The following is a 72,089-nucleotide window of genomic DNA, read 5'->3' as shown; positions in this document are numbered from 1 at the left end:
TTCCCGGTTTTAGCATAATTTATTTTGACGCTAATCGGGCCTTAGCCCCAGCTAGCATAATTCCTTAAATATGACACCCAGCTGGCGTCTAGGAATGGTGGTAGCCGGCAGTAAACTTTTTGACGCAAACCTTGCGCTAGCTCAGGTTTGCGTGAAAAAGTATAAATCAGGGCCCAAGTTTGTAGAGTTTGTCAAAGGATGTGATGAAAATTAGAACTTTGCAAGTGCTGGGCAAATGTTTTACACATGATAGCTCTAGTGAAAAATTTGGCACATGGTGATTGGGAGCTGCGCATAAAGACTGTGGAGTCACTTGATTATTGTGTTTTGCAAATTCAATTGCATAAATTACCTGAGCTATAGGTCCTGGTATTTGGAAAGAGTGAAGAAGCTAGAGGTGGAAAAACCACACCTCTCCAAAAAATCCATAGAAAGACATTTTGGGGGTCATTACAACATTGGCGGTAAAAGCCGCTTACCGCCGTGCAGAAGACCACCAACACACCGCCGCAGCCGCGGAATTCCACCACAGCTATTATAACCCACACCTCGAAATCTGACAAAATCCAGACACCCACACAAGTCCGCACACCAAAAGTCAGTGATAAACTGGTGAAAAAAAACCTCCACCGTCACGCCAACAGAAATACACCCACACTATCACGACCCACGAATCCACGCGGCGGTCTTTCAACCGCGGTATTCCATTGGCGGTACACACCGCCGCGCTCAAAATACACACACATTTACAAAACACAACCACATTGGACAATTCCAAATACACACACCTGATACACATACACACACCACTCCCACACACCCAATACAATATAAAACACACACCCACATCACCCACAAACCCCTACGACAAAAACACAGAAATAAGGCCAGAGAGAGACACTACAAACTACTACCAAGCATCCACAGGCACACCGGACCATCACCCACACTACTTCCACGCACAAAACACCACACACCACTACATATCACCACAAACACCACCCCACACATCACCTACACCACCCCATGGCACGGCAAAGACACCCCAGGTTCTCGGAGGAGGAGCTCAGGGTCATGGTGGAGGAAATCGTCCGGGTAGAGCCACAGCTATTTGGAGCACAGGTGCAGCACACCTCAATTGCAAGGAAGATGGAGCTATGGCGAAGAATAGTCGACAGGGTCAACGCAGTGGGACAGCACCCAAGAAATCGGGACGACATCAGGAAGAGGTGGAACGACCTACGGGGGAAGGTGCGTTCCGTGGTCTCAAGACACCACATCGCGGTACAGCGGACTGGTGGCAGACCCCTACCTCCTCACCCACAACTAACAACATGGGAGGAGCAGCTCTTGGCGATTCTGCATCCTGAGGGCCTCGCAGGAGTCGGTGGAGGAATGGACTCTGGTAAGTCAAATTTTAACTATAATATCCCCCACCCTACCTGCATGCTATCACAGACCCCCACCCTCGCCCCCTCCCCTATCACTCCAACTCCTCACAAATGTACTAATAACACAAACCACACATCCCAACACCAAGCCCTGCATGACACAAAAAGCATGGACACCCATCACTAAAGCATGCCCACTGCACATACCCATAACACCCCCCTCAACCATCATCACACAAGCCCCCACATAGGAATGCTAGCACTGGGGTACACGGTCACCCACCCATTGCACACCATGACACACACAGATGCAATAATCATGCTTTTACACCCCTGCAGGACCACTACCCAACGTCACCAGACAGGAGGGTCCAGACATCTCCACCCCACCCACAGAAGAGGCCCACAGTGATGACAGCAGCTCTGTCCAACTGGATCCAGATGACCAGCCCGGACCATCGTGGGCCTCGGGACAGTCGGTTCCCCACACCCAGTCACAGGCCACCACAGAGCTTCTACCCTCTGGTAACAACAGCACAGCACCCACCCAGCGGGCCCATACCTCCGTCCCCAGGACACGTCAATCAGCTGTGTGTCCACCACTACAGGGAACCCAGGATAACCCACCACCCCAACAACAACAGGGACCTGGGGGCAGTGGTAGTGGGCACACGGTCCAGGAGACGGAGGCCCAGGAACACAGGGGAACTGGGAGGGCTGCTGTGCGACAAGGGGCGGACGAGCCTAGGGAACCCACTCTCCACGAGGCCCTCTCCTCCATCATGGGAGCATACCACCACTCCCAGGAGACGATGGCAACGGTACTGGCCAAGTTTCAGGAGACCCAGCGCATGCAGGAGGAACAGTATTTGGGGTTCAGGGAGGAACTCAGAACCATCATCTCCACCCTGGGCACCACCGTAGGGGTGCTGAAGGAAATACTCAACACCAGGAGGGACACTGTGGCACTACAAGGGGCCCCTGACACTAGCCTGGACGATGAACTGCACACCACCTCCGGCGGCGCTAGTGGACAGGAGGCACCGCCACAGGACCACCACACCAGCACCCCACCCCCTGCAGAGGGAGAACCACCCCGCAAGCGGTCCCTGAGATCCAGGAACAAGACAGAGCACGATGCCAAGACCCCCGCCAAGAAATGAGACCACCCTGATTGTCATCCCACTGTCCCACTTTGTCACCCTGTCCATATTTAAACTGCCCCAGCTCCACTTCCTATGCCCATATGGGCAATGCACCTGTGAGACTAATAGACTGGACTCTGCCATGGACATTCCTCCACCATCACCCCTCACCATGTTACAACCCCCCTCCAATATTTAGCACTTCAATAAACACCCTTGAAGCACAAAACAATCTGGAGTCAGTCTGTGATTTCGAAAATGTGTATTAGCAATGACAGTGACAAAATGCGTTTTCAAATGTAATGTCAACATACCTATGTCACACATCTCAAGTCCATGAGGAATCTAAGCAGATGACACACGTTGGAAACCACACCTGTGAAACCGTAAGGGAAATGTACAACTCAGTTACCATATAGTGGTTGAAATCGACAGACAGGATAGAGGTAGAAGTGTGAAAGTATTTGTAGTAGGCAGGAATGTGTTCTCACCTGTGTGTCACTGGAAATATTTCTGGATAACTGAGTCCCTGTTGTCAATGTCTTCTTCCTCTGCTTCCACCTCATCACTGTCCACAGGCTCCACAGCTGCCACAACTCCGTCATCTGGACCATCCTCCTGCAGAAAAGGCACCTGTCGTCGCAAAGCCAAGTGGTGAAGCATACAGCAGGCCACGATGATATGGCACACCTTCTTTGGTGAGTAGAATAGGGATCCACCTGTCATATGCAGGCACCTGAACCTGGCCTTCAGGAGGCCGAAGGTGCGTTCGATCACCCTCCTTGTCCGCCCATGGGCCTCATTGTAGCGTTCCTCTGCCCTGGTCCTGGGATTCCTCACTGGGGTCAGTAGCCATGACAGGTTGGGGTAACCAGAGTCCCCTAATAGCCACACCCGGTGCCTCTGGAGTTGACCCAGCACATAAGGGATGCTGCGATTCCGCAGGATGTAGGCGTCATGCCAGGGAACATAGCATTTACCTGGGAGATGTACTGGTCTGCCAAACATACCATCTGTAGATTCATCGAATGATAACTCTTCCGGTTCCTGTACACCTGTTCACTCCTGTGGGGGGGGGGGACCAGAGCTACATGGGTTCCATCAATGGCACCTATGATGTTGGGGATGTGTCCAAGGGCATAGAAGTCACCTTTCACTGTAGGCAAATCCTCCACCTGAGGGAAAACGATGTATCTACGCATGTGTTTCAGCAGGGCAGACAACACTCTGGACAACACGTTGGAAAACATAGGCTGGGACATCCCTGATGCCATGGCCACTGTTGTTTAAAATGACCCACTTGCAAGGAAATGGAGCACTGATAACACCTGAACTTGAGGGGGGATCCCTGTGGGATGGCGGATTGCTGACATCAGGTCATGCTCCAACTGGGCACACAGTTCCTGGATTGTGGCACGGTCAAACCTGTAGGTGATGATCAAATGTCTTTCCTCCATTGTAGACAGGTCCACCAGCGGTCGGTACACTGGAGGATTCCGCCATCTCCTCACATGTCCCAGCAGATGGTGCCTAGGAATGACAACAGCGACCACAGAGTCAAACAACTGAGATGTATGTACCCATAGTCTACACAGAACACCATTCATACACAAAGGGCCTGATTCTGACCCTGGCGGCCGGTGACCGCCAGGGTCACCGGCCACGGGAGCACCGCCGACAGACCGGCGGTGCTCCGAAGGGCATTCTGACCGCGGCGGTTCAGCCGCGGTCAGAAAGGGTAAACCGGCGGTCACCCGCCGGTTTACCGCTGACCTTCTGAATCCTCCATGGCGGCGGAGCGCGCTCCGCCGCCATGGGGATTCAGACACCCCCTACCGCCATCCTGTTCATGGCGGGAAACCCGCCATGAACAGGATGGCGGTAGGGGGTGCCGCGGGGCCCCTGGGGGCCCCTGCAGTGCCCATGCCAATGCCTATGCAGACACTGAAATACGCGACGGGTGCCACTGCACCCGTCGCACCTTCCCACTACGCCGGCTCAATTCTGAGCCGGCGTCCTCGTGGGAAGGTTGATTTGCCCTGGGCTGGCGGGCGGCCTTTTGGCGGCCGCCCGCCAGCCCAGGGCAAATCTCAGAATCACTGCAGCGGTCTTTCGACCGCGGTGCGGTGTTCTGACGGGGTTACTTTGGCGGGCGGCCTCCGCCGCCCGCCAAAGTAAGAATGACCCCCAAAATGTGGCCTGTATTTGTGTTGTGCGACAAGGCCTAGGTCTGTGTGACGCAGTTGGTAATTAGGGTATGTGGGCCCCTGAAAGTGTGGCTGCCTGACCTCTAAAGTGGGACAATGGGATGTGAGGTAACTGCGCTGGCGTTGTACACCGTCGCGGTAGCAATGCTGCATTGGTTAACATTGGACCCTATGGTCCAATGACGATGTACGCTGGCAGTGATGGTACGCGCGCAGTGAAGGTGTTTGGGTACGGGAGGAGGGCTGTGGGTTTCCCTAGGCCAGGACGAGTTCTGTAGGCTAGGCCCCTCTATAATGCAGGCCATGTGGCACCCCACCCCACCTCTGTAGAGTGCCAAGTACAGGTATTCATGCCCCTGTGTCATCTATGTGTGCAGATGTTGACCATAGCCATGTAGGCCATATCCCAGGAATTGCATCTGTAGAGCCCAACAGCGCGACGTAGTGCAGGGGGCTGCTGTGTCTGTATTGTCCACCAACGGTAGCGGTAAGCCATGCACTCAACCTGTCTTTCCTCTGTCGCCCCTCCCCCTTTTGTGGTCTCTCTGTTCTTGTGTGCATCAGCATCATCAGGCGGAGGTACAATGGCACCGGAGCACGAGGGAGCTGCATCCCACATGGCCATGGAGGCCCACACCCGGACTCAGAATACACCAGTGGGACAGAGGGCGAGGGGAGCACCACGGCGGTCACAGGATCTGCAACCAGCGACACGGACTCGTCCTCCGATGGGAGCTCCCTTGTGGTGGCGGCAAAATCTGTGCCCCCCACTTCTACAGGTACAGCCGCCACCCCCCTACCAACAACGCCCTCCCAGCAGCCCCTCAGCCTTCGCCCCGTGCCCGCTCACCCAGGAGGGTGGGCATCACCTTCGCCCCAAGCACCTCAGCCCCTGTCACCTCTGCTGCCCTCAGTGAGGAGGCCCTTGACCTCCTCAGGTCTCTCACTGTTGGGCAGTCTACCATTTTGAATGCCATCCAGGGTGTAGAAAGGGAATTGCAACACACAAATGCATTCCTGGAGGGCATTCATTCTGGTCAGGCTGCCCTTCATCGAACCCTTCAAACTCTGGCCTCAGCACTGATGGCAGCCATTGTCCTTGTGTCTAGCCTCCCCCCTCCAACTTCCTCCACCCTGACCCAAGACCCTGTACCTCAGCCTATCCCAAGCACACCTACAGACCAGCATGCACACACGTCAACACACAAGGGAAGCTCAGGCAAACATAAGCACCACACATCCCACAGGCACTCACGCAAGCATCACACACATACAGACACACCAACATCCACTGCCTCCACTGTGTCCCCCTCCTCGTCGTCTCCCTCCTCCCTCCCAGTCTCGTCTACACTCATACCTGCATGCACTACCACTACAGCCACTACGTCCCCACCAGCACACCCACCACCACACCCCGCTCACGTGCACTCACCACCCCCACTCCCATTTAAACGTCCTGTGTCCTCTCCCAGTGAGTCTGTAACGCCCCCTCCGAAGATACACAATCGCAGGCACACACCCACCCAACAGCCATCCACCTCACGACAGCCTCCAGCCCATGCACCTGCACCCAAATCCACAAAACTTACACCTCCTACAACCACCACCTCTTCCTCCACTCCCAAACCCCTCCATCTACCCGTCCCAGTGTCTCCCAAAAACTTTTCCTGGCCCACCTTAACCTATTTACCACCCCCCCGTCCAACTCATAGGTCCCGTACTAGCACCTCAGCCAAAAAATCAGGTATGTAGAGTGCACCGGCCACCAGGACAGCCAGTGTGGCACGGAGCCACAGCACAGCTAGCCCCCCCCTGTGAAGCACCAGAAGTTGGACAGTGCCCGGCGGGAGAGGGGGAAGACTCCAGCCAGCAAAGCCGCTCACAAGGGTCCCGGGGGGAGTGTCGACTCAGCTGTGACTCCTCCCAAGGTGGGGAAGGGGCAGAAGAAATCTCCGAAGTCTGGGAGGAGCAGCACGGCGGAGAGGACCGCCATCATCCCCGCTGCCCAGGAGGCCACCGCCAGCCCCAGAGTCACTGCCCAGGAGGCCAGCCCCATCGTCACTGGCCAGGAGGCCACCGCCAGAGTCACTGCCCAGGAGGCCAGCCCCATCGTCACTGGCCAGGAGGCCACCGCCAGAGTCACGGCCCAGGAGGCCACCACCAGAGTCACTGCCCAGGAGGCCAGCCCCATCGTCACTGCCCAGGAGGCCACCGCCAGCCCCAGAGTCACTGCCCAGGAGGCCACCGCCAGCCCCAGAGTCACTGGCCAGGAGGCCACCGCCAGCCACAGCCCAGCTGGCCAGGAGGGCCCCGCAAGCCACAGCCCAGCTGACCCATGAAGGACTGCCAGCCACAGCCCTGCTGGGCAATGAAGGACCGCCTTGGCAAGCACCGCTGAACAGGCCAGGGACCGCTGAACAGGGCAAAGACCGCCATGGAATGCACCACTGAACAGGTCTGACTCTGGCAACGCAAGCACCGCTGAACAGGCCAGGGACCGCTGAACAGGGCAAAGACAGCCATGGAATGCACCGCTGAACAGGTCTGACACTGGCAACGCAAGCACTGCTGAACAGGCCAGGGACCGCTGAACAGGGCAAAGACCGCCATGGAATGCACCGCTAGCCCATTTGCGGCAGGGGCAGTGACGCAACTGGGACCGTCATGGGGTGTGTGCTGCACTCTGGGCACCAGTCCCTCTCCAGAACCAGTGGTGACTGTTATCCACTTGAGAGACTGTGGCTTTGCACTCCCCAGGATGGTACAGTGGGCAACCCACCCACTGCAGAGACTTGAGAGACTGTGGCTTTGCACTCCCCAGGATGGTACAATGGGCAACCCACCCACTGCAGAGACTTGAGAGACTGTGGCTTTGCACTCCCCAGGATGGTACAGTGGGCAACCCACCCACTGCAGAGACTTGAGAGACTGTGGCTTTGCACTCCCCAGGATTGAACAGTGGGCAAACCACCCACTGTAGAGACTTGAGAGACTGTGGCTTTGCACTCCACAGGATGGTACAGTGGGCAACCGACCCACTGCAGAGACTTGAGTGACTGTGGCTTTGCACTCCCCAGGATTGAACAGTGGGCAACCCACCCACTACAGAGACTTGAGAGACTGTGGCTTTGCACTCCCCAGGATTGAACAGTGGGCAAACCACCCACTGCAGAGACTTGAGAGACTGTGGCTTTGCACTCCTCAGGATATATCAATGGGCATGGAGCCCCCTCGTGGATCTGGTGTGGTGCACTCATCCGGCTGAGGTGCCCCCCCCTTCCCTTCCCCCTGAGGTGCCTGTTGTATTTCTATCTGATGCCCCTGCAGTGTTCTCTCCGTTTTGATCAGGTATCTTGTGTGGGCCTCGCCCATGCATTTTGGGCCCATGAATGGTGCATTACCTGCACTACTAATCGTGGTGTATATTTTGTTTAATGTGTATGTATGTATGTATATATTTGCTTACTGTATTTTGATATATTACAATGGTTCAACTCATTTCCTCTTGTCTTTGCATTCTTCCGGGGGGGTTGGGGGGTGTTACTGTAATGTATAGATATGCATTGGTGTGTGTTTTGTAGTGGGTGACGGTCGGGCTGGGGGTTGGGATGTTGGTTGTGTGTGTCCCTGTGTTTTTTCCTCCCACCTCCCCTATGTCGTAGGTGCAGTACTCACCGTGGTCTTCGCCGCCGGCGTTGATGATCCTCGTATAGGAGCAGGAAGACTATCGCTGGCAGAATATGGAGTTCCGGCTCCATGGTGTCGTCGTTCCTCGTGGAGTGTGTAGAGGTGAGCGTTTTCCCTTTGAAATGGCTGTTTCCGCCGTGTTTTTATCCGCGGTGAATCCGCCCCGGAAAAGGTGGCGGATTGGTAGGTTGTGATACTGTGGGCGGTACATTGTCCTCCGCCTGTCTGTTGGCGGTGACCGCCACGCTGTTTGTCTGTACCGCCGTGGCGGTCGGAGTGTTAAAGTGGCTGTCTTTGTTGGCGGTTTCTGCCACGGTCATAATTCCAATTTTTTTACCGTCGGCCTGTTGGCGGTTTTACTGCCGCTTTAACACCGTCCGCCAGGGTTGTAATGACCCCCTTTGTGGTGAAAGATAGAGGGATGGTTCAGTGCTGTGGCTCTAGATATGAAACTGTAACAGACGATCCAGAGATCACAGAAAAGCTCCAAGGGAATTGTTGGGCAGACACGTAAAAGTGAATATGTTGCTCAATGGCAGCTGGTTTACCATGAAGTCCTTTCTATTTGCAATGTTTTTAGAGAGATGATAAATTCAAAAGTAATGGACCATCGTGAAACTGTTCCTCACCACGAATTTGTGGACAGAGAGGAGAACGTTTTAATAAACATGTTGAGGGCCTTCTTCATTCCATGCAGCGGCAAAGAAACCCCTTTGAAATGACTGAGCCTGTGCAACTACATAACTTTGTGACCAAACAATATGTGGATCATGATATACAGACACATCTACTAGATGTCCTTGAAGATGTATCAAAACTATATGCAGAACTGAAGCAGGAGAGATACGTATTGAAAGAGAAAATGCTGTTTAACATAATCACAAAAGCTAAACTTTCAAGCTTTAACTGCCATAGTAAGAGTTTCTGCCAACCAGCCACTACAAAACAGGTTACAAAAAGAACTTTTATAAGCACATAGAAAGATGGATGTAGCAAAAGAAAGGGATGAATTTCTCAAGGACATTCGGTTGCATGATCTCCTTCCAAAAGTTGCATTATTTGATGGAGATGCTGCAACCAAAATAGTGAAGCACAAACGCGTACAAGAGCTCGAAAAAAAACTTTCACCTGAAGAATTTCAACTCAAAAAGTTGTCCTCATTGAAAACTGCTCTTGTTGTGTATTACATGTCACAATTGTGTGTGTTCAAGATTTAATCCATGCAAAACTTTGGAGAGGTTGTTCAGACTGTTCTACAGATATCAAAGTCAGTGTGCACCTCGCAATAATTGCACATTGCCTTTGATAGTTGTAGGAAGGTAGCCTCTTTCTAGCCTTGTTACCCCCACTTTTGGCCTGTTTGTGAGTATATGTCAGGGTATTTTTACTGTCTCACTGGCATCCTGCTAGCCAGGGCCCAGTGCTCATAGTGAAGACCCTATGTTGTCAGTGTGTTTGATATGTGTCACTGCGATCCTGCTAGGCGGGACCCCAGTGCTCATAAGTTTGTGGCCTCTATGTGTTCCCTGTGTGGTGTCTAACTGTATCACTGAGGCTCTGCTAACCAGAACCTCAGTGTTTATGCTCTCTCTGCTTTTCACAATTGTCACTGCAGGCTAGTGACTATCTTCACCAATTCTCATTGGCACACTGGAACACCCTTATAATTCCCTTGTATATGGTACCTAGGTACCCAGGGTATTGGGGTTCCAGGAGATCCCTATGGGCTGCAGCATTTCTTTTGACACTCATAGGGAGCTCAGACAATTCTTACACAGGACTGCCACTGCCGCCTGAGTGAAATAACGTTATTTCACAGCCATTTTTCACTGCACATAAGTAACTTATAAGTCACCTATATGTCTAACCCTCACTTGGTGAAGGTTAGGTGCCAAGTTACTTAGTGTGTGGGCACCCTGGCACTAGCCAAGGGGCCCCCACATTGTTCAGGGAAAATTCCCTGAACTTTGTGAGTGCGGGGACACCATTACACACGTGCACTACACATAGGTCACTACCTATGTGTGGTGTCACAATGGTAACGCCGAACATGGCCATGTAACATGTCTAAGATCATGGAATTGTCACCCCAATACCATTCTGGTATTCTGGTATTGGGGGTGACAATTCCATGATCCCCCGGGTCTCTAGCACAGAACCTGGGTTCTGCCAAACTGCCTTTCCGGGGTTTCCACTGCAGCTGCTACTGCTGCCAACCCCTCAGACAGGTTTCTGCCCCCCGGGTGTTCTGGGCAGCCCAGTCCCAGGAAGGCAGAACAAAGGATTTCCTCTGAGAGATGGTGTTACACCCTCTCCCTTTGTAAATAGGTGTGAAGGGCTGGGGAGGAGTAGCCTCCCCCAGCCTCTGGAAATGCTTTGATGGGCACAGATGGTGCCCATCTCTGCATAAGCCAGTCTACACCAGTTTAGGGATCCCCCAGCCCTGCTCTGGTGCAAAACTGGACAAAGGAAAGGGGAGTGACCACTCCCCTGACCTGCACCTCCCAGGGGAGGTGCCAGAGCTCATCCAGTGTGTCCCTGACGTCTGCCATCTTGGATTCAGAGGTGTTAGGGGCACAATGGACAGCTGAGTGTCCAGTGCCAGCAGGTGACGCCAGAGACCCCTCCTGATAGGTGCTTACCTCTTTCAGTAGCCAAGTCTCCTTTCTTAGTAGCCAAACCTCCTTTTTTGGCTATTTAGGGTCTCTCCTCTGGGCTATTCCACAGATAACGAATGCAAAAGCTCACCAGAGTTCCTCTGCACTTCCCTCTTCGACTTCTGCCAAGGATCGACCGCTGACTGCTCCAGGATGCCTGCAAAACTGCAACAAAGTAGCAAGATGACTACCAGCAACATTGTAGCGCCTCATCCTGACGGCTTTCTCGACTGTTTCCTGGTGGTGCATGCTCTGAGGGCTGTCTGCCTTCACCCTGCACTGGAAGCCAAGAAGAAATCTCCTGTGGGTCGACTGAATCTTCCCCCTGCCAACGCAGGCACCAAACTTCCACATCACCAGTCCTCTGGGTCCCCTCTCATCCTGACGAGCGTGGTCCCTGGAACACAGGAGCTGGGTTCAAGTGTCTCCCACAGTCCAGTGGCCCTTCTGTCCAAAGTTGGTGGAGGTAAGTCCTTGCCTCCCCATACCAGACAGCAAACCTGTGCACTGCGTGATTTGCAGCTTCTCCGGCTTCTGTGCACTTTTCCAAGGATTCCTTTGTGCACAGCCTAGCCTGGGTCCCCAGCACTCCGTCCTGCAGTGCTGAATCTGCTGAGTTGGGCTCTGACGTCGTGGGACCCTCCTTTGTGACTCTGAGTTGACTGCTGTCCTCAGATCTTCTAAGTGCCTGCTCTGGTACTTCTGTGGGTGCTGCCTGCTTCTGCGGGGGCTCTCTGAGTTGCTGAGCACCCCCTCTGTCTCCTCCTCCAAGGGGTGACATCCTGATTCTTCCTGGTCCCCAGCATCACCCAAAATCCTCAACCGCAACTCTTACAGCTAGCAAGGCTTGTTTGTGGTATTTCTGCCTGGAAACACTTCTGCAACCTCCAGCACGCCGTGGGACATCTTCCATCCAAAGAAGAAGTTCTTAGCTCTTTTCGTTGTTGCAGAATCTTCAGCTTCTTCCACCCGGAGGCAGCCCTTTTGCACCTTCATCTGGGGTTTTGTGGGCTCCTGCCCCCCCCAGACACTTTTGTGACTCTTGGACTTGGTCCCCTTCCTTTACAGGTCCTCAGGTCCAGGAATCCGTCTTCAGTGTTTTGCTGGCGCATGTGGTTCTTGCAGAATCCCCTATCACGACTATTCTGTCTTTCTCGGGCAGTAGGGTAACTTTACTCCTACTTTTCAGGGTCTTGGGGTAGGGTATTTTGGACACCCTTACTGTTTTCTTACAGTCCCAGTGACCCTCTACAACCTCCCATAGGTCTGGGTCCATTCGTGATTCGCATTTCACTTTTGGAGTATATGGTTTGTGTTGCCCCAGACCTATGTCTACCTATTGCATCCTATTGTGATTCTACATTGTTTGCACTACTTTTCGTACTGTTACTTACCTGTTTTGGGTCTGTGTACATATAATTTGTGTATATTACTTACCTCCTAAGTGAGAGTATCCTCTGAGATACTTTTGGAATATTGTCACTAAAATAAAGTACCTTTATTTTTAGTAACTCTGAGTTATTGTGTTTTCTTATAATATTGTGCTATATGATATAAGTGGTATAGTAGGAGCTTTGCATGTCTCCTAGTTCAGCCTAGTAATAGTAATCTTGAACTATCTGTCAAAGAATGTGGTAGAATCAGATGAAATTTGCAAGTGGAACAATTGACCTTTCCTGCATCAAACATTCGACACCTATATATGTGCAACTTGATAAATTCTGGTCATTAACATCGAACAAGATAAACTTCTAGATATTAACTCACCAAAACATTGCTGAGGCTTTAGTGAACATTAAATTTCCAATTATTATAAGTGGAATAATTGTCAATGAGAAATGGGTGTCTGCAGAGATATATTCAAAAGATACTGTTCATGTTGTTCAAGAACTTAACAGCAAATTGGAGGAAGCTGACCTTTGTGTTGTACCACATGTTGAGTGGGCTGTTCGAAATTGTTCCAATCGAGTCACTGTACTGTCAAATGACACAGATGTTAACATTGTGCTACTTAGATTTGTTGCAATGTTCATAAATCAAGGATTGTCAGAGTTATGGATACGTTATGGAACAGGTGACAAACAACACTTAATCCCGCTTCATAATCTGTACAAGAAACCTGACCCAGCGATGCCCAGATTTTTTATCAAGACACATATTCTTATGGGTGATGACATTATGAGCAAAATTAGAACAAAGCTTGGAGCTTCAACTGTTGAACCTGTGAAGTTTCTGAAAGGATTTGCTGAGACAGAAGAATGGAATTTTAAAAATGAGTTCTGACTGTCACAGATTTGACCTTTCAGCGACATCATATTATGTGAGTGGACACATTAAAAGAGCGTTCTACTTGATCAGAAGATATGTAAATGTTTTAGATCATGCACATATAGAGAAAGATCCTTGTGAATTTGGTTGGGAAGATATTGAAGGGGTGCTAACACCTACAAAATTTCCAAAGCCTCTACCCACATAATTTAGAAGTACATGTACTTGCAAAACCTGCACTACAAAAAGATGTCTCTATCGATATGCTCTTCTTAAATGTTCAACATTCTGCAAATGTACTGCGAGCGATTGCCAAAACAAATTAATAAAGTGAACTATGAAAATGTGTCTAAAATAGGAGTGATGAACATTATTTTTTCTCATATTCAGATCATAAAAAACGTTTGGTGTATACATAAAAGGATTAAAAATCATCATTTGTTTCATTTCTATATGTGTCTCTTCTTCCTCTATTACAGCCACCATTTTGGAAAATGGCAGAAGGATTGCTCTGAGGAGTTATTTGCTGTCTCTATGAGACTGCTTGCCCCCAAAACCTATGTTTGGACACCCAAATGAGGTATATAGGTCTCATGGTTCCTGAAATATTACATCATCACTGCAATACATCCATTTTTAAAAATATTGTGCAGGAAAATTTGGCCCGGATCAGCAATGTCTATCCAAGCTAAATTACTTCTCTAATGATCCAAAAATACAAATCAAAAATGGAAATCTCTGGACAACCATATTTTCCATGGAGACATTTCAGGGGCCCGGGTTTAATTCACCTGTTGCTGTACTCACTGTTTAGAACTGATAGATACATAAGTGGGCTATCTGTGAGGTCATCGGTTTTTTAAGTATTCTACACAGTGGTGCTGAACAATTTTCAGAGTGTGGGTGCCACCTTCAAAGTTAAATCACTGGAGTTACAGGAACATTGAAAATTCCAAGTGTTTCCCAAAGAACAAGTACAGCATATGACCCACACCCATTCAGCAGGTCGGTGGTAAAAATTTAGATTATAGCCAGTGGTGCATTTTGGAGTACACTGTTGCAAATATATTACTAATGCATAGCGTAGTAACACATTGTCATTTTCAGACAGCACATTTTCAATTGAAATAGCTGCGATATTCGCACAGACATGTAGTTTTACTGATAAAACTATATAGTAAACAAAAGGTAATGTGCGGAAATTACATTTGGTGTGTGCTAGAAAAACAGCTGACATCCTACAGCGTTTCTGGTCACATTCTCTGTAATTCAGCAAGATAGTCAGATAGAACACTTTACAACGTTCTGAAACTTTGCAATCAAGAGAAAGAGAAAGAAAAGTAAACACCAATCTCCATGTTAAAAGAATAAGAAGCAATTTGTCAGTCAAGACACATAGCCTGACTTTTGACCTCTGTCGTTAAATGCATCTCTATTGCTCTTTTACCTCCTGAACCCCAGCATGGCTATCTTGGGGTTGCGGCAGCATCGCCAACACCCCTAACTCCAGCGCATATGAATCTACAGTGAATTAGTAGTTAAGCCATGTAATGTTAGTTGTGTTTTTTGTGGCTTTTTCCGGTAGCAGATGAGGCGATGTCAGTAAATCACTTAAGTGTACTAACAATCATGCTGCAATATTCAAAACATTAGTAGCAGATAAGACTCTGGGTGGGTTGTATGATGGAACCACGCATTTCAGAACAACGCATGCCTTAACAACGCGGACAGAACCACAAATTTCATTGTAAAGGCTTGTCTAGTAAAGATATGTGTGGAAACAGCATGCAAAACGGCATGTGTGGTTCTTTCATGCAACCCCCCTACCTGCCCTGAGGCTCAAAACTACCCCCCAATACCCAAACTAAGCTTGAACCTCCCACCCACCCTGAACCCTAAAAAAAGAACTATCCCAACCCCCACCCCACCCCTAAAAACTAGAGTACCCCAACCTCCCCACTCTGAACCCTAAAAAAAATCTACCCTGACAACCCCACCTGTCCTGAGCCTAAACAAAAAATATCCCGACCCCACACCCCTGCCCCTAAAAACTAAACTACCCCGACCTCCCAACCCTGCACCATAAAACTAAACTACCCTAACACCCCCACCCGCTTTGAGTCTTAAAAGAAACTAACTAAACCCCCCCACCGACCCTAAAAATGAAAATACCCTGACACCCCTACCCGTCCTGTACCCTAAAACCTTCCCCCAATAAGTAAACTACCCGACCCTACACACCCTAAGCCCTAAAAAAAACTATCCTGGCCCCCTGCACCTAAAAAGTAAATAACCCAGACACCCCACCCGCCCTAAGCCCTAAAGAACACTACCACCAACCCCCCAACAATGCCCCTAAAAAATAAAGTACCTTGTCACCCCCACCCACCCTAAGCCCTAAATCCACCCCACTGCTAAAAACTAGCCACCAACCCTGCCTAACCCCACTTATCTCAACTTCTCTTCTCCCAAGATTTCCTCCTCTTCTCTCTTCCCTCCTCCCGCCCTTCCTTCAACCTTCCCTCACCCCTTTGAAAAAAACTACCCCACCCTAAGCCCTAACTAAAAATAGTACCCAGAACCCCCCCAATTCCACCCCTGAAAAATAAATAGCCCGACCCCCTCACCCTAAGCCATAAAAAAAAAAAAAAAACCTACCCGCCCCCTAAAAAAATAGCTCTCCCCTGACTCCCCACCCACCCCAATCCCAATCCCAGTTTCTTCATCTACCCTCCACCCCTGCCCCATTTACCTCACAACGTCCTTCGTGTTCTCTCCCGAACAACGCATGCATGCAAATGCGTAGTTTAGCACATGCGTTGGTAAGGCACAGAAAAATACATGCGTTGTTTCAGCAAGTGTGGTTACGCTTGCGTAGGAAACGTCTGTGTTGTTTACAATGCGTTGTTAAGGATATTTCCCCTCTGGATGGCATTGCTCTTGCTCTCATTCCAGCTCTACTTTAGCCTGCTCACTAAGGGTCCATTTGGGATAGGGTGTGGTGGACAAATTGTCTGGGCAAGTTAGTGCAAGTTGACATTGCCACTCATCCTCTAGTCAGGCACTCAAACCAAACACAGGGTCAATTTTTTCCCCAAACCTGCTATAAACACTAGACCACCCTGTCTATATAATGCCTTGCGCTTCACAAGTATTGCTTGATATAAATCAACTTCCCACATAATATAAGCCTTCAAATGAGGCTATAACAGCAGCATCTTGTGAAACAGGCGTTCCCTGTTTTCATCTTAACTCTTCTTTGTGCTGACAGAATTGTTTGTGGACCTCCCAGCCATTATAATGCAGGTCAAACCTGTTTAATAAGCCAACACAACTGAATATATATTGATGTATTTATTAATGTGTTTTATGAAATGCTGTGCTGCCACTTCATATCACTTAAGTCGTTGAATATAAACACAGGAGTTTGCTGCCTTGGTAACATATCAAGGTGAAGGCGGTAGCATTTCTTCAAAGGACTGATTAGGTGGCAATCAGGACAGGTGATGGAGAGCTAAGATTACATTTTACAGACGCCAGACAATGATTCCTCGGTACCGGATTCCAGGGCCGCCTTGAAGGTTGCAAAGCGGGGCAGCTTTCTCAGCTATAGGTTCAAGATGTTCCAGAGATAAAAGCATTATACTCTGTTGGCTCTTGTCCTGTTCTGCGTTGTGTTTGATCTGGCACGGAAGATCAGTTTTGCGTTTCCAAATCTGAGCTGATTACCCAGTGTGGAATGGGGCTACTCAGCTCTTTTCCTCGTAGGCTTTACCCATGATACCCAGCTTTTTATGTAATCCTGTTTTCATTGACAGAGCAATGAGAACAGGCTATGTAGGTGCTGACAGATTCTCACTGTCTGATTCTTCAACATTTGAAGTTCCAAAATGTATTTTTTCAAACCTGATATTAACTAGGTTGGGGTAATCCAGTCAAGGCATGTCCTTGTCAGTTTGATGCAGTGATTCTTCTGGAGGAGAGGAGGACCCTTCACAGTATCAACAGTTGAAAAATGGTGTCAATCATGACTGCAGCTTTAGGATACATGCAGATAAGGTCATTGTTGAGCCAAAGTCTAAAATGAGTGGTTTTCTTTCTTAGAATGGAGGACTCTCCCAGGTTGTGTACCTGTGAGAATGGGAAAGTGCTTAAGGTGGGTTGTCAAATTATCAAGAGCTCAGTTTTGTGTCGTTCAGGTGCAGGTTAACTTTGTTTTATCAAACGGTAACTATGTGTCAAGTAGTTTATGACCTTGTAACATGGAAATGAGTTTTTTCCAACTCTGGGTGTCAACTTCATAGCTTCATACTTTGAAATTTCAAATGGCGCTGTGTAAATATTTGTGTCAGGGTCTCCAGTGGCATGTCTAAACACTTCTTCTTTCTTGCCTAAAAAGCTTTCTTACTAATTATTTACATGAAACTATTAAAATGACGATCAAAGGCCAGGGGAGTATTTCAAACCACCAAAGCTTTATTTCCCCATTGTATTACCTGTCCTCCAGTCACAACCCCTTTTTTGTAATTTTATATAGCGCAAACTCGACCCCAAAAAATTGGGGCACTAGTTACAACACACAAGGACAAGTTCATAGTTTTAGGCATGGAGAAATTGAATTATTTGCCCAGAATCACAGGATGTGGATCGGATGCTGATTTTTGAATCTGGTTTCCCAGTTCTAAGTTTGGTGGCTCTGGCTGTAACACCACACCCTCTCCCACTATATCCTTTTGTTCTTCTTCCTTTGATCTATGATTCATATGTGTTTTTCACTTGAGGTAGCGCAATATGGGGAGGCCTTAGAATCTTCATATAATTCAGCGCTAGAAATCTTTCCATTTGACTGAAAACTACATGTCAACCATGATCAGAAACAACATGTCTTGTGGATTTGCTTACTCCAAAAGAACCATTCTAACTCTATTTCAAATTTTTGAGAATATTTAGAACTTTTTCTTTGTACATAAAATACAATGGGTGCCAATGGATATTGCGTGATTCCTTGCAAACAATGTACGTTTACTCAGCAAGTTCAACCTGTTACTTTCTCTGTTCAAGCCCCAAATGCTTTCAAAACCAAAACGAATCATCACACCCTTCAAGGTGCAGCACACATTTGGCTCAGCTTCTTGTAGAGTTGTTGTTATCCAAGGTGAAAGCAAAAGTCCAGCTTATCCCCACTCACGGCAGCCAGGCAGCACAAACATCTGGGCATCTCATTCTATCAATTCTGGCTAAAACCATTCTGAAGCTCTCTGAGCTTGTTGCTGAGACAATGAATTTTCAAATTCCTCTGGGATAATCCCCCAAAAATACAAGGATCCTGCGCTGACCCTACTGATCAGTGTTATTTCAGCTCTGCCTAAAACATCTAAGAGAAGGAGGTGCTTCCCTAGCCTCAGTCCTTAACTGCTGCCATTCATTGTTCTACTCTAGCCCCTGGATGGAGACATTTCTGGGGTCACAGCTGAATGACAGTTGGGTGAAAGCTGATAATGTTTCAGTATCTCTGCGAATTATGTTGTTTTTCGCATATGCATGGACACCCAGATTTAACTGCATGCGTGCTGTTCATGGAAAATGATTTTTGTGATGTTAGGTGGCCAGCAGCTGGTTGAAGAGTGGATGGAGAAGAGTAACCTGAATTCAAATTAAGGTTAAGAGTCTCGGAAATATATAGGATGACGCATATGAAAAAGCCACTCGCAAATTGCGACTAGTCGCAAAAAGCCCATTTTGCACACCCAAATTACCACTAAGTCAGAGCAGGTGGTAACCAGAACCAAAGTATAAAAGGAGACCCAGAAGGCATCTGGGTTACTCAAAATGGCTGAAATATATGTGATAGCAAGGAGGAGGAGAGTCCACGCCGCCCAGCAGAGGAGGGGGAGGAGCCAGAGACAGGAGAGGATATACAGAACCAGGCAGACCAAGCAGACACTTTTCCAACAAACTGAGGAGGAGATTTCTGACAAATACAGACTCAGCAGTGCAGCAATATTAGAATTAATTGAACTACTGAATCCGCAGCTTCAACGCCACACTATGCGCGGCAGCACCATACCCACACATGTGCAAGTGCTATGCTCACTGCACCTCTTGTCCTCGGGTAGCTATCAGGGGGTGATTGCAGTGGCAGGTGGGGTATCCCAAAGTGCCCTCTCACGATTCTTCAGATGTTTCCTAGATGCCATACTCACACACATGTCCAGATACATATACCTTCCCAGGAATGAGGCAGAAATGAACAGCACCAAGTTGGACTTCTACAGAATTGCCAACTTCCCCCATGTAATAGGGTGTGTGGACGGGACACATATACAAATCTGCCCACCTGCAAATCTGGAATATCTGTTCCGTAATAGGAAATGTACCCACTCACTGAACATCCAGGTGGAATGCGATGCCCATAATGTCATCACTGACATTGTAGCCAAATTTCCAGGGAGTACACATGACTCATACATATTCAGGCACAGTGGGATACACCAACGCCTAGAACGTGGGGAGTTTGGAGACGGATATCTATTAGGTATTGCTGACTACACCCTGTAGCCATACACACAGGTCACTGTAGAAATCATCCATGCCCTGCTAACATTGCTTATTTTTGCCAAACAGGTGACAGTGCATATGCGCTAAGACCATGGATACTTACCCCGTACCTAACACCTAGCAATGAGAACGAGAGGCGATATAACAGTGCACATCAGCAGACCAGAAATGTCACTGAGAGGACCTTTGGACTGTTAAAGGCAAGATTCCGATGCCTCCACAGAAGTGGAGGTGCGCTCCAGTATGCCCCAGTAACAGCATTCAAGATCGTTGGCCATGCGCAATCCTACACAACATTGTCACCAGACGTTGGCTACATCTCACCCCTGTAGACACAGATTCGGAGGATGAGGAGCAAGAGCTACCACATCGCCAGCCTGGGGATAGAAGCATTGCAAATCAAGGCAGACAGAGATGGGACCACATTGCAACCCAATGCTTTGGCAGGTACGTGGCAACTGTCACCACACTCATTGATGTCACACCAACAGAGCCCAGTTGTGTAGTGGAACAAACAAAACCTTTTTATTAGTGAACCAAATGTTGAAAGAATATATCTGTCCGTAAGGGGCTGCACATGTCCACTTTTTATGAGGACACATTGACTTCATGTGCCTCATGAGTCCTGGTGTGTTATGGCCTACAACTTCCTCCTTGGTCGCCCAGCATGGCTCATTCCAGGTGGGTCTGCTGACCCCTGCCGTGCACTTCCACTCCTCAGTACACGTGTGTCAGTTGCAGATACACTGCTGATAGCGGACCCCTCCTCACTGTCCTGAGGGGTCTCTCCTGTGCCCCTTGCCACCTGCCTGGCCTCCAACATGTCCACTGCGTGGCTGATGCGGCCTAGTCCCCTTGCCACATCCCCAGCAAAGTGGCCAAGTTCGACCTGCAGACTCACGGTCCGTCTTGAAAGGCCTGTAGTGTTCGTGGCAAGACGCTCAATGGACGCTGCCATGCGGTCAAATCCTGTGACTAGGTGGCCCTCGCAGCGCCTTGCACTGTGTCTATCAGCCACCAGTTCCGTCACTAGTTGCGGGATGGACTGGGTGAGTTCGCTCACATTGTCATTGAGTCTTGTTAACTGCGAGTTCACATCAGCCAGGCCATGTGTCATGTTATTTTCAAGTCTGTGCAAAGCACCTGATATCAACTGCAACTGTCTTGTCTGCAGGCGCTGACCGGTAAGGAGGGATGCCTCGACTACAGACATTGCTGCCTCCCCAACTCCTCCTGGGGCACCGCCTGACCTTGGCATCTGCGTCTGCAACGTGGTTGTGCTGCTGGCTCTGGACGTCTCACTGTGGGGCTGGGGCCAGGGGTCGTGTGTTCGTCCTCCATGTCCTGCACTTGTTCTGGAGAGGACTGTGGTGGTGTCGTGCTGGGCCCTGGAATAGCTGCTGCAGGCTCCTGCACTGCCTGTGGCCTGCTGTCTCCTCCCTGGATGGTGTGGCTCGTGAGAGTGTCGTGTGGGAGACCTGTGGGACATATGGGAATACACTGTCAGTCTCTCACATCTGTTGTATAATAAACATTTGCCTATATGCTGACCACTGTACTACATTGCCCATAATGCACCATTCTGGTGGTTGCTAGTCTGGAATGGAGCTAGTCTGGTTGTGCCTGCTGCTGTGTACTGGGAGAGTGTGGATACTGCATTTGTAGGTGTGAATGCATATTTCATGGTACTCACTTTTGGATGTCCCTTGCGCAGAAGTGTCCAATGCTCCAATTCCTGACACAGCCTCAGGCTCCAGTGTCTGCTCCACCAATTCCTCCATGGCTGTGGGTGGTGGGATGGTGGATGGGCCTCCTTCTGTGCCCCTCATTTCCCTGAGGTGCTCTGCCACCCTCTCCTTTGTTCTGGAGTGCAGGTCGTACCACCTTTTTTGATTTCATCCAGGGTTCGGTGGCTCACCCCAATGGCATTGATCCTCTCCTGGATTAGCAGCCAGATCTTCCTCTTCTCAGTGTCTGGGACACTCAGGGCTGCCTTGCCAAAAAGTTGGTCATGGTGCTGGCAGCATTCTTCTGTTAGCACCTCAAGTTCTTTCTCAGAAATCTTGAGTTTCCTTTTCCTTCCTGCACTGCCTGTGTCTTCCATGGTAGCAGCAGCTCCTCTCTCCACAGCAGTTTGAAAAGGGTGTGGTCCTCCCTCCTCCCAGGTGTATTTGATGACTTCCTGGTTCTGATGTCATCAGCAAGAGCCAGGAAGTGTTTTTCCAACTGTTATGCTGCACCTGCATGCAATTTGCGGGCCAATCGCAATTTGAGACACCCGACTCGCAAATTGCGACTTCGCTTTTAGCGAGGTGGCAAAAAGTGACCTCGCTAAAAGCGAACTCACAAACTGCGGTGCAACATCATTTGCGAGTCGCAATTTGGTGTCACTTTTTTTTCTTGGATCCCATTTTGCGAGTCGGAAATTGCGATTCGCATTGACTCACAATTTCTGACTCGCAAAATTTTTCCTACCTACATCTGGCCATACTGCTTTCTTTCTCATTAACTGCTGCAAAACATGTCATAAAAGGGCCCATCTGACTTTTGGTATATTCTATGGATATTTAGTGCACAATGTATTATTATTCTATTGTTAAATCACAGTTCAGTATGGTAGTCGTAGATATTTTTATTATATCTACTGGCAAGTCTTCAACATTCAGCAGCCTGGTCCTGCACATTTTGTTCACTAAGAGCAAAAGAGAAATTTGAGGCCTCATTTTTGAGTCAGGGGATATTAACCAATTACGCTGTACTGTGCTTTCTGGAAGCTTTAATTTTAGTTCTCTGTCAGTAAATCCAAAGGCTTTAATAAATGGTTTTTACTGCGTCCCAAGGTGGGTCAGATAGGAAAATATCTGAAAAAGACTTTTCGGATCAACACCATTCCTCATTTGAGAGGCTTGTTTATAGATCATCCTGTGGGTTTGATTTCTGAAAGGCCTCTTCAGTTATTTATTGGCTGCCATTGTTTCTAAGCAGAGTGTTTTGTCAATATCAGAAATATAAAGGCCTCTAATTCCTTATTTCGAATTTCTTCATATCATCATTGGTTGATGGAACTAGGAGAGGAGGCTCTCAAACCTAGTGTAGCCTAAATACCTTGGGTCAAACTGCATTTTGTAATTCTAATTTACTACAAAAACTCATCCACAAATCTATGTGCAGGGGTCTCCACCTCCGCCTCTCTCATCTTTTCTGTCCAGAGAACTCTGCCCAGTTGTGGGAATCTATACACACATATGCCAACATTTTAATAGTAAATGTGAGAAAGAGGGGAAAGTGCCTGGAAAATGGGCAATACATACAAAAAAAGGGAAGGGATTACGATATAAATAAGGACAGGTTAAGGGTTAGTTAGGTTACAGGTAGAGACATGACCCACCAAAGACTAAGCCCATTGGTTATCACCAGCTGCCGTTCTATAGTTACTGCTGCCAAAAATGGCACAAAACAAGGTTAAATGTACTTCAACTCAGAGCTGAAGTAACTCCAGCACCACACATGTTCAACCACTGGTATGGCAATACCCTTCAAAAGAAAATAATGGAGGTAGGGACATAAAACTCACCCTATAGGATATAGGGGGTCATTACAACCCTGGGGGATGGTGTTAAAGCTGCGGTAATACCGCAAACAGGCCGGCGGACAAAAAAAGGGAATTATGACCGTGGCGGAAACCGCCAACATAGAGAGACACTTTAACACTCCGACCGCCACGGCGGTACAGACAAGCAGCGCGGCGGTCACCACCAACAGACAGGCGGAAGACAATGTACCGCCCACAGTATCACAACCCGCCAATCCGCCACCTTTTCTGGGGCGGATTCACCGTGGATAAAAACACGGCGGAAACAGCTTTTGCAATGGGAAAACGCTCACCTCAACACACTCCTCGAGGAAGGAGGCCACCATGGAGCCCGAACTACAAATACTCCCTGCGCTTGTCTTCCTGCTCCTATACGAACACCAGCAACGTAGGCGCCGAAGACAACGGTGAGTACTGCACCTACGACATAGGGGAGAGGGGAGCCAAAAGTCAGGGACACACACACACAACACCCCCACCCCCAACCCGACCCTCACCCACTACAACACACACACCAATGCATTTCCAAACAGCACAGTAACAAACCACAACCCCCCCGGAAGAATGCAAAGACAAAAGGAAATCAGTTCAAACATTGTAATGTATCAAAATACAGTAACCAAATATATACAGATATATATAAACATTCGAAAATCATACATCACGATTAGTACTGCAGGTATGCACATATCAATGTCCGTGGACCACTGGGCCCACAATGCATGGGCGAGGCTCACACTAGATACCTGTCCACAAACAGAGAGAACACTGCAGGGGCATCAGATAGAAATACAACAGGCACCTCAGGGGGAAGGGAAGGGGGGGCACCTCAGCCGGATTACAGCACCACGCCAGATCCACGACGGGGCTCCATGCCCATTGATGTATACTGGGGAGTGGAAAGCCACAGTCTCTCAAGTCACTCCAGTGGGTGGTTTGCCCACTGCTTTATCCTGGGGAGTGCAAAGCCACAGTCTCTCAAGTCTCTCCAGTGGGTGGGTTGCCCACTGCTTTATCCTGGGGAGTGCAAAGCCACAGTCTCTCAAGTCTCTCCAGTGGGTGGGTTACCCACTGCTTTATCCTGGGGAGTGCAAAGCCACAGTCTCTCAAGTCTCTACAGTGAGTGGTTTGCCCACTGCTTTATCCTGGGGAGTGCAAAGCCACAGTCTCTCAAGTCTCTACAGTGGGTGGTTTGCCCACTGTAACATCCTGGGGGAGTGCAAAGCCACAGTCTCTCAAGTGGATAACAGTCTCCACTGGTTCTGGAGGGGGAATGGTGCCCAGAGTGCATCACGCTCCCGTGACGGTCCCAGTTCCGTCACTGTCCCAGCTGCACATGGGCTAACGATGCTTGATCTGGCGGTCTTTGCCCTGTTCAGCGGTGCTTGCCTTTGCTGTCTCTGACCTGTTCAGTGGTGCTTTGCCATGGCAGTCTTTGCCCTGTTCAGCGGTCATCACCATGGCGGTCTTTGCCCTGTTCAGCGGTGCTTGCCTTTGCTGTCTCTGACCTGTTCAGCGATGCTTTGCCATGGCGGTCTTTGCCCTGTTCAGTGGTCTTCACCATGGCGGTCTTTGCCCTGTTCAGCGGTGCTTGCCTTTGCTGTCTCTGACCTGTTCAGCGGTGCTTTGCCATGGTGGTCTTTGCCCTGTTCAGCGGTGCTTTGCCCTGTTCACCGGTCTTCACCATGGCGGTCTTTGCTCTGTTCAGCGGTGCTTGCCTTTGCTGTCTCTGACCTGTTCAGCGGTGCTTTGCCATGGCGGTCTTTGCCCTGTTCAGCGGTGCTTTGCCCTGTTCAGCGGTCTTCACCATGGCGGTCTTTGCCCTGTTCAGCGGTGCTTGCCTTTGCTGTCTCTGACCTGTGCAGAGGTGTGTGGCATGACACTGTCCTGTGCAGAGGTGTGTGGCACAGCAGGGCTGTGGCTGCCGGGGCACTCCAGGTCACTGACTCTGGCGGTGGTCTCCGGACCAGTGACGATACTGCTGCCCTCCTGGGCACTGACTCTGGCGGTGGTCTCCGGACCAGTGACGATAGTGGTGCCCTCCAGGGCACTGACTCTGGCGGTGGGCTCCGGACCAGTGACGACAGTGCTAACGGTGGCGTCCCGGCCGGCGGGGAGGATGGCGGCCTTCTCTGCCGTGCTGCTCTTACCAGACTTTGGAGACTTCTTCTGCCCCTTCACCACCTTGGGAGGAGTCACAGATGACTCGGCACTCCCCCCGGGACCCTTGTGAGCTGTTTTGCCGGCAGGAGTCTTCACCCTCTCCCGTTGGTCACTTTCCAACTTAAGGTGCTTTACAGGGGGTGGACTGGCAGTGCTTTGGCTCCGTGTCACACTGGCTGCCCTGGTGGCCGGTGCACTCCACACACCTTTAACACGCACCACTGGTACCTGACTTTTTTTGGCTGAGGTGCTACTACGGGACCTATGAATTGGAGGGGTGGGGGTGGTGGGAAAGAGGTCAACGTTGCTGAGGAGGAGTTTCTGACGAACACTGGGATGGGTAGCTGGAGGGGGTCTGGGAGTGGAGGAAGAGGAGGTGGTTGTAGGAGGTGTAACTTTAGGTGATTTGGGTGCAGGTACTGGAGGCTGTCGTGAGGTGGATGGATGTTGGGTGTGTGGGTGCCCGCATTTGTGTACTTTGGGAGGGGGCGTCACAGACACACTGGGAGTGGACACAGGGGACGTGTAAATGGTAGTGGGGGTGGTGAGTGCAGGTGAGCAGGGTGTGGTGCTGGGTGTTCTGGTGCGAGTCCGAGTGCCTGTAGATGTAGTGCATGCAGATGAGAGTGTAGACGACACGGGGAGGGAGGAGGGAGACGACTAGGAGGGGGACACAGTGGATGCAGTGGATGTTGCTGTGTCTGTATGTGGGTGATGCTTGTGTGAGTGCCTGTGGGATGTGTGGTGCCTATGTTTGCCTGAGCTACGTTTGTGTGTTGAGGTGTGTGCATGCTTGTCTGATTGTGTGGTTGGGATAGGCTGGGGTACAGGGGATTGGGTCTGGGTGGAGGAAGTTGGAGGGGGGAGGCTAGACACAGGGACAATGGCTGCCATTAGTGCTGAGGCCAAAGATTGCAGGGTTCGATGATGGGCAGCCTGACCAGAATGAATGCCCTCCAGGAATGCATTAGTGTGTTGCAACTCCCTTTCTACACCCTGGATGGCATTCACAATGGTAGACTGCCCAACAGTGAGTGACCTGAGGAGGTCAATGGCCTCCTCACTGAGGGCAGCAGGGGTGACAGGGGCAGGGGCTGAGGTGCCTGGGGCGAAGGTGATGCCCACCCTCCTGAGTAAGCGGGCACGGAGCGAAGGCTGAGGGGCTGCTGGGAGGGCGTTGCTGGTAGGGGGGTTGGCGGCTGCACCTGTAGAAGTGGGGGGCACAGATGGTGCCGCCACCACAAGGGAGCTCCCATCGGCGGACGAGTCCGTGTCGCTGTTTGCTGATCCGGTGACCGACGTGAAGCTCCCATCGCCCTCCGTCCCACTGGTGTATTCAGAGTCTGTGGTGTGGCCCTCCATGGCCATGTGGGATGCAGCTCCCTCGTGCTCTGGTGCCACTGTACCTCCGCCTGATGATGCTGATGCACAAACGAACAAGGAGAGCACAAAAAGGGTGGGGGACGACAGAAGAAAGGCAGGCTGAGTGCATGGCTTACCGCTACCGTTGGCGGACAATACAGACACAGCAGCCCCCTGCACTACGCCGTGCTCTTGGCCTCTACAGATGCAATTCCTGGGATATGGCCTACATGGCTATGAGTGTCATCTGTCCACATAGATGACACAGGGGTATGTATACCTGTACTTGGCACTCTACAGAGGTGGGTGGAGGGCCACAGGGTCATGCCTTACGAAGGGGCCTAGCCTACGTAACTCGCCCTGGCCTAGGGAAACCCACAGCCCTCCTCCCCCACCCAGACCCCTCCACTGCGCGCAAAGTCAGCAGAATGAGAGTGTACTCACCCCCTTGTGTCTGCTGTAAAGCCCTCAAGCGCCCATCCAACTCAGGGTAGGCCACCGCCAGGATCCGGAACATCAGGGGGGTCATGGTGCGACGGGCACCCCTCCCACGTTGGGAGGCCATCCCCAGCTGAGCCTCCGCCGTCTTCTTGCTCCAGCGGCGAATGTCCTCCCATCTTTTACGGCAGTGGGTGCCCCGTCTTTGGTGGACCCCCAGGGTCCGGACGTCCTTGGCGATGGCACGCCAAATGTCCTTCTTCTGGTGGGCGCTGACCTACATGACATGTACAGGGGAAGAAGAGAAGTCATTACCAACTGCACCGTCGAAGTGAGTGGCCCCCATCCCTACACTTGTCATGTGGCACATGCATTCACAGTCCTTCATGGTCGCAGAACTCTGCCCCCTTCCTACTGACATCCAGCCCTCTCCACCCAGCATAGCCCATACAACGTTCTCCCTGTGTACTTACCTGTTGGTCTGCAGGACCATAGAGTAGCGTGTACTGGGGGAGGACCCCGTCCACGAGCTTCTTCAACTCCTGAGCAGTGAAGGCAGGGGCCCTTTCCCCAGAAGCAGCAGCCATTGTCTCTTACAGACTGAGGTCACAGCAGCACTTGCAGTGTAGGTCCTCTCCTGTCGAAGATCAGGTATCGAGTGATTGAACAGATAGAAAATGGCAGTGACGTCCGCGGCGGTGACGTCCGCGGCAGTGCGCATCATCACCGCCGGCGCACTTCATCATTGGCTCCTGGGACCCATAGGGTCCAATGTTAACCAATGCAGCATTGCGCTGCGGTCTACGACCGCCTACCGCGACGGTGTACAACACCAGCGCAGATACCTCACATCCCATTGTCCCACTTTAGAGGTCAGGCAGCTGCCATTTCAGGGGCCCACATGGTTTCATTTACTACTGCGTCACACATACCTAGGCCTACACTCAACACACATACAGGAAGAGTTTTGTATTTGGTGTCGTGTTCTGTGTAGCTGTGGGTACATACCTGAGAATTTGTTGACTCTGTGGTCACTGTTGTCCTTCTTAGGCACCGTCAGCTGGGACATTTGAGGAGATGGCAGAATCCACCGGTGTACCTACCGCTGGTGGACCTGTTAACAATGGAGGAGCGACATTTGATCATCACCTACAGGTATGACCGTGCCACAATCCAGGAACTGTGTACCCAGTTGGAGCCAGACCTGATCTCACCAATCCGCCATCCCACAGGAATACCCCCTGAAGTGCAGGTGCTATCAGTGCTCCATTTCCTTGCAAGTGGATCATTTTAAACAACAGTGGCCATGGCATCAGGGATGTCCCAGCCTATGTTTTCAAACGTGATGTCCAGAGTGTTGTCTGCCCTGCTGAAACACGTGAGGAGCTACATGGTTTTCCCTCAGGTTGAGGATTTGGCTACAGTTAAAGGTGACTTCTATGCCCTGGGACATATCCCCAACATCATAGGTGCTATTGATGGCACCCATGTATCTCTGGTCCCCCCACGCAGGAGTGAACAGGTGTACAGGAACCGGAAGAGTTATCATTCCATGAATGTACAGATGGTATGTTTGGCAGACCAGTACATCTCCCAGGTAAATGCTATGTTCCCTGGCTCTGTGCATGACGCCTACATCCTGCGGAATAGCAGCATCCCTTATGTGATGGGTCAACTACAGAGGCACCGTGTGTGGCTATTAGGGGACTCTGGTTACCCCAACCTGTCATGGCTATTGACCCCAGTGAGGAATCCCAGGACCAGGGCAGAGGAACGCTACAATGAGGCCCATGGGCGGACTAGGAGGGTGATAGAAAGGACCTTCGGCCTCCTGAAGGCCAGGTTCAAGTGCCTCCATATGACAGGTGGTTCCATATTCTACTCACCAAGGAAAGTGTGCCAGATCATCATCGCCTGCTCGATGCTTCACAATCTTGCTTTGCGACGCCAGGTGCCTTTTCTGCAGGAGGATGGTCCAGATGACGGTGTTGTGGCAGCTGTGGAGCCTGTGGACAGTGATGAGGAGGAAGCTGAGGAAGAAGACATAGACATCAGGGAGTCAGTCATACAGCAATATTTCCAGTGACACACAGGTGAGAACAATTTGTTTACTATTACATTCACTTTCACACTTCTACTACTATCCTGTCTGTCAATTAGAAGCAGTATTTGGTAACTGAGTTGTACATTTCCATTACGGTTTCACAGGTGTGGTTGCCAACGTGTGTCATCTGCTTGCATCCTTCATGGACTTGTGATGTGTGACATAGGTATGTTGGCATTACATTTGAAAACGCATTTTGTCACTGTCATTGCTAATACACATTTTCAAAATCACAGAACGACTCCAGATTGTTTTGTGGTTCAAGGGTGTTTATTGAAGTGCTAATTATTGGAGGGGGTGGCAAAATGGTGATGGGTGATGGAGGAGGAATGTCCATGGCTGAGTCCAATCTATGAGTCTCACAGGTGCACTGCCCATATGGGCATAGGAAGTGGAGCTGGGGCAGTTCCAATCTGGACAGGGTAACAAAGTGGGACAGTGGGAGGACAATCAGGGTGGTCTCATTTCCTGGCTGGGTCTTGCCATCTTGCTCTGTCCTGTTCCTGGATCTCAGGGACCGTTTGCGTGGTGGTTCTCCATCTGCAGGGGGTGGGGTGCTGGTGTGGTGGTCCTGTGGCGGGGCGTACTTTCCACTATCGCCGGCAGAGGTGGTGGGCAGTTCATTGTCCAGGCTAGTGTCAGGGACCCCTTGGAGTGCCACGGTGTCCCTCATGGTCTTTTGTATGTCCTTCAGCACCCCTACGATGGTGCCCAGGGCGGAGCTGATGGTTCTGAGCTCCTCCCTGAACCCCAGTTCGTCCTGCAGGCGCTGGGTCTCTTGGCCAGGACCGTAGCCATCGTCTCCTGGGAGTGGTGGTATGCTCCCATGATGGAGGAGAGGGCCTTGTGGAGAGTGGGTTCCCTTGGCCTGTCCGCCCCCTGTCGCACAGCAGCCCTCCCAGTTCCCCTGTGTTCCTGTGCCTCCGTCCCCTGGACCGTGTGCCCACTACCACTGCCCCCAGGTCCCTGTTGTTGTTGGGGTGGTGGGTTATCCTGGGTTCCCTCTAGTGGTGGACACACAGCTGATTGACGTGTCCTGGGGACAGAGGTATGGGCCCGCTGGGTGGGTGCTGTGCTGGTGTTACCAGAGGGTGGAAGGTCAGTGTTGGGCTGTTCCTGTGCAAGGGGAACCGACTGTCCCGAGGCCCACGATGGTCCGGGCTGGTCATCTGGATCCAGTTGGCCAGAGCTTCTGTTGTCACTGTGGGCCTCTTCTGTGGGTGGAGTGGAGATGTCTGGACACTCCTGTGTGGTGACGTTACGTAGTGGACCTGCAGGGGTATAAGAGCATGATTATTGCATGTGTGTGTGTCATGGTGTGCAATGGGTGGGGGAGCGTGTACCCCAGTGCAAGCATTCCTGTGTGGGGGCTTGTGTGATGATGGTTGGGGGGTTGTTATGGGTATGTGCAGTGGCCATGCTTTAGTGACGGGTGTCCATGCTTAGTTGTGTCATGCAGGGCTTGGTGTTGGGATGTGTGGTATGTGTTATTAGTACATTAGTGAGGAGTTGTAGTGATAGGGGAGGGGGTGAGGGTGGGGGTGTGTGATAGCATGCAGGTAGGGTGGGGGATATGATAGTTAAGATTTGACTTACCAGAGTCCATTCCTCCACCGACTCCTCCGAGGCCCTCTGGATGCATGATGGTCAAGACCTGCTCCTCCCATGTTGTTAGTTGTGGGGGAGGAGGTGGGGGTCCGCCACCAGTCCACTGAACCGCGATCCTGTCGAAGATTCTTCGCCATAGCTCCATCTTCCTGGCTATGGAGGTGTGCTGCACCTGTGGTCCAAATAGCTGTGGCTCTACCCGTAAGATTTCCTCCAACATGACCCTGAGCTCCTCCTCGGAAAACCTGGGGTGTCTTTGGCGTGACATGGGGTGGTGTAGGTGATATGTGGGGTGGTGTATGTGTTGATGAGTGTGGTGATGTGTGGTGGTGTGGGGTGTTTTGAGCGTGGATGTTGTATGGGTGATGGTGTTGTCTGCCTCTGTGTGGTGGGGTTGTCTATTGCTGTAGTCTCTGTCTGTCACCTTCGTCTTCAGCTTTTAGTCATAGGGGTTTGTGGGTGATGTTGGTGTGTGTTTTATATTGTGTTGGGTGTGTGGGAGTGGTGTTTGTATGTGTATCAGGTGTGTGTATTTTAATTTGTCCAATGTGGCGGTGTTTTGGAGATGTGTGTGTATTTTGAGCGCGGCGGTGTGTACCGCCAATGGAATACCGCGGTTGAAAGACCGCTGCGTGGATTCGTGGATCGTGATAGCATGGGCGTGTTTCTGTTGGCGTGACGGTGGAGGTTTTGTTTTCGCCAGTTTATCACTGACCTTTGTTGTGGCGGACTTGTGTGGGTGTCTGAATTTCGGCGGATTCCGAGATGTGGGTCATAATAGCTGTGGCGGAATTCCGCTGCCGCGGCGGTGTATTAGCGGTCTTCTGCACGGCGGTAAGCGGCTTTTACCACCAATGTTGTAATGACCCCCATAATGTTAAATTGAGTGAAATAATTTAATATAGTTAAAAATATAAATCAATCTAATTTAATGTTTTAAAAAGTATGTAAAAATCTAAACATAAAACACATCGTGACTAGCCTAAGTGGTCTTATCAAACGTCAAGAGCCCAAGAGTTAATACTGTGCATTATGAAAATTAAACATAACATAAGGTTATTTTTGTAAATAGGCTTTTCCTAGCGGTCCTGAACAGAAAATATGTATGCCAGACTCTGTCTGGGGCTTTTGGTATAAGGTTTCTGCTAGCAGAGTGAGGGGGGGTATCATCAATGAAAACAGGATGACTAGCCCAACTCTAAACAGAGTGGATGGACTGGCAGTTTGACGACATAGTACTCTGCCACATTGGTGGCAGAGGATACTGTTCATCAGACACTAAGTGGCACATTTACTACTTTCACATAATGCAGGACAAGAAGCAAGGTTGCTACACTGCTCTGAGTGAAATGGAGTGGGCAGAATTGCTCCATATTTACAAAGATATTGAGCATTTCCGCTCTCTTCTTGCTCTGGTGCACAGTGTGCATTCTAGCACCAACGCAGGCACACTTGCACTGTTATACAAGGGTGCCTATGTTCCAGGCAGGATTGTTTTTGTGCAGGAAGCGGTACCTTCCTGCACAAGAACAGTCCTTGGAGGATGTTTTCTATTTCCATGCAGCACATGTGGACAGAGAAATTAACAAGACAAACCACAAATATTTCTCCTTGCTACACCTCACTTGGGAAGGTGAAACATATTGGCACATTCCCAGGTTTTACACAAGTCTTTGTAAATCTGGGAATGTGCCAAAATCCATGGGTGGATACCTGGGGACGCTCATGATCCACCCATGGAACTCCTTCCAAGTAGAAATAAAAAGTAACGCAGCGCAAGCAGCTGCCTCATGTTACATTTCTTTACAAAGCCATGTGAGGGCATTCAAATCATGCCATGCGTGGCTTAGTAATTATTACTGAAGCCTTTGTGTTGTCCTTGTGTCACATTGCATAACACAAGGACAAGCAAATACTTCATCAATTTGGCCCTGTATGAGGCCCTTATAGCTCATTCAGAGCCCAATTTATAATAGTATTGTGTTGCCCTTGCGCCACACAAGGTAACACATGGGCAATGCAACACTAAAGTTAGATTTACCAAGCAACGCAAGGCCACCTTGCATGGCCCTGCGGTACTTGGTAACTCTGGAGTAATGCATGGCAGCACGTCACTGTCTTGTATTACTCTGCACCATGGAGGCATTCCATAGGTGGAGTGTGGGTGTTCCCACGTATATACTCATGGATTTTGGTGCATTGCCAAATTTACCATGAGTCCTGGGAATGCGTCAAAGAGGAAGAGGTTTCAGAAGACTGTTTTTGTGCAGGATGGTGTGGCTTCTGTAAAAAACACAATTCTACCTACATTGCAGGCTCCCTTGTACCATGATGGAAGGTTTCTGTGTTGGACTTAGGCAGCAGATTGTGCACTGGCACGGGCTTCTCCTTGTCACGCTGCACAGCAGGTTGTCTTGCTGCGTAAGGAATTGATAACGCTGGCCCTTTGAGTTTGGCGGATGTGACACTCCATCAAAACATGGTGGTTATCCTGTCTGCCTTCTTACAAGTGCTATGCACTTATAATATGCCAGACGGGTTATCTGCCACGTTTTGAGGGAGTATCCTGTATTCCAAACTCGAAATAATCCCTTTAGCAGCACTCTATACAAGACTGTAGACTAAACGGTTATCTGGGTGTGTGATACGCAAAGAATAATAGTGCCCCGAAAAGACAAGAATGAGATGTTTTTAAAGGACAAAACAGACTAGGAAATGAAAAGCACATATGAAGAAACGCGCCCTTTAAAATCTTTTCTTTATTACATTTTAGACCAGTCCTTTGGGTGTCAAAAAAGCAAGAAAAATAATTCAGTGTTGATAAATGTAAAGTTGGCACATATCAATGTACAACTAATGCGGATTAATGTTTCTGCAATGAATTCATCGAGTTCAAGGAATCATGCCTGTAGCTGTTTGCTTGAACTGGAACTAGCTTTAACCTAATAATGAGTAAGCAGTGACTGTAACACAAGCCATACCATGTTTTTTTTTCTCGTTTAGAACTCTGGTAAGGCTATACTTATGGGTACAATGGGATGATAATGATTCAGAATTTAGCAAAGCCCTGAGACAAAACCCCTTCTCAATTAGGTAGCTGCTTTAAGAAACGGATTCACAGCTAATCATCGAAACAGGAATCCTTAAAAATTGTAATGAATGATTGAAAATGCAGAGGTGGATAATGGTGCAGAAGAGTGAACATGTTTTATGGGTTGATAAAAGAACACATTATGAATATCAGAATACATTTTTGAATTATAAAAAATAAGACATTAAAGAGATTAAGTAGTCAAATGTATTTCGTTGTGAAAATTTGAATATCAATACCTTAAGTATCACATTGCTTTAAGTTATTTGAATGTGAGGAGGTGTTACATCAGTGCCAAGTATATTGAGACTGGCACATAAATTACTAGAAGTTATATGCATCCAGGCAGAGCACTCCTTGCGTGACCGGGTGATGTGTGGAACAACACCACACTGTGGGCATACCTGGGTGCTCCCGCCACACATAATGCATTGGTCTTTTACACCTTTAAGGGATGTTCTGAAAGTTGCATGGAATGCCAGACAGAAAGGTCAGCAGTGGAGTTCAACGCAGAACAAAGGATGTTAAACTTCGGCTTCTTTTTCATATGCCTGTTCGAAGCCATGAGTTTAAGGAAGGAGGTATGACCAAGCCTTATAATCTGTTCAATAAAGTGTTGTATCCAGGGAAATTTATCTCAGATTGCCATTCCAAGACGGAAAAAGCCTTTTTCTTGTAATGTCAGTATCAAATCCTGTGTAAATCATGTAAAGTAGGCCTCTATAACTGTTGGATGCATTGTAGTTTCTCTTATTTTTCTTCTGATTCATCACCCATTTCCTGCTATTTTTGTTCCTGATATTTTATCCTTTCTAGCTGGGGATTCTGCTGGATGTCGTTTGGATTATTTATGCTTTGCTCTTCCTCCGTCCTGATGTCAGTGGGAGCTTGGTGCCTTGATTTTCATCTCTACATTAATCTTCACCTGCAATCAGGAGATACAAGAATGCCAATAGGGCTTTTTGCCATTTGTTGTTCTTTCCTCCTGTTTGAGACCCTGTTAATGAACACTTGATACCTTTCACATGCACTATTACGTTCAGGGTGGCACCATGACTAGTACGAGGAGACACTTCCCTCAGTCAATCAAGAAGGTAATGCAACAGACTTTCACAGTATCCACTCGTTCACAGATTGAGACACCCATGACCCTTAGGTTTGTGTATACTATAAATTCTTCCAAGGATCTATTTCAAGAGTTACAACAATTATACCTGGAGTATTCAATGTTAAATCAGACTTTACTATTGCAGTCTTTGTATATCACAGTAGTTTATTCAAAGTCCACTGTGCTTTTCTGGATATCCGGTGAAGTTAAGAGACTTTTTAGTTTCTAGTTAGGTGCATTTCCCTTTTCCCAGCACAGTTTAATTAACACAATATGGGGTACTTGATTGGGTGCCTTACTGAATCTGCATGTGTCGGGCTACTGCCTTTAGTAATGAATACTTCTCTGGAGATGTTTCTGTTAGTATTTAAGAAGATGATCGAAAGTCCAGACTTGAAGTATAGTTCTGAGGAGGGGTGTGGTTAGCCAGCCATAATGGAGGACGTGTAAAACACTAGCTCCGCATCAGCCGGCAATAACTCCTGAAATATCCCCCATGCTGAGCATCATCCAACAATGGCACTACAAGTATGGGTCATTGGCAAATGGCGAGGCCGGGAGGCAGCTGCAGCAACCAAGAAGTCCTAGAACCCCCTCCCTGGGCTCTGGAATTGCTTGCCGGCCGCAAGCGCATTGGCAGGTGCTCAATTGGGCCTACCTACTCCTGCAGTGCCCCCAAAACTAGTGGAAATGTATGCAGAAGCCTATGAGACGGGAATATACTCGGAGATAACAAGAGAGGCATTAGTGGTTCCCCTGCCCACGTCCACCTTTAAAAATGTAACGGTATCAGACCTTAGTCTCCTTTCCATGCTGTTATTTTAAGATACTCAGTAAAGTATTGGCGTGTGGCCTACTACCTCACATGCAGAGACCAATTCACAGTGATCAGAATGGATTTATACCAGCACGCAGTACTTCCCACAACCTCCATAGGCTTTACTCAATCCTTTATTTCTGTGATCAACCACCTGACCCACCTGCTGAGATTATCTCTGTCAACCTAGAGAAGGCTTTTTGACTTAGTGCGGTGGGACTTATTGGAAGCGGTTATGCTTCCAATGGACTAGGTGCCAACTGGGTGAGATTGATCAGATTGCTCTACAGTTGCCCAATGGCAAGGGTCAGAGCAGGGCGGACGATTTCTGCAGCCTATGAAATCTTTAGGGGCACCAGACAGGGCTGCCTCTGTCACCCCTCCTACTTGCCATGGCCATCAAGTAATTGGTGGAGAGATTCCACATAGAGGGACTGGAATGGGGCATTACATTTGAAAATACCACACAACATTTAATTATGAGCAGATGATCTGCTTGTTTACCTTCCAGATGGGGAGACCGCTATCCCCCGGGCACTACAGCTTCTTGAGGAATTTGGCCTGTAGTCTGGTTTCGGATGAACAGAGGCAAAACGTGTGTGTTCCCGGTGACTGTAGGAACTTGCTGCCCCACTTCATGTCCGTCCAATATACGGTGGGCCCCACATACATTTAGATACCTGGACATTCAAGTATTGCATAGTTTGGCTGACCTCCGAGAGGGGAACCTGGGGAAGGCTCTTTGGTCCTTGAAGTCCTGCGTCTCTTTCTGGTGTTCCCTCAAGCTGCCCACAATGGCCCCGATTTCACTCTCCAAAATGGTCATGCTCCCCCAACCTTATTTCTTTGTAAACCTCCCAGTGAGAATCCCAGTGAGTTGGTTTTGAGGACTTGATGCCCTCCTTCGGGAACTGATCTGGGACGGCAGATGCCAAAGAGTTTCTCTGCCTTGACTGGTTGGAAATGGGGACTGCAGCGTACCAGAATGGTGACCTCTGACACCCCTGAGCTACCACTGGTGGGTCTTCCCCACAGCAAACCCCTAGCCTTCTTTACTGCAAGGCAGATGGACTCCTGGACCGAGGTGGGACTTGTGACCCTGGGAAACTCTATCCAGTTGAATATACTCATCCCATTCAGAGACCTAATAGAACAAACTGGTCTACCATACGGGCAATTAGTTAACTATGAAGCACTGGTCAGTGCAAAACATGACCTGCGGAACACCTCGGGCGCCAAGCCCCCTACTCTTGCAGTCCTCCAGCTCCTCCTGATTATGAGTCCGAGCACTCACCTGGCCACAAGATTTAATAGATCACTCAATGGTCTAGCCTTGAAATCACTTGACACACTTAGAGCTCGCTGGGTGGCCAAACTGGGTAGAGATGTGATGGACACTGAATGGAAAAAGGTTCTTGCCTACCCACACAAGGTGCCTCACAATTTGTGTCTTAAATACATGCAATATAATTACACTCATAGAACTTACCTGACCCCACATAAGATCAGGGCTAGACACGGCAGGGAAACCAAGGGGTGTCCCAGCTGTGCACCATTAGACTTGGATTTTGACCACCTGACCTGGAAGTGCCCTGAACTCACAGAGTTCTGGAACGGGGTTGTGGCAAAACTTAGTAGAACCCTGAATAGTCCACTGACCAACACACTCACTCATTGTCTCCTGGGCCTTTTCCCAAGGTCTGCCCCTAAGAAGGTAGGAAACAAATTCCTGGACTTGGCTTTGGCACTGGGCAACCAGCTGATGGCCATGGCTTGGAAGTAACCCAAAGGTCCTTGTGTGAAAATCTGGGTGAATGATGTCACACGATGGGCCCGAGCAGAGAAACGAGCACTGCAGAGAGAGGAGGCACGGCGGGTCTATGTTAGACCTAGTGCACCCCTATGGACAGATGTGGTGGATGAGTGGGAGATTCCTGGATCAGCTGACGATCCAGTGGAGGATGATGAAGAGGGGTTGTCTGAAGAGTCAGGTCACGACTGGGACTAAGATGCTGACACAACAGGAGAGAGATGCCCAACATAATTGGTGTTGTACAGGAGATACATTGAGAAAGGGAGAGAGGCTTAGATTGAATACAGCGTGGCCCCACTCAACAGAGCTGCGCACCTGATAATTCACTACTGCCCTCTGTCTGATCCTCTCTTTCCCCCTCATTAGACAGTGAGAATATCCTCACTCAGTTTTCCTTCTACTGATCTCCATAGTAGTTGCTTGTACACTCCAGCATGAGACCTGAACACACAGGAACACAGTTTTATTTTGAATATTTTGTGTAATGTTTCACTGTTATGGTTACATTGGCTTGGGATTCTCCTACAAAGATAACCACTCCCTTACACCTTATCAGTGACAAATGCAAAACAAGACCCGCAAAGTCTTTGATTAACCCATGTAATTTTGAAGACACAAAAGGGGCACTTTATGACCATTAATTAATGGTAGTACTGTTCTGTACTGACTGAAGAGCTAAATGAAAATATTGTAATAGTGGAAATGGATAATTTGCTTTATGTGACTCATTTGTGTCAACTGAAAGCTAAAACTACCTTCATTGAAAGAACTCAGGGAATTCTTTTTTTTGACCTGGCTTTAGAGAATACATTATAGATTAGTTGATTTGTCTGCAATACTCCACATCCTTTTCTGCTAATTAAGTATAAATTACAAAAGAGACAAAAAGGAAGAAGTATTCTAGTATGACTGACAATTTTTCCTGTGCTCGCTCTAGTGTAACCATTTCCCCTTATTCATTTGCCACTAGAATGAAAACCTGGCTGGCTTCATGTTCATATCTATACTTTTACTGCCAGCTAAGCTTTCATATGTCTGAACTAAAGCCATCTTGCAATGATCATTATCATCGACTTCTGTCTGAACTTGTTCCTTTTTTGGTAAAAGTTTGAAAAGAGTATGACGTTTGTGATTCTAAGATGTTTCTAGGCCATCTTCATTTTCTGATTCACTGAAAAGGTTATCTTCTAGTGAATATTCTTGGAAAGATACTGTTTCTGTCCACATTCCCTTGGGTTTTTGTTGTCCTTTCAAGGGGGGGGGGATTCTGCTACATCTATATCAAGAATTTCAAGAGTGTTAGGAGCTTAGAAGACGTAACAAGCATGCTGGAGTTGTGCGACTTACTTGGCTGGGCAGTTTACAGCTCAACGCTATGCTCAGTTTATACTCAGGAGCTGCTGCCTCACAGACTGCATTGCCTTTTCTGCGCTTTGGGGTATATATTCGCTGAAAAAAAGATTAAAGGGACAATATAGTTAGGTGAAATGTCAGTTAAAACATACTGTTTTAAACAAACAAAACCACTGAAATTCACCACTTATAGTTCTCCAAAGAATCTGTAAGTCAAGCTCCCTAAACTATACTTCATGTCCCCGTCATCCACAGTGTTGTCATCATTCAGATGTTAGTCATGTTATCAATGATGTCATAGAACATGAAATGAGTGATGTAATATGGGAGGTAATTAGTAGTGCATGGAGCGGGTGTGAGTTATGGATACTTTAGTGCTCGGATCCAGCTCCTAGCAAGCAGCCAACCCCCTGTCCCACACAACCTTTAGCCATGTGTGGTGTGGGGTTGACTGCAGGCCAGTGACTGCTGCCAACCTTTCCCCCTCTACAACCGAGCCATGGGCAGCGGGATTGGGCACAAACCCTGCATGTCAATTTAAGTAAAGCAGACTTACTGATTTTGTCAGTGGATCAAAACCCCAAAATAGAAGAAGTGTGCCCAATCTCTTTTTGAAGGGGTTAGCATACTAACATATCTAAAGCACATGCATTGTCTTTGTTATAAAATGACCAATGATTACTATGAAATTTATATTTTAATAATTCACACAGTACATTGTTTAATAAAAGTGATTGTCATAAAAAATGCAATACATTTTAACTTTAAAAAGCACCATCATCTCTTTGAGTCTTTTTTGAACATTTTTCAAGTTGCAAAGTGCAGCCATAGAACTCAAGGATAGAGCTCAAGCTAGGAGTACTTCAAAAAATATTGTAAGCTCCTGGGGTCATGGATTTAATGAGAAGAAGACTTACTGCTTTATTTTTTCATATTGCTGGGGGGCTGCGGAACTCCCTGCACCCTCCCCACAACATAACAAAAATGCTTGATGGTGCACTTGTCCCTTCTATGGACATCACCAAACTCCAAAATACAACTTTAACATGCCCTTGTAGTGCATTATAGGGAGCACTTTGCAAGGAGTAGTGAATAATAAATGAGTGTCTCCTGTTGTTCATTTATTATGGTCCCCCCCCCCTTTTTCTCGCTCCCCACTTGACAGATCACCTTGAAACTTTCCATGAACAACAAGACCTATATTGATACTTTTTGTGGAAAATTTCATGAAGGTTTATCAAACGGAGCCATTTTAAAAAAACACCTATCCTATGGAAACTAGGACCTTACTGTAACTGCCTACTGGCGACTGCCAGATCTGAGAATAAAGTCCATCACAAAAGTATCTGTTCCAAGACTTCATTTCTTTATTATCTCATTGTAGACATTTGAAAAGCAGTAGAGACAGCCAATTTAAACTGTCTCCTGAAGACAGAAAACAACAGACAACACATGTTTTGAGGCACTGTCTCATCTTCAGGGCTGTATAACACACACAAAAAAGAAACATCAGAATAAATGATATGATATATCTTAAAACCTAAAACTAATAACATGCAAACTAAAACTATGCAAAAAAGGCAGCCTATTTGACAAAATGTATAACACAACATAAATGTTTCCTACAGTTCTAGACATGGTAAAAAATGGCAGTAATGAAAATAACATTTTGTATAGCCTAAGAGAGAACATCATAGTATGCAAACATCATTCCTGTATACTTTAACATCAAGTTTCCAAAGCCATTTCCCAGATTGTTTGATGTTTAGGGTGACCAAGAGGAAATCCCACATTAGCATAGAAACAATATACTAAAGAAAAAAAATGCATCATAACATAGAAATAATCAAACTTTGCCTCGACAGCCAATGTAAAGACATGCAGTAATTGGTAATACCATATTAATAACATGAAGCGTAAGCAGAAAAACCCCTCACATGGATGTTACATAAATCATGTCTATTTCCAGTGCAGTCCCCAATACTTAACATATTTGCAATAAACATATTGAAAAACACTAATGTATTATGGGATATGGCCAAATAAAATTGTACTAGCAAAACATCACAGAACCACTACTCAGTGATGATCCACTCAAGAAAAGCATCTTACAAAATATGTTAAAAAATGCCAAAGATGAAGACATGAATATCTAGCTATATATATATATATATGTATATATATATATATATATGTATCTATATCTATCTATCTATCTATATATATATATATATATATATATATAGAGAAAGAGATATAGGTGGTCATTACAACCCTGGCGGACGGTGTTAAAGCCAACCGCCAACAGGTGGCGGAAATTTTTTGGGAATTACGACCGTGGCGGAAACCACCAACAAAGACAGCCACTTTAACACTCAGACCGCCACGGCGGTACAAACAAACAGCTCAGCGGTCACCGCCAACAGACAGGCGGAGGACAATGTACCGCCCACACTATTATGACAGGCCAATCCGCCACCTTTTCCGGGGCGGATTCACCGCGGATAAAAACACAGCGGAAACAGGAAGTGTGAAGGGAAAACGCTCACCTCTACACACTCCACGAGGAACGAGGACACCATAGAGCCGGAACTCCATATTCTCCCTGCAATAGTCTTCCTGCTCCTGTACCAGGAGCACCAACGCCGGCGGCGAAGACCACGGTGAGTACTGCACCTACGACACAGGGGAGGGGGGAGGCAAAAAACAGGGACACACACACGCAACGAACCCCCACCCCCACCCCCACCCTCACCCACTACAACACACACACCAATGCATATCTATACATTACAGTTACACCCACCAACCCCCCCGGATGAATGCAATGACAAAAGGAAATGAGTGTAACCATTGTAATATATCAAAATTCAGTAAGCAAAAATATACATATATACACTATTAACAAAATATACACCAAGATTAGTAGTCCAGGTATTGCACCATTTATAGTCTGTGGACCACTGGGCCCAAAATGCATGGGCGAGGCTCACACACGATACCAGATCAAAACAGAGAGAACACTCCAGGGGCATCAGATAGAAATACAACAGGCACCTCAGGGGGAAGGGAAGGGGGGGGCACCTCAGCCGGATGAGTGCACGACACCAGATCCACGAGGGGCCTCCATGCCTATTGATGTATCCTGGGGAGTGCAAAGCCACAGTCTCTCAAGTCTCTACAGTGGGTGGTTTGCCCACTGTTCAATCCTGGGGAGTGCAAAGCCACAGTCTCTCAAGTCTCTACAGTGGGTGGTTTGCCCACTGTTCAATCCTGGGGAGTGCAAAGCCGCAGTCTCACAAATCTCTACAGTGGGTGGTTTGCCCACTGTTCAATCCTGGGGAGTGCAAAGCCACAGTCTCACAAGTCTCTACAGTGGGTGGGTTGCCCACTGCCATATCCTGGGGAGTGCAAAGCCACAGTCTCTCAAGTCTCTACAGTGGGTGGTTTGCCCACTGTTCAATCCTGGGGAGTGCAAAGCCACAGTCTCTCAAGTGGATGATAGTCTCCACTGGTTCTGGAGGGGGCTTGGTGCCCAGGGTGCTTCATCCTGCCAAGGACAGACGTAGTGGATGCATGTCTCCACTGGTTCTGGAGGGGGCTTGGTGCCCAGAGTTCTTCATCCTACCAAGGACAGACATAGTTGATGCATGTCTCCACTGGTTCTGGAGGGAGACTGGTGTCCAGAGTGCTTCATCCTGCCAAGGACAGACGTAGTAGATGCATGTCTCCACTGGTTCTGGAGGGGACTTGGTGCCCAGAGTGCTTCATCCTGCCAAGGACAGACTTAGTGGATGCATGTCTCCACTGGTTCTGGAGGGGGACTGGTGCCCAGAGTGCATCACTCACCCTGTGATGGTCCCTGTTGCGTCAGTGCCCCTGACGCTCATGGGCTAGCGGTGTTTGACTTGGCGGTGCTTGCACTGTTCAGCGGTGCTTGACTTGGCGGTCCTTGCCCTGTTCAGCGGTGCTTGCCCTGTTCAGCGGTGCTTGACTTGGCGGTCCTTGCCCTGTTCAGCGGTGCTCAACTTGGCGGTCCTTGCCCTGTTCAGCGGTGCTTGCCCTGATCAGGGGTGCTTGACTTGGGGGTCTTTGCCCTGTTCAGCGGTGCTTGCCCTGTTCAGCGGTGCTTGACTTGGCGGTCCTTGCCCTGTTCAGCGGTGCTTGCCCTGTTCAGCGGTGCTTGACTTGGCGGTCCTTGCCCTGTTCAGCGGTGCTTGACTTGGCGGTCCTTGCTCTGTTCAGCGGTGCTTGCCCTGTTCAGCGGTACTTGACTTGGCAGTCCTTGCCCTGTTCAGCGGTGCTTGACTTGGCGGTCCTTGCCCTGTTCAGCGGTGCTTGACTTGGCGGTCCTTGCCCTGTTCAGCGGTGCTTGCCCTGTTCAGCGGTGCTTGGCTTGGCGGTCCTTGCCCTGTTCAGCGGTGCTTGCCCTGTTCAGCGGTGCTTGACTTGGCGGTCCTTGCCCTGTTCAGCGGTGCTTGACTTGGTGGTCCTTGCCCTGCTCAGCGGTGCTTGCCCTGTTCAGCGGTGCTTGACTTGGCGGTCCTTCACTGCCCAGCTAGGCTGGGGCTGGCGGTCCTTCATTGGTCAGCTGGGCTGTGGCTGGCGGGGCCCTCCTAGGCAGCTGGGCTGTGGCTGGTGGGGCCCTCCTGGGCAGCTGGGCTGTGGCTGGTGGGGCCCACCTGGGCAGCGACGATGGGGCCCTCCTGGGCAGCGACGATGGGGCTGGTGGTGGCCTCCTGGGCAGCGACGATGTGGCTGGCGGTTGCCTCCTGGGCAGCGACGATGGGGCTGGCGGGGCCCTCCTGGCCAGCGGGGATGGGGCTGGCAGTGGCCTCCTGGGCAGCGACGATGGGGCTGGCGGTGCTCTCCTGGCCAGCGGGGATGATGGCGGTCTTCTCCTCCGTGCTGCTCCTCCCAGACTTGCCGGCTTTCTTCTGGGCCTTCCCCACCTTGGGAGGAGTCACAGCTGAGTCCACACTCCCACCAGGACCCCTGGGAGCGGCTTGGGTGGCTGGAGTCTTCCTCCTCTCCCGCCGGGAACTGGCCAACTTCTGGTGCTTCACAGGGAGGGGGGACTGGCTGTGCTGTTCTCCGTGACACACTGGCTGTCCTGGTGGCCGGTGCACTCCACATACCTGTGACAACAGGCACCACTGATCCCGGAGATTTTGTGGCTGAGGTGCTAGTTCGGGACCTATGAGTTGGACGGGGGTGGTGGGAAATAGGTTAAGGGTGGCAAGAAAAGTTGTTTGGAGACACTGGGATGGGTACCTGGAAGGGGTTTGGGAGTGGAGGAAGAGGTGGTGGTTGTAGGAGGTGTAAGTTTTGTGGCTTTGGGTGCAGGTGCATGCGCTGGAGGCTGTTGTGAGGTGGATGTATGTTGGGTGGGTGTGTGCCTGCGTTTGTGTATCTTCAGAGGGGGCGTCACAGACACACTGGGAGAGGACACAGGGGACGTGTGAATGGTAGTGGGGGTGGTGACTGCACGTGAGCGGGGTGTGCTGGTGCGAGACGTAGTGGCTGTAGAGGTAGTGCATGCAGGTGTGAGTGTAGACGAGACTGTGAGGGAGGAGGTAGACGACGAGGAGGGGGACACAGTGGAGGCAGTGGATGTTGGTGTGTCTGTATGTGTGTGATGCTTGCGTGAGTGCCTGTGGGATGTGTGGTGCTTATGTTTGCCTGAGCTTCCCTTGTGTGGTGAGGTGTGTGCAGGCTGGTCTGATGGTGTGCTTAGGATAGGCAGAGGTACAGGCGATTGGGTCTGGGTGGAGGAAGTTGGAGGGGGGAGGCTAGACACAGGGACAATGGCTACCATCAGTGCTGAGGCCAGAGTTTGAAAGGTTCGGTGAAGGGCAGCCTGACCAGAATGAATGCCCTCCAGGAATGCATTGGTTTGTTGCAACTCCCTTTCTACACCCTGGATGTCATTCAAAATGGTAGACTGCCCAACAGTGAGGGACCTGAGGAGGTCAATGGCCTCCTCACTGAGGGCAGCAGAGGTGACAGGGGCAGGGGCTGAGGTGCCTGGGGCGAAGGTGATGCCCACCCTCCTTGGGTGAGCGGGCACGGGCCGAAGGCTGAGGTGCTGCTGGGAGGGCAGTTCTGGTAGGGGGTGTGGCGGCTGTACCTGTAGAAGTGGGGGGCACAGATGTTGCCGCCACCACAAGGGAGCTCCCATCGGAGGACGAGTCCGTGTCGCTGTTTGCAGCTCCTGTCACCGCCGTGGTGCTCCCCTCGCCCTCCGTCCCACTGGTGTATTCAGAGTCTGTAGTGTGGCCCTCCATGGCCATGTGGGATGCAGCTCCCTCGTGCTCCGGTGCCACTGCTCCTCCGCCTGATGATGCTAATGCACACAAAAACAGGGAGACCGCAAAAAAGGGGGGGGGAACAGAAGAAAGACATGTTGAGTGCATGGCTTACCGCTACCGTTGGCGGACAAGACAGACACAGAAGCCCCCTGCACTAAGTTGCGCTGTTAGGCTCTACAGTGCAATTTCTGGGAAATGGCCTACAAGGCTATGGATGACATATGCACATATAGATGACACAGGGGCATGAATAGCTGTACTTGGCACTCTACAGAGGTGGTGTGGGGGGCCACAGGGCCATGCCTTACGAAGGGACCTAGCCTACGGAACTCGCCCTGGCCTAGGGAAACCCACAGCCCTCCTCCCCCACCCAGACCCCTCCACTGCGTGCTTAGTCAGCTGAATGAGAGTGTACTCACCCCTTGTGTCTGCTGTGATGCCCTCAAGCGCCCATCCAAATCCGGGTAGACCACCGCCAGGATCCTGAACATCAGGGGGGTCATGGTCGACGGGCACCCCTCCCACGTTGGGAGGCCATTCCCAGCTGAGCCTCCGCTGTCTTCTTGCTCCAGCGGCGAATGTCCTCCCATCTTTTACGGCAGTGGGTGCTCCGTCTGTGGTGGACCCCCAGGGTCCGGACGTCCTTGGCGATGGCACGCCAAATATCCTTCTTCTGGTGGGCGCTGACCTACATGAAATGTACAGGGGAAGAAGAGAAGTCATTACCAACTGCGCTGTCAAAGTGAGTGGCCCCCATCCCTACCCTTGCCATGTGGCACATGCACCCACCGTCTTTCATGCACGCAGAACTCTGCCCCCTTCCTTCTTACAACCAGCCCTCTCCACACAGGCATAGCCCATTCAACATGCTCCCTGTGTACTTACCTGTTGGTCTGGAGGACCGTAGAGTAGCGTGTGCTGGGTAGGACCCCATCGACGAGCTTCTCCAACTCCTCTGATGTGAAGGCAGGGGCCCTTTCCCCAGACGCACAAGCCATTGTCTCTTCCAGACCAAGGTCACAGCAGCACTTGCAGTGTAGGTCCTCTCCTGTCGAAGATAAGGTATCGAGTGATTCAACAGATAGAAAATGGTGGTCACGTCCACGGCGGTCACGTCCACGGCAGTGCGTACCATCACCGCCGGTGTACATCGTCATTGGCTCCTGGGATCCATAGGGTCCAATGTTAACCAATGCAGCATTGCGCCGCGGTCTTCGACCGCCTACCGCAACGGTGTACAACGCCAGCGCAGTTACCTCACATCCCATTGTCCCACTTTAGTGGTCAGGCAGCCGCCATTTCAGGGGTCCACATGGCCTAATTACCAACTGCGTCACACATACCTAGGCCTACTCTCAACACACATACAGGCCACATTTTGTGTATGAATGGTGTTCTGTGTAGGCTGTGGGTACATACCTCTGAGTTGTTTTACTCTGTGCTCGCTGTTGTCCTTCATAGGCACCGTCCGCTGGGACATGTGAGGAGATGGCGGAATCCTCCGGTGTACCGACCGCTGGTGGACCTGTCGACAATGGAGGAAAGAAATTTGATTATCACCTACAGGTTTGACCGTGCCACAATCCAGGAACTGTGTACACAGTTGGAGCCTGACCTGATGTCAGCAATCCGCCATCCCACAGGAATCCCCCCTCAAGTGCACGTGCTATCAATGCTCCATTTCCTTGCAAGTGGGTCTTTTCAAACAACTGTGGCCATGGCATCAGGGATGTCCCAGCCTATGTTTTCCAACGTATTGTCCAGAGTGTTGTCTGTCCTGCTGAAACCCATGCAGAGCTACATCGTTTTCCCTCAGGTGGAGGATTCGCCTACAGTGAAAGGTGACTTCTATGCCCTTGGGCATATCCCCAACATCACAGGTGCCATTGATGGGACCCATGTGGCTTTGGTCCCCCCCCACAGGAGTGAACAGGTGTACAGAAACCGGAAGAGTTATCATTCCATGAATGTACAGATGGTATGTTTGGCAGACCAGTACATCTCCCATGTGAATGCCATGTTCCCTGGCTCAGTGCATGACGCCTACATCCTGCGGAATAGCAGCATCCCTTATGTGATGGGTCAACTCCAGAGGCACCGTGTGTGGCTATTAGGTGACTCTGCTTACCCCAACCTGTCATGGCTACTGACCCCAGTGAGGAATCCCAGGACAAGGGCAGAGGAACGCTACAATGAGGCCCATGGGCGAACTAGGAGGGTGATCGAGCGGACCTTCGGCCTCCTGAAGGCCAGGTTCAGGTGCCTCCATATGACAGGTGGATCCCTATTCTACTCACCAAAGAAGGTGTGCCAGATCATCGTGGCCTGCTGTATGCTTCACAACTTGGCTTTGCGACGACAGGTGCCTTTTCTGCAGGAGGATGGTCCAGATGGCGGTGTTGTGGCAGCTGTGGAGCCTGTGGACAGTGATGAGGAGGAAGGAGAGGAAGAAGACATGCAGAACAGGGACTCAGTCATCCAGCAATATTTCCAGTGAAACACAGGTGAGAATACATTCCTGCCTACTACATGTACTTTTACACTTCTACCTCTCTCCTGTCAGTCGATTTCACCCAGTGTATGGTCACTGAGTTGTCACTTTCCCTTACGGTTTCACAGGTCTGGGTCCCAACGTGTGTCATCTGCTTAGATTCCTCAGGGACTCGAGCTGTGTGACATAGGTATGTTGACATTACTATTTCATGTAAATTTTGTCACTGTAATTGCAAATACACTATTTCGAAATCACAGACAGACTCCAGATTGTTTTGTGCTTTAAGTGTGTTTATTTAAGTGCTCAATATTGGAGGGGGTAGTAAAATGGTGAGGGGTGATGGCGGAGGAATGTCCATGGCAGAGTCCAGTCTATTAGTCTCACAGGTGCATTGCCCATATGGGCATAGGAAGTGGAGCTGGGACAGTTTCAATATGGACAGGGTGACAAAGTGGGACAGTGGGATGACAATCAGGGTGGTCTCATTTCTTGGCGGGGGTCTTGGCATCATGCTCTGTCTTGTTCCTGGATCTCAAGGACCGTTTGCGGGGTGGTTCTCCCTCTGCAGGGGGTGGGGTGCTGGTGTGGTGGTCCTGTGGCGGTGCCTCCTGCCCACTAGCGCCGGCGGAGGTGGTGGGCAGTTCATCGTCCATGCTAGTGTCAGGGGCCCCTTGTAGTGCCACAGTGTCCCTCCTGGTGTTGAGTACTTCCTTCAGCACCCCTACAATGGTGCCCAGGGCAGAGCTGATGGTTCTGAGTTCCTCCCTGAACCCCAAATACTGTTCCTCCTGCATGCGCTGGGTCTCCTGAAACTTGGCCAGTACCGTTGCCATCGTCTACTGGGAGTGGTGGTAGGCTCCCATGATGGATTGGAGGGCCTCGTGGAGAGTGGGTTCCCTTGGCCTGTTGCCCCCTGTCGCACAGCAGCCCTCCCAGTTCCCCTGTGTTCCTGGGCCTCCGTCCCCTGGATCGTGTGCCCACTGCCACTGCCCCCAGGTCCCTGTTGTTGTTGGGATGGCGGGTTATCTTGGGTTCCCTGTAGTGGTGGACACACAGCTGATTGACGTGTCCTGGGGACGGAGGTATGGGCCCGCTGGGTGGGTTCTGTGCTGGTGTTTCCAGAGGGGGGAAGGTCTGTGGTGGCCTGTGCCTGTGTGAGGGGAACCGACTGTCCAGAGGCCCCCGATGGTCCGGGCTGGTCATCGAGATCCAGGTGGACAGAGGTGCTGTCATCACTGTGGGCCTCTTCTGTGGGTGGAGTGGAGATGTCTGGACCCTCCTGTCTGGTGACGTTGGGTAGTGGTCCTGCAGGGGTGGAAAGGCATGATTATTGCATCTGTGTGTGTCATGGTGTGCAATGGGTGGGTGACCGTGTACCCTAGTGCTGGAATTCCTGTGTGGGGGCTTGTGTGATGATGGTTTAAGGGGTTGTATGGGTATGTGCAGTGGGCATGCGTTAGTGATGGGTGTCCATGCGTTGGTGTTGCAAGCAGGGCTTGGTGTTGGGATGGGTGGTTTGTGATATTGGTACATTTGTGAGGAGTTGGAGTGATAGGGGTGGGGGCGAGGGTGGGGGTATGTGATAGCATGCAGGTAGGGTGGGGGATATGGTAGTTAAAGGTTTGATTCACCAGAGTCCATTCCTCCACCGACTCCTGCGAGGCCCTCAGGATGCAGAATCGCCAAGACCTGCTCCTCCCATGTTGTTAGTTGTTGGGGAGGAGGTGGGGGTCCGCCGCCAGTCCGCTGAACCGCCTGGTGGTGTCTTGAGACCACGGAACGCATCTTCCCCCGTAGATCGTTCCACCTCTTCCTGATGTACTCCCGATTTCTTGGGTGTTGTCCCACTGCGTTGACCCTGTCGACTATTCTTCGCCATAGCTCCATCTTCCTTGCAATTGAGGTGTGCTGCACCTGTGCTCCAAATAGCTGTGGCTCTACCCGGACGATTTCCTCCACCATGACCCTGAGATCCTCCTCCGAGAACCTGGGGTGTCTTTGCCGTGCCATGGGGTGGTGTAGGTGATGTGTGGGGTGGTGTGTGTGGTGATAAGTGTGGTGATATGTAGTGGTGTGTGGTGTTTTGTGTGTGGAAGTTGTGTGGGTGATGGTGTTGTGTGCCTGTGGATGCTAGTTTGTGGATGGTGGTGTCTCTCTCTGGCCTTCTCTCTGTAATAGTGGTCGTAGGAGTTTGTGGGTGATGTGGGTGTGTGTTTTATAGTGTATTGGGTTTGTGGGAGTGGTGTGTGTATGTGTATCAGGTGTGTGTAATTCGAATTGTCCAATGTGGTAGTGTTTTGTAAGAGTGTGTGTATTTTGAGCGCGGCGGTGTGTACCGCCAATGGAATACCGCGGTTGAAAGACCGCTGCGTGGATTCGTGTGTCGTGATAGTGTGGGCGTATTTCTGTTGGCGTGACAGTGGAGGTTTTGCTTTAGCCAGTTTATCACAGACCTTTGGTGTGGTGGACTTGTGTGGGTGTCTGGATTTTGTCGGATTCCGAGATGTGGGTCATAATAGCTGTGGCGGAATTCCGCGGCAGTGTGTTGGCGGTCTTCTGCACGGCGGTAAGCGCCTTTTACCGCCAATGTTGTAATGACCCCCATAGTTTGGTAGGTTTCGATTGTTGGTGGCCAAGCTGAAGGTAAAAATGCATAGCTATCCACATTGCAAATTTGCTTTTGAATGGAAAAGTTTGATCTGTCCATGTTGCATTTTGGGGCTCATCCTGATATGGGCGCTGGCTTCACCAAAACAAGTGCAGTACTGTTTTTGTTAGGGCAAGTGTGGGAATGCTGGGTGATAGGACAATTTTAGAACCGTGCTGCTTCGGGAACTTTCACATTCAACAATGTGAGGAAGATGAATGTTTTTTTACCATGTGTAAAAAGCATTACGGGTAAGAAAAAGTAGAGGGATGCATGCAAGTCCAACTACCTTTGACTCCTCTGTGTGTCTAATATGCAGAAGTGTCTGGTTTTGGTAGGTTTCTCTATACGGTGGCTGAGTTGGGGCCTAGTTCTGCAGCTAACCACATTGTAAAAAAAAGTGTTAACTTTGTTGAGTGCAATGTGAAGAATCCAGACCAGGATTTGGGCTGTTGTGTGTGGGGGATGCTAGGTCTAGCCACTCAAGTGGGTTAACATTTGTATTGGAAGACGTGGAAACACATAATAGTGCAACATTTGTTATCACAATATGATTTCCCTGCATTTGTTATTTCCAAATGTAAGCCACTGTGCAAGATATAACATAAAATGCCCCCTGAATCACATACCCAAATTCGGAGGTGTAAAAACATTGCTCTTAAACTCAGTATTGTGTGCCTATTTCAGAAATACATATGCTTTCTTTATACTGACTTTTCTTTCATTAGGTTTTGCCATAGGAATTTCTGCATGGTCAGTACAATTAAAAATCATTATAAGCTGCAGTTCAAAGTTGTTGGCACTGAGTCTGGCATGTTTTTGAAAAACCACAAACCCTAAAAACCTTGCAAACTGCAGGGTCTGACAGAGGTAATGGTTGATTGCTTTTGTAAATGGCCAACTGTGACAAAAAAGTACATATGAAAAATTTGTCACCAATTCCTATATTTTTCTGCTTAATTTAATATTTTTTCTTTCAATGATTAGTTTCTTTAGGAAAACTTTCAGGGATTTACACAAATGACTCTATGCAGAATGTTGTCTCGTCCATGGGTTTCATGCCTATTTGTACCACAAACCGCAAGTAGGTTGAAGCCACAGAAATCAGAAAAAACAAACTACCTCCTCGGAAAATTATAAAAATGCCTCAGTAAAAATAAATTAGAAAAAACATGTACTTTTTTGCACAGCACTTTTTTCCCATTTGATCCAAAAAAACAAAAGTTGCTAAATTGTAGATATTTTCTCATCAGTGCCTGCAAAAAATAATCCCAATCCCTGAGCAACGTTAGAATCCCTAGGATGTTGGGAAGAAAGTACACGATTTTGTTGTGGATACCTTGGGGCATATTTATACTCCATTTGCGCCGAATTTGCGTCGTTTTTTTCGACGCAAATTAGACGCAAAACTAACTTCATATTTATACTTTGGCGTTAGACGCGTCTAGCGCCAAAGTTCCAGGAATTAGCGTCATTTTTTTGCGTGAACACCTTCCTTGCGTTAATGATATGCAAGGTAGGCGTTCCCGTCTTAAAAAATGACTGCGATGCTATTGCGTCGTATTTATACTCCCGGGCAAAAATGACGCCCGGGAGTGGGGGGGTCCAAAAAACCCGCATTTGCGCCGGATTTTAGCGCCTGGGTCAGGGCAGGCGTTAAGGGACCTGTGGGCTCAGAATGAGCCCAGAGGTGCCCTCCCCTGCCCCCAGGGATACCCCCTGCCACCCTTGCCCACCCCAGGAGGACACCCAAGGATGGAGGGACCCACCCCAGGGACATTAAGGTAAGTCCAGGTAAGTATTTTTTTTACATTATTTTGTGGCATAGGGGGGCCTGATTTGTGCCCCCCTACATGCCACTATGCCCAATGACCATGCCCAGGGGACATAAGTCCCCTGGGCATGGAATAACCATGCCCAGGGGACATAAGTCCCCTGGGCATGGCCATTGGGCAAGGAGGCATGACTCCTGTCTTTGCTAAGACAGGAGTCATTTAAATGGGGGATGGGCGTCGTTAAAAAATGGCGCAAATCGGGTTAAGACTTTTTTTTGCCTCAGCCTGACTTGCCCCATTCTTAGATGCCCAAACGCCATTTTTCCCTACGCCGGCGCTGCCTGGTGTACGTGGTTTTTTTTCACGCACACCAGGCTGCGCCGGTCGGCTAACGCCGGCTAACGCCATTCAATAAATATGGCGCCCGCATGGCGCTTCAGAATGGCGTTAGCCGGCGCTAAATTTTTTGGCGCAAAACTGCGTTAGCGCAGTTTTGCGTCAAAAAGTATAAATATGGCCCCTTATGTGGGAAAAGTTATGAAGGTGTAAGTGCAGAGTATCCTAAATACCATAAAAGGCCTTATCAGTAGTAAAACCCTCTGAAATTCACTGTAAAACACAAGAAAAGTGACCTTATGTTTACTATACAAAACTTAAAAAACACTGAAAATTGCCAGTGAAGAATAGCTCCGTAATTATTAACTTGCACAATAGCTATTCAAACCATGACTCACACACCAAGTGCAACGCTTATGACTGCACAATATTTATACCAATAAGCAACAGCACCTAAAAGCATGTCGTTAAATAAAAATTCATACTAAAACCAATAAGTAATATAGTTGTCACAATAAGTGTCAATGGTACGGTGATGAGTAATCTTATCTGTACTATTTTTGAGATTTATAAATTAATTCCCTCATCGAATCAGATGTGATTATTTTTTAAAGTTTGTCTGTGTATGATATATGCCAGCTAGGGAGCCAGCTAGGGCAGTGGGGGCCTGTGGCTTCCCCCATGCTCCCCAACTAAAATTAAACATGTGGGTGCCCCAGGTGGGACACCCACAAAAATATTATAAAAACAAAAAAGTGAATAATAAATGAGTGTCAGGAGCCTTTAATTTATTATTCACTGTTCCTTAATGGAGTGCCAAATAATGCCATGCGAGGGATATTTTATTTTTTACACGCTTGGAGATGTCCCTAAAAGAGGCTGGGGCACCACCAAGCATTTTTCAAATATTGAGAGGCTCCAGGGAGTGCAGCAGCCCCCTCAGCAACATTTAAAAAACAGTAAGTCTCCTGCGTCATTAACTCCATGATCTCAGGAAAACTTTTTCCCTATGTATGTTTTATTGGCATTTCAATAGTGTACAGTCTTCACTGAACAATATCAACAGTGACAGGTATTGACCCACAGCCAAAAAATCTGATTAATATTGCATATTGTTGCATATATGAGTCCTGTTATACCTCTAGTTGTCTTGTGCAAGCCAACATATATTCACCAATATATAAAGTAATTGATCATCCCAGTTCCTGTATAAACTCTTGAAATCCAGAATCATGCACCCCAAATAACTCCCACTCCCACAAAGCACCCTCCCCTGCTTCCATATTTTCAGTGAACTTTGAACTCTTCGGAACCTTAGGTATAAACCAGGTGTGTCGATTGTGTGACTTCTTATGTGGACGTTTCGTGCAATGTGAGTGGTCATTGCGAATGTCATTTCACTGATATTATGCTCACCTGAGCCATCTCACTTCATTTATATAAATCCCACAGGTAACCGTTGGTGGAATCCTCCAAAAGTGTTGTCAACGTCTGTGTCCTCCCCCCAGGAAAGCAAGTCTGCTGCTATATCATCTATTCGGGTCCTTCGCATGTAGGCCTCCTCCACTCCCACCCATTCTATCATGTTGGACTTCCAGACCATGGTGGAGGGGGGTCTAGGACTCAACCATTGAATCACTATCCGTCTTTTTACTACTATCAACCCCAGCATCGTATATCGCCTGCTCAACCTTTTCTTGGGATTTTCTGGAAGTAATCCAAGCAGGCAAAATTTTATTGTGTGGGGGACCAACCATCCATACTGGTCTAATTTCATTCAGACCAATATTACCACCCAATAATCAGCGATAACCAGGCAGTGCCATAGAATGTGTACAGAATCTGCAAGGGGCGCAACGTCCAGATGTCCATGTCAGGACATACGGTGGCCGCTGGATTGCACGTGTTACAGCTCTGTCCTACAAGCGCCATGTCAAACGTATCACGTGTGGTAGTGGGTCTGGGACCTTCCGTCCTCTCATCAGGAGTTAATCCAACTGGTAGCCATCATGAGAACCAGCCAGAAGGGACTGTTCCCAGTTTTCCTCACTGTCCAGCCAGTGAATTGCATGCTGGAGATGGGCAGCCAAACAATAGAGTTCCAAGCCTGGTACCTCCATACCGCCCTTATCCCAATTCCTCTTAAGTGTAGTTAACCCAATCGTGCACCTTTTCCAGCCCACAACAGCTGCACTAGGAACCTTTCCAGTTCCTTAAAGGTCTGATGCAGGACCTCATACATAGCGCCTTGTAGTATGTATGAGCAGTGGGGTAAAACAACCATTTAAATAAGTAATATCTTACCCATTAAGGACATTTGAAGCAGGTTCCAGATGCCTATAGATAGGCGAAGAGTATGGCTCACATTGCCTAGATTTAACTCATAGGTCTGCTGCACCCATATGTGATATTAACGCCCAGGGACCTAACATTATCCGTCACCCAGGGGAGCCTAGCCACTGCCAATAGGTCTATCGGCACCACACCCAGTGATTGACTTAGTACTATTAACCTGAAGGCCCTAGAGTTCTCTGAATTCCTGCATGACATATAGGGGCCAACAATCAGATTGCTGGAGATAAATCATTACATCGTCCCCAGAGAGTGAGACTATATGCTCTGTATTATCCACCATCACACTCCAGCCCCATAGCACATCATGGAGCTGGCATGCCAAAGGCTCCATAGTGAAGGCGAATAGCATGGGTGACAGTGGGCACCCCTGCTGTTGCAGAACGATTACAGATGAAACTCAATGACCAGTGCAGACTGTCACAACCAGGAGTTCATACAATAGTTTACTCACTGTATGTAATTGGAGCTCAGCCCCATTGTGTCCAGAACCTGCTAGATATAATCCCAACTAACCAAATCTAATGTCTGCTCTATATCTAGGAATGCTAGTGCGTACAAGTCATCTGCCAAATTCGGGGCATGGAGCACATGCGCCAGTCGTTGTATACTGCAGAGTGTGTTTCGATGGGGGATGAAACCTGACTTGTCTATGTGGATCAACCACAGGAGGTAAGGATCAATCTTGCTGCCAATACATGACTAAGGATTTTCGGGTCCCTATTTAACATCGATAACAGGTGGTACAAACCTGCCTCCTCTGGCAGCCTGTCTCCGCCGGGAGCTTTAGCAGTTTTCAGGGAATCAATCGCACTCTGTAGTTCCTGTTTGGTCAGTTGCTCCCCTAGAATCTGACATCTGTCAGAGGCAATCATGCCAGGTAGCCAGGGAGTGTGTGTACGTCAGTACTAAATGGTGTATTCATGTTGCATAGATGTTTTCCAAATACCGCTTTAATTGCCTGCTGATTTGTCACAATGCAACCTCTACAGTCTATGAGCATCTGTACGGGCTGGGTTAAAGTCTCTGACTGGATTAGACGCGCCATTAGTCGTTTGGTCTTGCCCCCTTCCATATATAATCGCCAGCCGCTCGCTGCTTGGACCAATTGGTCCCATAGTTCACATACCTGAGGCCTCTGCCTATCTTATTCCATCAGGACACAAGAAGTGTCAGATAACGTCTGCAATAGAGCTGCCAGAGCTGGTTCGCCTTGCTTAAATTCCCTTTCCAGCACATGTTGCACACCCACCGACATCACCATACATACAACCCACAGGACCACCTTCAGTGCATTCCACTCAATGGCCCTGCTGTTGGTGCTATTCCAGTTGGTGTCAATGTATTGGTTAATAGCTTCAGTCAGTGTGTGTTGAGTAATACCGAATCCATCAGTGTCTCTTCCCGGAGTCGCCAAAGCGGTATCTTAGCCAGTGTTTGGGAAAGCAGGTATGTTAGGAGAAGGAGGGAGTGGTCAGAAATACAGCATCCCAAAGAAGATGTGGCCACCACCCTATGTTGTGTAGCTATGGATTGTATCAAGAAGTAGTCCAGTCTACTGTGTGTACCCAACGCAGGGGTTTAGCAGGAATACGCTTGGACATGTGGGCAATGCAACTGCCAGATGTCAACTAATCCAAACCCAATTTGCACCTGTGCTAGAGCCGTCATCATATTTGGTTAAGCATTGGGGCAAGGCAGGGCTCTATCCTTAACACCATGAATCACATAATTGAATTACCCGCACCTCAGTTGCAGCTGCCGGCACCTGTCCAAAAAAGGTACCATCATCTACGTTAGGTGCATAAACATTTTTGATGCAGATATCTTGTCTATCGAGCATTCCCACAAGGATGACATACCTACCTTCACCATCCACTTGTACCTGTGTTTTGTGGAACGGCATCCCCATTGCAACCAATATAAGTGCCCCGCAAGCGTACCCAGAATAGAATGTGGCATAGATCTGCCCCTGTTTCTTCATTGCAGTGACTTAATACAGTCCCCCTCATACATGTGTTTCTTGAAGTACTGCTTTTCCAACAACATATTTTTTGAGGTAGGCTGATACTCTATTCCTTTCCTCAGGTTTATGCAAACCTCTCACATTGCAAATCAGGAATGTATATTTGACAGCTGTGTCTGTCATGGTGGATCCATACGCTCAAACCAAGAGGCAGTTTACAAGGAGCTTGTGCCGCTGCTGATTCATTTTTTTTTTACACTCTGGCATTGCAATGTTAGCTCCATAATAACAAGGTGATGCATCTGGCTCGATGTGTCAGTTTTTCAAGGCCAGCATCAGAAAAAAACAGCACAGGATTCGATTGCATCAAGCAGTGTATAATGTATGCAGGGTGAGAGTTCCATCAGAAAAACTCATGTACGAACTGGTGCAATGATATGTACAAGTTTTTAATTGTGTGACGCTTCTTTCAGGTGCGTCTTGCAAAGCCTGAAAGGCGTCAGAATTCCTATGCCTTCATATCCCAAGTGTACAAACTGACACAGTGGCATTGTAACAGGAATCTGACCATTTGAAGTCACTTGTCCATATTCCACATCCGTTCTACTAGTAGGTCTCCACATGTGACAATCATGTTGTAGGGCCCCTGGACCAACCTGGGACCATGGCACTTATGATATCATCATCCACTCCATCAAGTCTATGTGACATTGTGTACTCCCTGTATAGGGCAGGGCAGGTCAAGATTGTGACTTCTCTGTGGAGGAATGGGTCCCAAAATCCAGGCCAGCATACTCCAAAGAACTACAGGTAAGTAAACACATAGGTAGGCAATACATGTCTTGCCACTTAACAGAACATATACTAACATTTACTCACATTACACTGTCACTCACAATGTCACACATACTCAGGTCTCTAAATACACATAAGTAGTCTATGCCCACTGTAATTTGACGCATTGCCATACTACAATACATTGCAACCAGGACCAATGTAAGAGTGTACTTGGTGCTATTCCACCATTTTACAGTCTTTTATATTAGTGCCCACACAATAAGCTTCTTGCATCAGTCAGAACAAACATATCGCCTCTGATTTTTGCCGGATTGCTGAAATTGTGTCAGTCGTAAGGCCAACTTCAGCAATGCGCCACTTTTGAGGCTGATGCTTTGTGCTAGAGTTCCCACTGATGCATCCGAATTTCTGCTGCATCCTTGGGCCCTTACGCCATGGTGCCTTGTATTGAAAATACAATGTTTCCATGGTGTTGTAACTTGTACTGATGCAGCGCAAGAAGGTTTGACGCACAGCTGCCGCAATGCATTAATCCCAGTAAATGAGGCCCCAAGTCATAATGTAGATTAACAACAGCAGACGGTTTGCCTCTTTATGCCAATATTCCATGGAAGCTTCCCATCCCATCAATACAACAGCCAATAACAACACAACCCCCAATCTACCCACTCTGTACCCCCCTCACAGACAGGACAAATGGAATCCCAGACACAATCCCTGTCCTATAGGGTCTAGAATCCTGCCCCAAGTGTCCACCCTTATGAACCCCAACTAAACTGTAAGAGTAATAAAAGTGGTAAGTACGGTACGATTCCAAAACCTCCACGGATCCCAAGACCAAAGGTGCTCAACAACCCAGAGGAGGCATGGCCCTCAGCTTCTCCCTGCCATTATGGCAAGTGCAAATGACATACGAAACACACCTACATTGATCACATAACAACATTAATGTCCAGAAAGGAACACCAAATTAGAGGGGAAAAGGATGCCTGCCTCCATCTGCACTATCATAACAATCAAAACATTAGGCAATAGATCAGCTTAGTCCTAGGCCCACAGTCGCCAAATGATATACTATAAAAACCAGCAGATACCAGGAGTTGGGAGAATGAGGTTGGACTTGGGAGATCAGTGGTTTCATTCTGGAGCATCACAACCGGGCATACCAGGATCCGTCCATTCACTGCCCATTTAGGAGTTTTGGGGGAGTCTGTGACTTTGCTTTATTCTGGTCAGACTGGAACAGTCCTTGCATTCTTGAGTCTCTCCAGTCTGGGGAACTCCACTCCCGTCCAGTGCCCAGTGTGTCCAGTCAATACGCCAACTTCTGAGGTGTTTCGAAAAACTGAATTCTACCTTCATGTTGCACTCTGAGCTTCGCTGGTTATATAAGACTATACTTAATGTGACAGTCTCAAAGCTATTTCTTTATGGACATAAAGTTTTTCTGGAGTCCCTGAACTTTACCAGATCTGTTTATCTTCCTACCTCGGAGGGCTATACACATGCACATGTTGGAGGATCCCGTTCTGATCCCTATAACTGAACAGTTGAGCAATAACGGTCCGGGGGGGTGCACCCAGCCTCGGCACCGCCACCAAGATTGGGTGTGTGCGTTCAACTGTGAAAAAAATTGACAGGGCTTTGGGCCTAAGAGTATTTACAATCCAGTCTTTCAGTCAAAGGGCCTTCTACCCGTTGTGAAAAACCGATGAGGGGTCCCTTTGTGTCCTCCAGGTGGCCCTCCATTTGCATTTCACTACCCCTTTGGTCTACCACTGTGGCCTGCAGTGTTTTGATTTCTTGTTGTAGAGTAGTAATATCATACTCCACTCCTATAACCCGTTCAGCCACCTTATGAAGGTCCAGGTGGAGATGATTGACGTTGATCGCTATAGTGACCATCTTAGATTCCAGAGCTAATCTAATCTCCTGAATTGCTGCCTGTTTTTCAGCTGTGGCTAATGCCTGTGTTGCAGGTCCCTGGTGAGTCTGCTCCTTCTGCGTGGGTTCCTGTAGGCTCGGGTTTGGCACAGTGTACTGGTCTATTTTGTTAGTCTGCGCTGCCTTAGCGCCCTTATACTTTCCCATTTCTGCAAGGTATAGGGCCTCCCACCTCAGGAGACAGAGTTCTTGAGAGACACTACACAGCCCTGCACAAATGGTGCCAACTACACTCCCTCGCAGCCAATTGGTCCCCCAGTCAGATGGGGCAAACCAGTAAGTACAGACCTGGGACCCACGCAGCGGAGGCCGCTATCCTCAATAGTTTTCAATCGTAACCTGGATGGGCCCCTCTACCATATTCCAGGTTCACTGCCTTGAATACATTGAACAGGCCAGTAGTGCAGTCATTCCCTTCCAACAGTTTGTAGAAGGGGCAATGTTTTTTACGCCTTATAATGGCACTGGAGCACTTTAGGTGGAGCATAAGTTGGAATAAAAGACAGACAATTGCAAGAACAATAAGAGATGGATATTAGTTGGAATAATAGGATGTCTTTTGTAAAGAAGACAAAGCAGATCGAGATGAAACAATAGATCAATATCAATGTAATGTGAATATATAGGATTTGAGGAATTCATCAGCCCACGTGGGCGTGATGTAGTGTTAAATTTTTTAGTTGTTGCTGTTGTTTTTGTTTAGCCAAGGGGGGGCAGATGTTAGGGCACACATGAGACACCCCAACTGGATTACAATAACAGCATGGTAACATAGATGTCATTTCGAGGATAAAGGCAATCGCAGCCATACAAGCAGCATGTGGCATTAGTTAATTAGGATGGGGAGTCAGTAAAATACTATAATGCATGCAACACTTTAATAATTACTAAGAGAAATAAAAATATGACGTAAGATTAGTAATAATGTACGGAAGCTGTATTTTTGTAATAATTCCTGGTTTATAACAAATTGACAACTTCCCTGTCAGGTTATGGCCAGCCAATTGGATTATTTCACTAGCACGTGGTCCATCAACTACTGAATGGATTTACACCATGTTTCAAGAAGCACAATCTGAGCACCATCATCTAGCTTCCTACCAAATTTGGTGTAATTCCGTTCAGTGGTTCGGCCTGCAGTCATGTCTAAAGATCCTATGGGAATTAACATGGGAAACGCACATTTCATATACAGTCACCATTTTGTTTTTGGGGGGAAACGGTCCACGGAGCTCAAATGTGGGCTGTAATGTCTATGAAGGGGTTAGGGTAGAAGTTCCCTGACCCCATGGGGATGATTTAGATGTATAAGATAGTGATTAATGGCCAGTAAATACGTAAAACCTTTTTTGTTTACAGTTTCCAAGATCTGGGGATCCACCGTGGGGCTCAGCATAGCCCCCCAGTGTAACTCCGCGGCTGATCCACAGATCTAGTCGCAAATGAAAAACATATATATACTCAGACCACCACTCTGTCACTCATACAGAAACTGTCACACCCCTTAACACACCCAGACAGACACTGTCAGAACCACTCATACACCCAGACACACCCTCTTACAACCATTCTCACACCCAGACACACCCTCTCACACCCACTCTCACACCCAGACAGACACTCTCACATCCTTTCTCACAGCCAGAGACAGAATCTCACACCAACTCTCACACCAAGACAGACTCAATCACACCCACTCTCATACCCTGACAGACACTCTCATACCCACTCTTGCACCCAGAAAAGCCCCCTCACACCCACTCCTACAGGCAGACAGAAACTCTCACAGCCTCTCACACACCCAGAGAAAAACTCTCACATCAACTCTCACACACAGACACACACTCACACACCCACTTTTACTCCCAGGGACCCCATCTCATGTTCACTCTCACACTCAGACACTCTCACACCCTCTCTCACACCCAGAGACACACTCTCACACTCACTCTCACACACAGAAACACCCTGTTACAACCACTCTCACAGACAGGAACTCTCACACCCAGAGACACACTCGCACACCCACCCTCACACCCAGAGGCATACTCTCACACCCACTCTCACACCCAGAGACACAGTCTCACATCCAGTCTCAAACTAAAAGACCCCTTTTCACACCCACTGTCACACCCAGACACTCTCACAATCACTGTCACTGTCACACCCAGAGCCAGCCTCTCACACCCACTTTGACACTCACACACACATACTCACACCCACTCACACACCCAGACACTTCCACACCCACTCCCATACCAAGACAGACACTCTCACACCCACTCACAAATCCAGACATTTTGTTGTATTGGGAAAGGGTCCTGGGGCTAAAATGTGGGCAGCAATGCATATGAATGGGTCAGGGTAGAAGTTTCCTGACCCTAGGGGTGTGATATAAATATGGAATAATAGTTAATAATAATACCAAAGGTTACAGGGATATTATAGTTAGGAAATAAAATGTTAAAAAACATAAAAATTCACTTAAAAAACAAAGGTTATAGGGGCATTATAGTTAGGCTCTCATTTCAAACGTAAAAAACCGTAGAAATTCAGCAGTTATAGTTAGCTGAAGTAACTATAACTCGTGCCATAAGGTAACCTTTAACTCGCACCCTTGTAAAAAAAAAAACAAAGGTTACAGAAATGTTATAGTTAGGTTCTGAATTAACTCGCACAAAATAACTGTTGCACTAAAGTAACTATAACTTGTGCCCTGGCCATGCATTGGTAATTATCCCCGGGGTTACATCGCTCATGACATCTTCTGTGACATCAGTGATAATATCACTGTAACATAATACAATTATTGATGAGAAAACTGTGCATAGCAAGGGTGTGAGTTACACGTACCTCAGGGCACAAGTTATAGTTATTTGAAATAACTCTAACTATATCAGCTGAAAATTCTATGGTTTTGTGCTTGTGAAACCTGAACCTAACTATACCATCCTTGTAACCTTTTGTTTTTTAGTGAATAAATAAATTAATATATATATATATATATATATATATATATATATATTTATATATTCACCAAATGACAAGAAGTCACACACAGCACTCACAGGAATCCTTTAGTTTGTTCTTTATTCGTAAGCAAAGATTGAGTTAACCCAACACCACCAACGCGTTTCAACCAACAAAGGTCTTGATCATATATAGATATATACACACACACATATAGAACGAGAGAAACAAACAGGGGAAGATATCTGTTTTTCTATATAAATAATATATATATATATATATATATATATATATATATATATATATATATATATATATATATATTTAGATGTAGATATCTACCTACGTTGAGTATGTAATGCACGTGTGTGCATATATTATGCTGACAATATGGTGATCTTTATGTGATGAAGGCTGTTTCATCATCCAAAATGTGTTATGGTGGGAATTTTTAATAAATTAATTGCATACATTACAAACCCTTCCAGCTATATCTGACAGTGAGACTATCTATCTATCTATCTATCTATCTATCTATCTATCTATCTATCTATCTATCTATCTATCTATCTATCCGATACACTGAGCCATTAGTATCCACTGTAGTTTCCTGTTCTTTCTTTGTCATAGCCTCTGAAAAGACTGTGGTTTCCTTGATATTACCTTTGTTGGTGTTATAAATATGGTCAAATTTCCTATTAAATGTGAGAATGAACCCAGCTTAATAGCCTGCTATGTCACATGCCAATTTGCTTTGCTTGCATGCTTTTATTTCATTTTCCAGTTTACCATATCTGAGTTACATCTCCTCCTTAAATTTGCCAATCGGATCTTGTTCTTTCTGTTGTGCAAGCCAGTTTTCTATCCCTCTGATCTCTTGCAGGGCTTGGTCCCAGTCAATCCATGCATATTTCAACAGTATAGTGTGAATTATTTTCAAGCTATTTGCCAAGTTCTCAACCCACTCATCAATCATACACGGATCGGGGTCTTCAGAAGTGGGCACAGTAAAAATTCTAAAGCCTCTTAGAATCAAATTCATGTCCAAATAGTTTTGCAATGAAGTGTCCTCCCATCATTTATTCAGCTCCACTTTAGAAAGACCTAGAATAACATACAAGAAAACTAGATCCCTTAGAGGTATACTTATGAAAACAGATATAGGCTTGGAAACCACCAGATAGGCTATATCTGTCAGTATGGTACATCCAGTATGCAAAAGAATATTGGAACATGTTAGAGTGATAGCTAAGAAAGATGAGCATTATCCAGTGGCTAGGCATTTTGAAACACACCATTACAGTAATAGGAATAGGAATTTACTCAATACAAGGGTATAGATCATGTTCCACTAAACCCCTGGGGAGGGGATCAAATTGGCACATAACGCAGCCTGGAATCCAAATGGATCATTGAACATTAACACTAAAGTACCGCACAGATTGAATTCCGATGAGGAATTATGTGTACGTCTAGATTGAGTGTGACTAAGAGGGAAGTAGAATTTGAAACTTTACTGCCTTAGAAAACATGCAATAACTGGAAGATTATATTTTGTATGCTGAAAATGCCACTCTATCAGTAATGTGTTTTAAACATGTAATTTTTAAATTTTTATGGAGGAGAGGAAGGGACTTTCACCTGTGTGGTCTGAGAGGAGGCTCCGGCCGGGGCACCCTACCCTTTTCTTCCAAAGCACAAGCAACGCTTGGGTGATATTTACACTATTTTACATCTTTTGCACAATAGGACTGTAAAAATGACAATATGGATAACTTAGAGAAGTGTTTTGCCCATCTGGAAGTATATAGACTATTATTTAGCTGCCACCACATTGATTTGTGTGTAATTCTTACTGTACACTGTGATTAAATATACAAATCTGGTACATATGGAGATATTGGTGCCCACTTGGACGTAATTAAAGGATTATGTGGGCTGCCGTGAATCTACACAACAAGACTATTTACATGAACTATTGGGTATAAGTGAATACACCTATATTGATGTACTACTTTTGTATGGGATCCATGGGGTGAGCATACAAGAGGGATAGATACAGAGATACATGACAGGTATGTGGAAGGACACCTAATTTGAACAATGATGGATTGCATTTTATGCAGGAGTATGATGCAAGGGGGTACAAGAATTATAAGAACTTTGAAGGTTTTGACTTATGAATCACACAAATTGTTCAGGAAATGATGGATTTGATTCATTTGATTGCCTATCATTGGCCAGTGAAAACAGTTTAAATTTTGAACCAAGAGATGTTATAAACCATTATGGTTATTCAAAGTGATGAAATATGTGGCAATGGTATTGTTTTATTAACAAAATTGCTGCTTCCAAATGGCGGATCCTTTATGATAGAAAGATGTCCTTGTGTATCAGTCCTTTTGCTCTTTTATTGTTCACAATTGGTAATTGTTTGGATGTGGAACACAGCCATCCCATGCATGAGCAAGGCAGTTAAGCTGAAATGCGTCACGGGGCTGGACGTTTCTGTATGACTAAATAAAGAATTCGGTATACTGAGAGTGCGTGCTCTCTTCCTTTTGGATATCCATATATATATATAATAATACTGGCAGTCACCATTATGTAGTTATAGTTAGGACTTTGTGTCCATAGGAAAAGCATTTTTGCTTTGCTAATAATAAATGTGGTGCTTTTTTTTACGACTCTTCATGAAATTTTCAAAACTAGTGTGCCAGTCAGTTAAGCTGCTGTCTGGAAAGTTTCGGGATGATTCGGCATGCAGGGGACTATGAAAAAGGTCGGTCTAAAATGCGTTTTCCCCATGCAATTTACCATAGTGATTTTAGACACAACTACAGCCTAAAACAGCTGAGTAGAATTACACCAAATTTGGCAGAAAGCTAGATCTTGGTCCAGAGAGATCCCTTTTTGTAATTTGGTGTTAATGTGTTCAGTAGTTTTGGAGTTATTAAAGAAAAAAGATGTATGTGTATCTAGAGATGCGGATCCACAGCAGATCCACCACAATGGATCTGCTAATCTGCTTGCCAACAGCAATGCCATGATTGGCTGGCCACAACCTGAGAGAAAAGTTGCAGCCGCCATTTTGTCTATTGGGACGCGGTTGCCAGAGGTGGGGGGGGGGTAAATAAAGATTAAGTAGGAAATAAGGGGTCAGGATAGAGATATTGTGACCCCATGGGACTGACGGAGGGGTCTGTGAGGGTCACCTCATGGGCAAGAAATTGCCCCACAATGTTTTTTGGGCGTGCAGGAGGATCTACCGATCCTCTGCAGCACCCAGTGCAGCCCCCCATGTGAATCCGCAACAGGTCTGTGGATCCAGAGCCCAATTGAAAAAATACACCCACTCACACACTCCCTTACACACCCATTCACACACTCATACACCCACTCACTGACCCACAAAACCACTACCACACCCAGTCACAGACCCACACAGCCTCTCACACACCCACTAACACACCAATGTAGCCACTCAAACTCCCACTTAGGCCCACAAAGTCACTCACACACCGACACACCGACCCATGCAGGCACTCATACACCTACACATCCACTCACAGACCTACAAAACTATTACTACACCCAGTCACAGACCCACACAGCCACTCACACACACTGCCATTCACATACTCACACACCCACTTACACATCCACACAACCACTTACACACCCACTCACATATCCATACAGTCTCTCACCCACTCACAGACCCACAAAACCACTTACACACCCACTCACAGTACAACACAGCCACTCATACACTCACTCACACACCCACTTATACTCCCACTCAACCACTCATACACCCTCTCACACACCTAGACAGCCACTCACACACACTCACAGACCCACAAACCCACTCATATACCCACTCACAGACGGACCTCACACACCGATTCATACACTCACACACCCACTCACACACCCACACAACCACACATACCCAGTCACACACCCATAAAGCCACTCACAAACCCACTCACCGACCACAGCATAGGGCTGGCTGAAAGCAGGGGAATGACCATATGGTCTGACTGCAGGCTGAGCACAGCCTTGAGTTGGCTGTATGTGGGGGGGTGGGCTGCCAACCCCTCATCACACACAGCCTTGGGGTTGGTCGAATGCGGGGAGTTGGCTGCAGCAGTTGGATTACCGTTTGATAATTAAAGATTACTTTACGTTTAAAAAATCCTAGAAATTCACTGAAAAAAACAAAGATTACAGGGATGTTTTTAGATAGGAAATAGATTGAAAAAAAACTTAGAAATTCACTAAAACCAAAGAGTAGAGGGACATTATAGCTAGGTACAAATTGTACATACACAAATCCATAGAACTTTAGCAGTTATATTTATACTTAACACAAGAACCTGTAACTCGTGCCATCACCATGCACTCCTAGTTACCTCATATATTACATCAGTCATGACATCTTCCATGACATCATTGATAATATCACTGCAACATTTGCAACAAAATTATTGAGTTATAACATCCCTGTAACTTTTGTTTTTTTTAGTGACTATAAATATATGTATGGATACATTATTATATACTGTATATATATATTTACACACATGCACATATATGTATATTTAAATCAGTAAAAAAACAAAGGTTATAGGGACATTATAGTTAGGTTGACGTTTTACCCATACAAAACCATAGAAATTCATCAGTTATAGTTATATTTACAGTTATACTTAAGTTAAGAAACTTAGGGCCAGATGTAGAAAGCATTTTCCATGGTGCAAACTGCGAAATTCGCAGTTTGTGCCATGCAAAATGCCGAATGCGATGCTCATTCACAATGTGCGAGTCGGTACCGCCTCGCAAATTGTGAATGCGACTCGCAAATAGGAAGGGGTGTCCCCTTCCTATTTGCGACTTGCATCGCTATGCTAAATTGCTTTGTGACCGCAAATGTGGTCGCAAAGCAATTCGCAGTAACCACCAAGGAAGGGGTCCCCATGGGACCCCTTCCCCTTTGTGAATGTTGCCAAAAAGAGTTTTTCAGAGCAGGCAGTGGTCCAATGGACCACTGCCTGCTCTGAAAAACCGAAACCAAATGGTTACGTTATTTTTTTTATTTTGCAACTCATTTTCCTTTAAGGAAACTGGCTGCAAAATAAATACAAAATTCTGCTTTATTTAAAAAGCAGTCACAGAGATGGAGGTCTGCTGACTTCAGCAGGCCACCATCCCTGTGGGTGCAGGGCCTTGCTATGGGGTCGCAAATGCGACCCACCTCATTAATATCAATGAGGTGGGTCTTTGCGACCCCATAGCGACTCGCAGTCGGTGTCTGAGACACCGTACTGCATCCGATTTTGCGAATCGGAAATTGCGAGTTGCACCGACTCGCAATTTCCGATTAGCAAAATCGGAAATTACTACATCTGGCCCTTAAACTCATTGCCTAAAGTTACTTTCTGGCATGAGATATAGTTTCTTCAGATAAGTATAACTATAACTATAACTGCTGATTTTCTATGGTTTTGTATGGGTAAAACGTCATACTAATCATAACGCCCCTGTAACCTTTGAGTTTCTTCAGTGAATGAATGGTGAGGGTTGGCCTCAGGCAGACGCAACTTTTCTGTCAGGTTGAGGCCAGCCAATTAGGGCTTTGCTTTTCCCCCTGGAGCCACAAATCCTCTGCAAATGGATCAGTGGAGGATCCATGTTCCTAGATATATATGTTTCTTCTTCCTTCCTTTAATTGCTTTGAAACTACCATACAGATTAACACTAAATCACAAACAGCACAATCTGCGAACCAAGATCTAGCTTTCTACCCCTCCTTTTTTCGGCTCTCAGAAATCACATCAAAACTTTCAAGGCAGTAGCTGAACTAGTTGGTGATTCGTCAAATGGTGGCAAAGTTATTAGCAAAACAAAAAACGTTCTGCCTATGGAAAAATGTTGGTCCTAACTATAACTTCTTATTGGTAGTATATATATTTATATATGTATTTATATACATATATATTCCTGCTTCCTGTTTAGCTGACTGCTGCCGTGCTCATAAAAAAAGGGAGTGTTGGCTAACCGCAAAGAGAGCATTCTTTACACTCCCAGTAAGGACACCAACACAGCAGGGTGCTTGCAATAGTGCTTTATTCCAAATAAATGTGCTACCAGCTCTTGACGCATTTTGGCTGTCACTGCAGCCTTACCCACAATACAGAGGCACAATTTTTGTTTCCTTATTTAAATACACACTAATAGGTATGGAAGACAGACTATCGTATCGCGCTATGTTCTTATATTACCGTTAGACCATCAAACTTATTCCAAACAAATGTAGTTGTTTAAAGTGCAAACTGCATACAGTACTCATATAGACTCAAAATATATTTTGTTCTTTCACATACATGTGCCATATTTCTCTAATGTTTCACATGGCTATAGTACTTTGTGTCGTACTGTATTATGTGGTAACCATGGCTATCCACATTTCAAAATATTATATTTCATTTCACCAATTTGTTAAAAGCCATAAATTATTATTATAAAATATAAAGTACATGCATTACTGATCTTCAGTCATATTTTCAGTTCTCCTAGTAATTATTAAATTGCGGCAGGCATTAAATTACTTTACTAACTCACCATACTAAGTTACTGATGGTATATGCTGCTTGTATGGCTACAATTAGCTTTATACACAAACTTGCCCCAAGCAAGTTTACCATTTTAACCCTTTCGCTGGCAGGTCCTTTTCCCCTCAGGTGCCAGGCCTTTTTTTGGCTATTTGGAGCAGTTCACGCTTAGGCCCTCATAGGTTTTTGTCCACATAAGCTACCCATGCCAAATTTGCATCCTTTTTCCCTAACATGCTAGGGATTCTAGCGGTACCCAGAGTTTGTGGGTTTCCCTGAAGGAGACCAAGACATAAGCCAAAATAGAGCAAAAAAATCATTTTTTTTTAAACAATGGGAAAAAAAGGGCTGCAGAAGAAGGCTTGTGGTTTTTTCCCTGAAAATGGCATCAACAAAGGGTTTGCAGTGCTAAAATCACCAGCTTCCCAGCTTACAGGAACAGGCAGACTTGAGTCAGAAAACCACATTTTTCAACACCATTTTGGCATTTTACTAGGACATACCCCATTTTTACTATTTTTTTAAGCTAAACATTTCTGAAAAGTAGACAAAATTCTGAATTTAGCAAGGAGTCATTTGTGTACATCCTACAAGGCTTTCCTACAGAAAATAACAGCTGAAATAAAAAAATATTGAAATTGAGGTGGAAAAAACAGCAAATTTTCTTCACGTTCTACTCTGTAACTTTTTACTGCAATGTCAGATTTTTGAAAGCAATATACTGTTACGTCTGCTGGACCCTTCTGGTTGTGGGGATGTATAGCACTTGTACGTTCATCAAATTTCCTTCCACCTAACGTTCCCTCAAGTCTCCCGGTAAAAATGGTACCTCACTTGTGTGGGTAGGCCTACTGCTCGCGACAGGAAATGCCCCAAAGCACAACATGGACACATCACGTTTTCCCAAAGGATACAGAGCTATTTTTTTGCAAAGTTACAAGCTGTGGATTTTGACCTCTAGCTCAGGTGGCACCTAGGGAAAACTACCAAACCTGTTCATTTTTTGTAAAAATAGATACCTAGGGGAATCCAGGATGGGGTGACCTGTGGGGCTCTCACCAGGTTCTGTTACCCAGAATCCTTTGCAAACCTCAAAATGTGGCCCAAAACACTTTTTCCTCACATTTGGGTGACAGAAAGTTCTGAAATCTGAGAGGAGCCACAAATTTCCTTCCACCCAGCGTTCCCCCAAGTCTCCTGATAAAAACGGTACCTCACTTGTGTGGATAGGCCTAGTGCCCGCGAAAGGAGATGCCCCAAAACACTATGGCCCTCATTACAACATTGGCGGTACATCCAGCTTACCGCCATGCAGAAGACCGCCAACACACCACAGTGGCGGCGGAAAACCGCTACAGCTATTACGATCCACAGCCCGGAATCCGCCAAAAAACAGACACCCACACAAGTCCGTCACACCAAAGGTCAGTGATAAACTGGCGATAACAAAACCTCCACCATCACGCCAACAGGAATATGCCCACACTATCACGACCCACGTATCCACGCGGCCGTCATTCAACCGCGGTATTCCATTGGCGGTACACACCGCCGCGCTCAAAATACACACACTCTTACAAAACACAATCACATTGGACAATTCAAAATACACACACACGATACACATACACACACCACTCCCACACACTCAATACCATATAAAACACACATCCACATCACCCACAAACCCCTACGACAAAAATTGAGAATGAAGCCCAGAGAGAGACACCACCATCAACAACACTAGCATTCACAGGCACACAACACCATCACTCACACAACATCCACGCACCTCAGACAACACACACAAACACATCCCCTCACACATCACAAGACACACCACCTCACACATCATCCACTCCACCCCAAGGCACCGCAAAGACACCCCAGGTTCTCTGATGAGGAGCTCAGGGTCATGGTGGAGGAAATCATCCGGGTAGAGCCACAGCTATTCGGATCACAGGTGCAGCACACCTCAATAGCTAGGAAGATGGAGCTACGGCGCAGAATCGTAGACAGGGTCAACGCAGTGTGACAGCATCCAAGAACTAGGGATGACATCAGGAAGAGGTGGAACGACCTACAGGGGAAGGTGCGTTCAGTGGTCTCAAGACACCAGATTGCAGTACAGAGGACTGGCGGCGGACCCCCACCTCCTCCCCCACAACTAACAACAAGGGAGGAGCAGGTCTTGGCTATACTGCATCCTGAGGGCCTCGCAGGAGTAGCAGGAGGAATGGACTCTGGTAAGTCAAATCTTAACTATTACATCCCCCACCCTACCTGCATGCGATCACGTACCCACCCCACCCTCACCCACATCACTCCAACACCTCTCAAATGTCCCACTATCACAACCCACACATCCCAACACCAAGCCCTGCATGCAACACCAAAGCATGGACACCCATCACCAAAGCATGTCCACTACAGATACCCACCCAGACCCCAAACCAATTATCACACAAGGTCCTACACAAGAATGCAAGCACTGGAGTATAGGGTCACCCACCCATT

This window comes from Pleurodeles waltl, chromosome 5 (assembly GCF_031143425.1).
Source record: "Pleurodeles waltl isolate 20211129_DDA chromosome 5, aPleWal1.hap1.20221129, whole genome shotgun sequence".
In the NCBI taxonomy this organism is placed as follows: Eukaryota; Metazoa; Chordata; class Amphibia; order Caudata; family Salamandridae; genus Pleurodeles; species Pleurodeles waltl.
The sequence above is the reverse complement of the archived record's forward strand: the minus strand, read 5'-3'. Positions refer to the sequence as shown.